Below are 72,089 nucleotides of genomic sequence, written 5' to 3' on the forward strand. Positions count from 1 at the left end.
TCTGTGCGCTTGATGCGACTGCAGGTGGAGAAGAGCAGCATCATTACAAACTCTGTGAGCTTGATGCGACTGCAGGTGGAGAAGAGCAGCATCATTACAAACTCTGTGCGCTTGATGCGACTGCAGGTGGAGAAGAGCAGCATCATTACAAACTCTGTGCGCTTGATGCGACTGCAGGTGGAGAAGAGCAGCATCATTACAAACTCTGTGCGCTTGATGCGACTACAGGTGGAGAAGCGCAGCATAATTACAAACTCTGTGCGCTTGATGCGACTGCAGGTGGAGAAGAGCAGCATCATTACAAACTCTGTGAGCTTGATGCGACTGCAGGTGGAGAAGAGCAGCATCTATACAAACTCCGTGCGCTTAATGCGACTGCAGGTGGAGAAAAGCAGCATCATGAAAAACTCTGTGCACTTGATGCGACTGCAAGTGGAGAAGAGCAGCATCAATACAAACTCCGTGCGCTTGATGCGACTACAGGTGGAGAAGCGCAGCATCATTACAAACTCTGTGCGCTTGATGCGACTGCAGGTGGAGAAGAGCAGCATAATTACAAACTCTGTGAGCTTGATGCCACTGCAGGTGGAGAAGAGCAGCATCATTACAAACTCTGTGCGCTTGATGCGACTACAGGTGGAGAAGAGCAGCATCATTACAAACTCTGTGCGCTTGATGCGACTGCAGGTGGAGAAGAGCAGCATCATTACAAACTCTGTGAGCTTGATGCGACTGCAGGTGGAGAAGAGCAGCATCTATACAAACTCCGTGCGCTTAATGCGACTGCAGGTGGAGAAAAGCAGCATCATGAAAAACTCTAGGCACTTGATGCGACTGCAAGTGGAGAAGAGCAGCATCAATACAAACTCCGTGCGCTTGATGCGACTTCGGGTGGAGAAAAGCAGCATCAGTACAAACTCTGTGCGCTTGATGCGACTGCAGGTGGAGGAGAGCAGCATCAATACAAACTCTGTGCGCTTGATACGACTGCATGTGGAGAAGAGCAGCATCCTTACAATCTGTGCACTTGATGCGACTGCAAGTGGAGAAAAGCAGCATCATTAGAAACTCTGTGAGCTTGATGCGACTGCAGGTGGAGAAGAGCAGCATCATTACAAACTCTGTGCGCTTGATGCGACTGCAGGTGGAGAAGAGCAGCATCATTAAAAACTCTGTGCGCTTGATGCGACTGCAGGTGGAGAAGAGCAGCATCAATAAAAACTCTGTGCGCTTGATGCGACTGCAGGTGGAGAAGAGCAGCATCATTACAAACTCTGTGCGCTTGATGCGACTGCAGGTGGAGAAGAGCAGCATCATTAAAAACTCTGTGCGCTTGATGCGACTGTAGGTGGAGAAGAGCAGCATCATTACAAACTCTGTGTGCTTGATGCGACTGCAGGTTGAGAAGAGCAGCATCAATACAAACTCTGTGCGCTTGATGCGACTGCAGGTGGAGAAGAGCAGCATCAATAAAAACTTTGTGCGCTTGATGCAACTGCAGGTGGAGAAGAGCAGCATCATTACAAACTCTGTGCGCTTGATGCGACTGCAGGTGGAGAAGAGCAGCATCATTACAAACTCTGTGAGCTTGATGCGACTGCAGGTGGAGAAGAGCAGCATCTATACAAACTCTGTGCGCTTAATGCGACTGCAGGTGGAGAAAAGCAGCATCATGAAAAACTCTGTGCGCTTGATGCGACTTCGGGTGGAGAAAAACAGCATCAGTACAAACTCTGTGCGCTTGATGCGACTGCAGGTGGAGAAGAGCAGCATCATTACAAACTCTGTGCGCTTGATGCGACTGCAGGTGGAGGAGAGCAGCATCAATACAAACTCTGTGCGCTTGATGCGACTGCAGGTGGAGGAGAGCAGCATCAATACAAACTCTGTGCGCTTGATACGACTGCATGTGGAGAAGAGCAGCATCATTACAATCTGTGCACTTGATGCGACTGCAGGTGGAGAAGAGCAGAATCATTACAAACTCTGTGAGCTTGATGAGACTGCAGGTGGAGAAGAGCAGCATCATTACAAACTCTGTGCGCTTGATGCGACTGCAGGTGGAGAAGAGCAGCATCAATAAAAACTCTGTGCGCTTGATGCGACTGCAGGTGGAGAAGAGCAGCATCAATAAAAACTCTGTGCGCTTGATGCGACTGCAGGTGGAGAAGAGCAGCATCATTACAAACTCTGTGCGCTTGATGCGACTGCAGGTGGAGAAGAGCAGCATCAATACAAACTCTGTGCGCTTGATGCGACTGCAGGTGGAGAAGAGCAGCATCAATAAAAACTCTGTGCGCTTGATGCGACTGCAGGTGGAGAAGAGCAGCATCATTACAAACTCTGTGCGCTTGATACGACTGCAGGTGGAGAAGAGCAGCATCATTACAAACTATGTGCGCTTGATGCGACTGCAGGTGGAGAAGAGCAGCATCATTAAAAGACTCTGTGCGCTTGATGCGACTGCAGGTGGAGAAGAGCAGCATCATTACAAACTCTGTGCGCTTTATGCGACTGCAGGTGGAGAAGAGCAGCATCAATACAAACTCTGTGCGTTTGATGCGACTGGATGTGGAGAAGAGCATTATCATTAATGACTGTGAGCTTGATGCGACTGCAGGTGGAGAAGAGCAGTTTCATTACAAACTCTGTGCGATTGATGCGACTGCAGGTGGAGAAGAGCAGCATCATTAAAAACTCTGTGCGCTTGATGCGACTGCAGGTGGAGAAGAGCAGCATCAATAAAAACTCTGTGCGCTTGATGCGACTGCAGGTGGAGAAGAGCAGCATCATTACAAACTCTGTGCGCTTGATGCGACTGCAGGTGGAGAAGAGCAGCATCATTAAAAACTCTGTGCGCTTGATGCGACTGTAGGTGGAGAAGAGCAGCATCATTACAAACTCTGTGTGCTTGATGCGACTGCAGGTTGAGAAGAGCAGCATCAATACAAACTCTGTGCGCTTGATGCGACTGCAGGTGGAGAAGAGCAGCATCAATAAAAACTTTGTGCGCTTGATGCGACTGCAGGTGGAGAAGAGCAGCATCATTAAAAACTCTGTGCGCTTGATGCGACTGCAGGTGGAGAAGAGCAGCATCAATAAAAACTCTGTGCGCTTGATGCGACTGCAGGTGGAGAAGAGCAGCATCATTACAAACTCTGTGCGCTTGATGCGACTGCAGGTGGAGAAGAGCAGCATCATTAAAAACTCTGTGCGCTTGATGCGACTGTAGGTGGAGAAGAGCAGCATCATTACAAACTCTGTGTGCTTGATGCGACTGCAGGTTGAGAAGAGCAGCATCATTACAAACTCTGTGAGCTTGATGCGACTGCAGGTGGAGAAGAGCAGCATCATTACAAACTCTGTGCGCTTGATGCGACTGCAGGTGGAGAAGAGCAGCATCATTACAAACTCTGTGCGCTTGATGCGACTGCAGGTGGAGAAGAGCAGCATCATTACAAACTCTGTGCACTTGATGCGACTACAGGTGGAGAAGAGCAGCATCATTACAAACTCTGTGCGCTTGATGCGACTGCAGGTGGAGAAGAGCAGCATCATTACAAACTCTGTGAGCTTGATGCGACTGCAGGTGGAGAAGAGCAGCATCTATACAAACTCCGTGCGCTTAATGCGACTGCAGGTGGAGAAAAGCAGCATCATGAAAAACTCTGTGCACTTGATGCGACTGCAAGTGGAGAAGAGCAGAATCAATACAAACTCCGTGCGCTTGATGCGACTTCGGGTGGAGAAAAGCAGCATCAGTACAAACTCTGTGCGCTTGATGCGACTGCAGGTGGAGGAGAGCAGCATCAATACAAACTCTGTGTGCTTGATGCGACTGCAAGTGGAGAAAAGCAGCATCATTAGAAACTCTGTGAGCTTGATGCGACTGCAGGTGGAGAAGAGCAGCATCATTACAAACTCTGTGCGCTTGATGCGACTGCAGGTGGAGAAGAGCAGCATCATTAAAAACTCTGTGCGCTTGATGCGACTGCAGGTGGAGAAGAGCAGCATCATTACAAACTCTGTGCGCTTGATGCGACTGCAGGTGGAGAAGAGCAGCATCATTAAAAACTCTGTGCGCTTGATGCGACTGTAGGTGGAGAAGAGCAGCATCATTACAAACTCTGTGTGCTTGATGCGACTGCAGGTTGAGAAGAGCAGCATCAATACAAACTCTGTGCGCTTGATGCGACTGCAGGTGGAGAAGAGCAGCATCAATAAAAACTTTGTGCGCTTGATGCGACTGCAGGTGGAGAAGAGCAGCATCATTACAAACTCTGTGCGCTTGATGCGACTGCAGGTGGAGAAGAGCAGCATCATTACAAACTCTGTGAGCTTGATGCGACTGCAGGTGGAGAAGAGCAGCATCTATACAAACTCCGTGCGCTTAATGCGACTGCAGGTGGAGAAAAGCAGCATCATGAAAAACTCTGTGCGCTTGATGCGACTGCAAGTGGAGAAGAGCAGCATCAATACAAACTCTGTGCGCTTGATGCGACTTCGGGTGGAGAAAAACAGAATCAGTACAAACTCTGTGCGCTTGATGCGACTGCAGGTGGAGAAGAGCAGCATCATTACAAACTCTGTGCGCTTGATGCGACTGCAGGTGGAGGAGAGCAGCATCAATACAAACTCTGTGCGCTTGATGCGACTGCAGGTGGAGGAGAGCAGCATCAATACAAACTCTGTGCGCTTGATACGACTGCATGTGGAGAAGAGCAGCATCATTACAAACTCTGTGAGCTTGATGAGACTGCAGGTGGAGAAGAGCAGCATCATTACAAACTCTGTGCGCTTGATGCGACTGCAGGTGGAGAAGAGCAGCATCAATATAAACTCTGTGCGCTTGATGCGACTGCAGGTGGAGAAGAGCAGCATCATTACAAACTCTGTGCGCTTGATGCGACTGCAGGTGGAGAAGAGCAGCATCAATACAAACTCTGTGCGCTTGATGCGACTGCAGGTGGAGAAGAGCAGCATCAATAAAAACTCTGTGCGCTTGATGCGACTGCAGGTGGAGAAGAGCAGCATCATTACAAACTCTGTGCGCTTGATGCGACTGCAGGTGGAGAAGAGCAGCATCATTACAAACTATGTGCGCTTGATGCGACTGCAGGTGGAGAAGAGCAGCATCATTAAAAGACTCTGTGCGCTTGATGCGACTGCAGGTGGAGAAGAGCAGCATCATTACAAACTCTGTGCGCTTTATGCGACTGCAGGTGGAGAAGAGCAGCATCAATACAAACTCTGTGCGTTTGATGCGACTGGATGTGGAGAAGAGCATTATCATTAATGACTGTGAGCTTGATGCGACTGCAGGTGGAGAAGAGCAGTTTCATTACAAACTCTGTGCGATTGATGCGACTGCAGGTGGAGAAGAGCAGCATCATTAAAAACTCTGTGCGCTTGATGCGACTGCAGGTGGAGAAGAGCAGCATCAATAAAAACTCTGTGCGCTTGATGCGACTGCAGGTGGAGAAGAGCAGCATCATTACAAACTCTGTGCGCTTGATGCGACTGCAGGTGGAGAAGAGCAGCATCATTAAAAACTCTGTGCGCTTGATGCGACTGTAGGTGGAGAAGAGCAGCATCATTACAAACTCTGTGTGCTTGATGCGACTGCAGGTTGAGAAGAGCAGCATCAATACAAACTCTGTGCGCTTGATGCGACTGCAGGTGGAGAAGAGCAGCATCAATAAAAACTTTGTGCGCTTGATGCGACTGCAGGTGGAGAAGAGCAGCATCATTAAAAACTCTGTGCGCTTGATGCGACTGCAGGTGGAGAAGAGCAGCATCAATAAAAACTCTGTGCGCTTGATGCGACTGCAGGTGGAGAAGAGCAGCATCATTACAAACTCTGTGCGCTTGATGCGACTGCAGGTGGAGAAGAGCAGCATCATTAAAAACTCTGTGCGCTTGATGCTACTGTAGGTGGAGAAGAGCAGCATCATTACAAACTCTGTGTGCTTGATGCGACTGCAGGTTGAGAAGAGCAGCATCATTACAAACTCTGTGAGCTTGATGCGACTGCAGGTGGAGAAGAGCAGCATCATTACAAACTCTGTGCGCTTGATGCGACTGCAGGTGGAGAAGAGCAGCATCATTACAAACTCTGTGCGCTTGATGCGACTGCAGGTGGAGAAGAGCAGCATCATTACAAACTCTGTGCACTTGATGCGACTACAGGTGGAGAAGAGCAGCATCATTACAAACTCTGTGCGCTTGATGCGACTGCAGGTGGAGAAGAGCAGCATCATTACAAACTCTGTGAGCTTGATGCGACTGCAGGTGGAGAAGAGCAGCATCTATACAAACTCCGTGCGCTTAATGCGACTGCAGGTGGAGAAAAGCAGCATCATGAAAAACTCTGTGCACTTGATGCGACTGCAAGTGGAGAAGAGCAGCATCAATACAAACTCCGTGCGCTTGATGCGACTTCGGGTGGAGAAAAGCAGCATCAGTACAAACTCTGTGCGCTTGATGCGACTGCAGGTGGAGGAGAGCAGCATCAATACAAACTCTGTGTGCTTGATACGACTGCATGTGGAGAAGAGCAGCATCATTAAAAACTCTGTGCGCTTGATGCGACTGCAGGTGGAGAAGAGCAGCATCATTACAAACTCTGTGCGCTTGATGCGACTGCAGGTGGAGAAGAGCAGCATCATTAAAAACTCTGTGCGCTTGATGCGACTGTAGGTGGAGAAGAGCAGCATCATTACAAACTCTGTGTGCTTGATGCGACTGCAGGTTGAGAAGAGCAGCATCAATACAAACTCTGTGCGCTTGATGCGACTGCAGGTGGAGAAGAGCAGCATCAATAAAAACTTTGTGCGCTTGATGCGACTGCAGGTGGAGAAGAGCAGCATCATTACAAACTCTGTGCGCTTGATGCGACTGCAGGTGGAGAAGAGCAGCATCATTACAAACTCTGTGAGCTTGATGCGACTGCAGGTGGAGAAGAGCAGCATCTATACAAACTCCGTGCGCTTAATGCGACTGCAGGTGGAGAAAAGCAGCATCATGAAAAACTCTGTGCGCTTGATGCGACTGCAAGTGGAGAAGAGCAGCATCAATACAAACTCTGTGCGCTTGATGCGACTTCGGGTGGAGAAAAACAGCATCAGTACAAACTCTGTGCGCTTGATGCGACTGCAGGTGGAGAAGAGCAGCATCATTACAAACTCTGTGCGCTTGATGCGACTGCAGGTGGAGGAGAGCAGCATCAATACAAACTCTGTGCGCTTGATGCGACTGCAGGTGGAGGAGAGCAGCATCAATACAAACTCTGTGCGCTTGATACGACTGCATGTGGAGAAGAGCAGCATCATTACAAACTCTGTGAGCTTGATGAGACTGCAGGTGGAGAAGAGCAGCATCATTACAAACTCTGTGCGCTTGATGCGACTGCAGGTGGAGAAGAGCAGCATCAATATAAACTCTGTGCGCTTGATGCGACTGCAGGTGGAGAAGAGCAGCATCATTACAAACTCTGTGCGCTTGATGCGACTGCAGGTGGAGAAGAGCAGCATCAATACAAACTCTGTGCGCTTGATGCGACTGCAGGTGGAGAAGAGCAGCATCAATAAAAACTCTGTGCGCTTGATGCGACTGCAGGTGGAGAAGAGCAGCATCATTACAAACTCTGTGCGCTTGATGCGACTGCAGGTGGAGAAGAGCAGCATCATTACAAACTATGTGCGCTTGATGCGACTGCAGGTGGAGAAGAGCAGCATCATTAAAAGACTCTGTGCGCTTGATGCGACTGCAGGTGGAGAAGAGCAGCATCATTACAAACTCTGTGCGCTTTATGCGACTGCAGGTGGAGAAGAGCAGCATCAATACAAACTCTGTGCGTTTGATGCGACTGGATGTGGAGAAGAGCATTATCATTAATGACTGTGAGCTTGATGCGACTGCAGGTGGAGAAGAGCAGTTTCATTACAAACTCTGTGCGATTGATGCGACTGCAGGTGGAGAAGAGCAGCATCATTAAAAACTCTGTGCGCTTGATGCGACTGCAGGTGGAGAAGAGCAGCATCAATAAAAACTCTGTGCGCTTGATGCGACTGCAGGTGGAGAAGAGCAGCATCATTACAAACTCTGTGCGCTTGATGCGACTGCAGGTGGAGAAGAGCAGCATCATTAAAAACTCTGTGCGCTTGATGCGACTGTAGGTGGAGAAGAGCAGCATCATTACAAACTCTGTGTGCTTGATGCGACTGCAGGTTGAGAAGAGCAGCATCAATACAAACTCTGTGCGCTTGATGCGACTGCAGGTGGAGAAGAGCAGCATCAATAAAAACTTTGTGCGCTTGATGCGACTGCAGGTGGAGAAGAGCAGCATCATTAAAAACTCTGTGCGCTTGATGCGACTGCAGGTGGAGAAGAGCAGCATCAATAAAAACTCTGTGCGCTTGATGCGACTGCAGGTGGAGAAGAGCAGCATCATTACAAACTCTGTGCGCTTGATGCGACTGCAGGTGGAGAAGAGCAGCATCATTAAAAACTCTGTGCGCTTGATGCTACTGTAGGTGGAGAAGAGCAGCATCATTACAAACTCTGTGTGCTTGATGCGACTGCAGGTTGAGAAGAGCAGCATCATTACAAACTCTGTGAGCTTGATGCGACTGCAGGTGGAGAAGAGCAGCATCATTACAAACTCTGTGCGCTTGATGCGACTGCAGGTGGAGAAGAGCAGCATCATTACAAACTCTGTGCGCTTGATGCGACTGCAGGTGGAGAAGAGCAGCATCATTACAAACTCTGTGCACTTGATGCGACTACAGCTGGAGAAGAGCAGCATCATTACAAACTCTGTGCGCTTGATGCGACTGCAGGTGGAGAAGAGCAGCATCATTACAAACTCTGTGAGCTTGATGCGACTGCAGGTGGAGAAGAGCAGCATCTATACAAACTCTGTGCGCTTAATGCGACTGCAGGTGGAGAAAAGCAGCATCATGAAAAACTCTGTGCACTTGATGCGACTGCAAGTGGAGAAGAGCAGCATCAATACAAACTCCGTGCGCTTGATGCGACTTCGGGTGGAGAAAAGCAGCATCAGTACAAACTCTGTGCGCTTGATGCGACTGCAGGTGGAGGAGAGCAGCATCAATACAAACTCTGTGCACTTGATGCGACTGCAAGTGGAGAAAAGCAGCATCATTAGAAACTCTGTGAGCTTGATGCGACTGCAGGTGGAGAAGAGCAGCATTATTACAAACTCTGTGCGCTTGATGCGACTGCAGGTGGAGAAGAGCAGCATCATTAAAAACTCTGTGCGCTTGATGCGACTGCAGGTGGAGAAGAGCAGCATCAATAAAAACTCTGTGCGCTTGATGCGACTGCAGGTGGAGAAGAGCAGCATCATTACAAACTCTGTGCGCTTGATGCGACTGCAGGTGGAGAAGAGCAGCATCATTAAAAACTCTGTGCGCTTGATGCGACTGTAGGTGGAGAAGAGCAGCATCATTACAAACTCTGTGTGCTTGATGCGACTGCAGGTTGAGAAGAGCAGCATCAATACAAACTCTGTGCGCTTGATGCGACTGCAGGTGGAGAAGAGCAGCATCAATAAAAACTTTGTGCGCTTGATGCGACTGCAGGTGGAGAAGAGCAGCATCATTACAAACTCTGTGCGCTTGATGCGACTGCAGGTGGAGAAGAGCAGCATCATTACAAACTCTGTGAGCTTGATGCGACTGCAGGTGGAGAAGAGCAGCATCTATACAAACTCCGTGCGCTTAATGCGACTGCAGGTGGAGAAAAGCAGCATCATGAAAAACTCTGTGCGCTTGATGCGACTGCAAGTGGAGAAGAGCAGCATCAATACAAACTCTGTGCGCTTGATGCGACTTCGGGTGGAGAAAAACAGCATCAGTACAAACTCTGTGCGCTTGATGCGACTGCAGGTGGAGAAGAGCAGCATCATTACAAACTCTGTGCGCTTGATGCGACTGCAGGTGGAGGAGAGCAGCATCAATACAAACTCTGTGCGCTTGATCCGACTGCAGGTGGAGGAGAGCAGCATCAATACAAACTCTGTGCGCTTGATACGACTGCATGTGGAGAAGAGCAGCATCATTACAATCTGTGCACTTGATGCGACTGCAGGTGGAGAAGAGCAGCATCATTACAAACTCTGTGAGCTTGATGAGACTGCAGGTGGAGAAGAGCAGCATCATTACAAACTCTGTGCGCTTGATGCGACTGCAGGTGGAGAAGAGCAGCATCAATAAAAACTCTGTGCGCTTGATGCGACTGCAGGTGGAGAAGAGCAGCATCAATAAAAACTCTGTGCGCTTGATGCGACTGCAGGTGGAGAAGAGCAGCATCATTACAAACTCTGTGCGCTTGATGCGACTGCAGGTGGAGAAGAGCAGCATCAATACAAACTCTGTGCGCTTGATGCGACTGCAGGTGGAGAAGAGCAGCATCAATAAAAACTCTGTGCGCTTGATGCGACTGCAGGTGGAGAAGAGCAGCATCATTACAAACTCTGTGCGCTTGATGCGACTGCAGGTGGAGAAGAGCAGCATCATTACAAACTATGTGCGCTTGATGCGACTGCAGGTGGAGAAGAGCAGCATCATTAAAAGACTCTGTGCGCTTGATGCGACTGCAGGTGGAGAAGAGCAGCATCATTACAAACTCTGTGCGCTTTATGCGACTGCAGGTGGAGAAGAGCAGCATCAATACAAACTCTGTGCGTTTGATGCGACTGGATGTGGAGAAGAGCATTATCATTAATGACTGTGAGCTTGATGCGACTGCAGGTGGAGAAGAGCAGTTTCATTACAAACTCTGTGCGATTGATGCGACTGCAGGTGGAGAAGAGCAGCATCATTAAAAACTCTGTGCGCTTGATGCGACTGCAGGTGGAGAAGAGCAGCATCATTACAAACTCTGTGCGCTTGATGCGACTGCAGGTGGAGAAGAGCAGCATCATTAAAAACTCTGTGCGCTTGATGCGACTGTAGGTGGAGAAGAGCAGCATCATTAAAAACTCTGTGCGCTTGATGCGACTGCAGGTGGAGAAGAGCAGCATCAATAAAAACTCTGTGCGCTTGATGCGACTGCAGGTGGAGAAGAGCAGCATCAATACAAACTCTGTGCGCTTGATGCGACTGCAGGTGGAGAAGAGCAGCATCAATAAAAACTCTGTGCGCTTGATGCGACTGCAGGTGGAGAAGAGCAGCATCATTACAAACTCTGTGCACTTGATGCGACTACAGGTGGAGAAGAGCAGCATCATTACAAACTCTGTGCGCTTGATGCGACTGCAGGTGGAGAAGAGCAGCATCATTACAAACTCTGTGAGCTTGATGCGACTGCAGGTGGAGAAGAGCAGCATCTATACAAACTCCGTGCGCTTAATGCGACTGCAGGTGGAGAAAAGCAGCATCATGAAAAACTCTGTGCACTTGATGCGACTGCAAGTGGAGAAGAGCAGCATCAATACAAACTCCGTGCGCTTGATGCGACTTCGGGTGGAGAAAAGCAGCATCAGTACAAACTCTGTGCGCTTGATGCGACTGCAGGTGGAGAAGAGCAGCATCATTACAAACTCTGTGCACTTGATGCGACTACAGGTGGAGAAGAGCAGCATCATTACAAACTCTGTGCGCTTGATGCGACTGCAGGTGGAGAAGAGCAGCATCATTACAAACTCTGTGAGCTTGATGCGACTGCAGGTGGAGAAGAGCAGCATCTATACAAACTCCGTGCGCTTAATGCGACTGCAGGTGGAGAAAAGCAGCATCATGAAAAACTCTGTGCACTTGATGCGACTGCAAGTGGAGAAGAGCAGCATCAATACAAACTCCGTGCGCTTGATGCGACTTCGGGTGGAGAAAAGCAGCATCAGTACAAACTCTGTGCGCTTGATGCGACTGCAGGTGGAGGAGAGCAGCATCAATACAAACTCTGTGTGCTTGATACGACTGCATGTGGAGAAGAGCAGCATCCTTACAATCTGTGCACTTGATGCGACTGCAAGTGGAGAAAAGCAGCATCATTAGAAACTCTGTGAGCTTGATGCGACTGCAGGTGGAGAAGAGCAGCATCATTACAAACTCTGTGCGCTTGATGCGACTGCAGGTGGAGAAGAGCAGCATCATTAAAAACTCTGTGCGCTTGATGCGACTGCAGGTGGAGAAGAGCAGCATCAATAAAAACTCTGTGCGCTTGATGCGACTGCAGGTGGAGAAGAGCAGCATCATTACAAACTCTGTGCGCTTGATGCGACTGCAGGTGGAGAAGAGCAGCATCATTAAAAACTCTGTGCGCTTGATGCGACTGTAGGTGGAGAAGAGCAGCATCATTACAAACTCTGTGTGCTTGATGCGACTGCAGGTTGAGAAGAGCAGCATCAATACAAACTCTGTGCGCTTGATGCGACTGCAGGTGGAGAAGAGCAGCATCAATAAAAACTTTGTGCGCTTGATGCGACTGCAGGTAGAGAAGAGCAGCATCATTACAAACTCTGTGCGCTTGATGCGACTGCAGGTGGAGAAGAGCAGCATCATTACAAACTCTGTGAGCTTGATGCGACTGCAGGTGGAGAAGAGCAGCATCTATACAAACTCCGTGCGCTTAATGCGACTGCAGGTGGAGAAAAGCAGCATCATGAAAAACTCTGTGCGCTTGATGCGACTGCAAGTGGAGAAGAGCAGCATCAATACAAACTCTGTGCGCTTGATGCGACTTCGGGTGGAGAAAAACAGCATCAGTACAAACTCTGTGCGCTTGATGCGACTGCAGGTGGAGAAGAGCAGCATCATTACAAACTCTGTGCGCTTGATGCGACTGCAGGTGGAGGAGAGCAGCATCAATACAAACTCTGTGCGCTTGATCCGACTGCAGGTGGAGGAGAGCAGCATCAATACAAACTCTGTGCGCTTGATACGACTGCATGTGGAGAAGAGCAGCATCATTACAATCTGTGCACTTGATGCGACTGCAGGTGGAGAAGAGCAGCATCATTACAAACTCTGTGAGCTTGATGAGACTGCAGGTGGAGAAGAGCAGCATCATTACAAACTCTGTGCGCTTGATGCGACTGCAGGTGGAGAAGAGCAGCATCAATAAAAACTCTGTGCGCTTGATGCGACTGCAGGTGGAGAAGAGCAGCATCAATAAAAACTCTGTGCGCTTGATGCGACTGCAGGTGGAGAAGAGCAGCATCATTACAAACTCTGTGCGCTTGATGCGACTGCAGGTGGAGAAGAGCAGCATCAATACAAACTCTGTGCGCTTGATGCGACTGCAGGTGGAGAAGAGCAGCATCAATAAAAACTCTGTGCGCTTGATGCGACTGCAGGTGGAGAAGAGCAGCATCATTACAAACTCTGTGCGCTTGATGCGACTGCAGGTGGAGAAGAGCAGCATCATTACAAACTATGTGCGCTTGATGCGACTGCAGGTGGAGAAGAGCAGCATCATTAAAAGACTCTGTGCGCTTGATGCGACTGCAGGTGGAGAAGAGCAGCATCATTACAAACTCTGTGCGCTTTATGCGACTGCAGGTGGAGAAGAGCAGCATCAATACAAACTCTGTGCGTTTGATGCGACTGGATGTGGAGAAGAGCATTATCATTAATGACTGTGAGCTTGATGCGACTGCAGGTGGAGAAGAGCAGTTTCATTACAAACTCTGTGCGATTGATGCGACTGCAGGTGGAGAAGAGCAGCATCATTAAAAACTCTGTGCGCTTGATGCGACTGCAGGTGGAGAAGAGCAGCATCAATAAAAACTCTGTGCGCTTGATGCGACTGCAGGTGGAGAAGAGCAGCATCATTACAAACTCTGTGCGCTTGATGCGACTGCAGGTGGAGAAGAGCAGCATCATTAAAAACTCTGTGCGCTTGATGCGACTGTAGGTGGAGAAGAGCAGCATCATTAAAAACTCTGTGCGCTTGATGCGACTGCAGGTGGAGAAGAGCAGCATCAATAAAAACTCTGTGCGCTTGATGCGACTGCAGGTGGAGAAGAGCAGCATCATTACAAACTCTGTGCGCTTGATGCGACTGCAGGTGGAGAAGAGCAGCATCATTAAAAACTCTGTGCGCTTGATGCGACTGTAGGTGGAGAAGAGCAGCATCATTACAAACTCTGTGTGCTTGATGCGACTGCAGGTTGAGAAGAGCAGCATCATTACAAACTCTGTGAGCTTGATGCGACTGCAGGTGGAGAAGAGCAGCATCATTACAAACTCTGTGCGCTTGATGCGACTGCAGGTGGAGAAGAGCAGCATCATTACAAACTCTGTGCGCTTGATGCGACTGCAGGTGGAGAAGAGCAGCATCATTACAAACTCTGTGCACTTGATGCGACTACAGGTGGAGAAGAGCAGCATCATTACAAACTCTGTGCGCTTGATGCGACTGCAGGTGGAGAAGAGCAGCATCATTACAAACTCTGTGAGCTTGATGCGACTGCAGGTGGAGAAGAGCAGCATCTATACAAACTCCGTGCGCTTAATGCGACTGCAGGTGGAGAAAAGCAGCATCATGAAAAACTCTGTGCACTTGATGCGACTGCAAGTGGAGAAGAGCAGCATCAATACAAACTCCGTGCGCTTGATGCGACTTCGGGTGGAGAAAAGCAGCATCAGTACAAACTCTGTGCGCTTGATGCGACTGCAGGTGGAGAAGAGCAGCATCATTACAAACTCTGTGCACTTGATGCGACTACAGGTGGAGAAGAGCAGCATCATTACAAACTCTGTGCGCTTGATGCGACTGCAGGTGGAGAAGAGCAGCATCATTACAAACTCTGTGAGCTTGATGCGACTGCAGGTGGAGAAGAGCAGCATCTATACAAACTCCGTGCGCTTAATGCGACTGCAGGTGGAGAAAAGCAGCATCATGAAAAACTCTGTGCACTTGATGCGACTGCAAGTGGAGAAGAGCAGCATCAATACAAACTCCGTGCGCTTGATGCGACTTCGGGTGGAGAAAAGCAGCATCAGTACAAACTCTGTGCGCTTGATGCGACTGCAGGTGGAGGAGAGCAGCATCAATACAAACTCTGTGTGCTTGATACGACTGCATGTGGAGAAGAGCAGCATCCTTACAATCTGTGCACTTGATGCGACTGCAAGTGGAGAAAAGCAGCATCATTAGAAACTCTGTGAGCTTGATGCGACTGCAGGTGGAGAAGAGCATTATCATTACAAACTCTGTGCGCTTGATGCGACTGCAGGTGGAGAAGAGCAGCATCATTAAAAACTCTGTGCGCTTGATGCGACTGCAGGTGGAGAAGAGCAGCATCAATAAAAACTCTGTGCGCTTGATGCGACTGCAGGTGGAGAAGAGCAGCATCATTACAAACTCTGTGCGCTTGATGCGACTGCAGGTGGAGAAGAGCAGCATCATTAAAAACTCTGTGCGCTTGATGCGACTGTAGGTGGAGAAGAGCAGCATCATTACAAACTCTGTGTGCTTGATGCGACTGCAGGTTGAGAAGAGCAGCATCAATACAAACTCTGTGCGCTTGATGCGACTGCAGGTGGAGAAGAGCAGCATCATTACAAACTCTGTGCGCTTGATGCGACTGCAGGTGGAGAAGAGCAGCTTCATTACAAACTTTGTGCGGTTGATGCGACTGCAGGTGGAGAAGAGCAGAATCTTTACAAACTCTTTGCGCTTTATGCGACGGCAGGTGGAGAAGAGCAGCATCATTACAAACTCGATGCGCTTGATGCGACTGCAGGTGGAGAAGAGCAGCATCATTACAAACTCTTTGCGCTTGATGCGACTGCAGGTGGAGGAGAGCAGCATCATTACAAACTCTTTGCGCTTGATGCGACTGCATGTGGAGGAGAGCAGCATCATTACAAACTCTGTGCGCTTGATGCGACTGCAGGTGGAGAAGAGCAGCATCATTACAAACTTTGTGCGGTTGATGCGACTGCAGGTGGAGAAGAGCAGCATCTTTACAAACTCTTTGCGCTTGATGCGACTGCAGGTGGAGAAGAGCAGCAACATTACAAACTCTGTGCGCTTGATGCGACTGCAGGTGGAGAAGAGCAGCATCAATAAAAACTCTGTGCGCTTGATGCGACTGCAGGTGGAGAAGAGCAGCATCATTACAAACTCTGTGCGCTTGATGCGACTGCAGGTGGAGAAGAGCAGCATCATTAAAAACTCTGTGCGCTTGATGCGACTGTAGGTGGAGAAGAGCAGCATCATTACAAACTCTGTGTGCTTGATGCGACTGCAGGTTGAGAAGAGCAGCATCAATACAAACTCTGTGCGCTTGATGCGACTGCAGGTGGAGAAGAGCAGCATCATTACAAACTCTGTGCGCTTGATGCGACTGCAGGTGGAGAAGAGCAGCTTCATTACAAACTTTGTGCGGTTGATGCGACTGCAGGTGGAGAAGAGCAGAATCTTTACAAACTCTTTGCGCTTTATGCGACGGCAGGTGGAGAAGAGCAGCATCATTACAAACTCGATGCGCTTGATGCGACTGCAGGTGGAGAAGAGCAGCATCATTACAAACTCTTTGCGCTTGATGCGACTGCAGGTGGAGGAGAGCAGCATCATTACAAACTCTTTGCGCTTGATGCGACTGCATGTGGAGGAGAGCAGCATCATTACAAACTCTGTGCGCTTGATGCGACTGCAGGTGGAGAAGAGCAGCATCATTACAAACTTTGTGCGGTTGATGCGACTGCAGGTGGAGAAGAGCAGCATCTTTACAAACTCTTTGCGCTTGATGCGACTGCAGGTGGAGAAGAGCAGCAACATTACAAACTCTGTGCGCTTGATGCGACTGCAGGTGGAGAAGAGCAGCATCATTACAAACTCTTTGCGCTTGATGCGACTGCAGGTGGAGGAGAGCAGCATCAATACAAACTCCGTGCGCTTGATGCGACTGCAAGTGGAGAAGAGCAGCATCAACACAAACTCTGTGCGCTTGATGCGACCGCAAGTGGAGAATAGCAGCATCATTACAAACTCTGTGCGCTTGATGCGACTGCAGGTGGAGAAGAGCAGCATCAATACAAACTCTGCGCTTGATGCAACTGCAAGTGGAGAAGAGCAGCATCAACACAAACTCTGTGCGCTTGATGCGACTGCAAGTGGAGAATAGCAGCATCATTACAAACTCTGTGCGCTTGATGCGACTGCAGGTGGAGAAGAGCAGCATCAATACAAACTCTGCGCTTGATGCAACTGCAAGTGGAGAAGAGCAGCATCATAACAAACTCCGTGCGCTTGATGTGACTGCAGGTGGAGAAGAGCAGCATCATTACAAACTCTGTGCGCTTGATGTGACTGCAGGTGGAGAAGAGCAGCATCATTTCGAACTGTGCGCTTGATGCGACTGCAGGTGGAGAAGAGCAGCATCATTACAAACTCTGTGCGCTTGATGCGACTGCAGGTGGAGAAGAGCAGCATCATTACAAACTTTGTGCGGTTGATGCGACTGCAGGTGGAGAAGAGCAGCATCTTTACAAACTCTTTGCGCTTGATGCGACTGCAGGTGGAGAAGAGCAGCATCATTACAAACTCTGTGCGCTTGATGCGACTGCAGGTGGAGAAGAGCAGCATCATTACAAACTCTTTGCGCTTGATGCCACTGCAGGTGGAAAAAAGCAGCATGAATATAAACTCTGTGCGCTTGATGCAACTGCAGGTGGAGAAGAGCAGCATCATTACAAACTCTGTGCGCTTGATGCGACTGCAAGTGGAGAATAGCAGCATCATTACAAACTCTGTGCGCTTGATGCGACTGCAAGTGGAGAAGAGCAGCATCAACACAAACTCTGTGCGCTTGATGCGACTGCAACTGGAGAATAGCAGCATCATTACAAACTCTGTGCTCTTGATGCGACTGCAGGTGGAGAAGAGCAGCATCAATACAAACTCTGCGCTTGATGCAACTGCAAGTGGAGAAGAGCAGCATCATTACAAACTCTGTGCGCTTGATGCAACTGCAGGTGGAGAAGAGCAGCATCATTACAAACTCTGTGCGCTTGATGCGACTGCAGGTGGAGAAGAGCAGCATCATTTCGAACTGTGCGCTTGATGCGACTGCAGGTGGAGAAGAGCAGCATCATTACAAACTCTTTGCGCTTGATGCGACTGCAGGTGGAGAAGAGCAGCATTTTACAAACTCTGTGCGCTTGATGCGACTGCAGGTGGAGAAGAGCAGCATCATTACAAACTCTTTGCGCTTGATGCCACTGCAGGTGGAAAAAAGCAGCATGAATATAAACTCTGTGCGCTTGATGCAACTGCAGGTGGAGAAGAGCAGCATCATTACAAACTCTGTGCGCTTGATGCGACTGCAAGTGGAGAATAGCAGCATCATTACAAACTCTGTGCGCTTGATGCGACTGCAAGTGGAGAAGAGCAGCATCAACACAAACTCTGAGCGCTGGATGCGACTGTAAGTGGAGAAGAGCAGCATCATTATAAACTCTGTGCGCTTGATGCGACTGCAGGTGGAGAAGAGCAGCATCATTACAAACTCTGTGCGCTTGATGCGACTGCAGGTGGAGAAGAGCATCATCATTTCAAACTTTGTGCGCTTGATGCGACTGCAGGTTGAGAAGAGCAGCATCATTACAAACTCTTTGCGCTTGATGCGACTGCATGTGGAGAAGAGCAGCATCATTACAAACTCTGTGCGCTTGATGCGACTGCAGGTGGAGAAGAGCAGCTTCATTACAAACTTTGTGCGGTTGATGCGACTGCAGGTGGAGAAGAGCAGCATCTTTACAAACTCTTTGCGCTTGATGCGACTGCAGGTGGAGAAGAGCAGCATCATTACAAACTCTGTGCGCTTGATGCGACTGCAGGTGGAGAAGAGCAGCATCATTACAAACTCTTTGCGCTTGATGCGACTGCAGGTGGAGGAGAGCAGCATCATTACAAACTCTTTGCGCTTGATGCGACTGCATGTGGAGAAGAGCAGCATCATTACAAACTCTGTGCGCTTGATGCGACTGCAGGTGGAGAAGAGCAGCATCATTACAAACTTTGTGCGGTTGATGCGACTGCAGGTGGAGAAGAGCAGCATCATTACAAACTCTTTGCGCTTGATGCGACTGCATGTGGAGAAGAGCAGCATCATTACAAACTCTGTGCGCTTGATGCGACTGCAGGTGGAGAAGAGCAGCATCATTACAAACTGTGTGCGGTTGATGCGACTGCAGGTGGAGAAGAGCAGCATCTTTACAAACTCTTTGCGCTTGATGCGACTGCAGGTGGAGAAGAGCAGCAACATTACAAACTCTGTGCGCTTGATGCGACTGCAGGTGGAGAAGAGCAGCATCATTACAAACTCTTTGCGCTTGATGCAACTGCAGGTGGAGGAGAGCAGCATCAATACAAACTCCGTGCGCTTGATGCGACTGCAAGTGGAGAAGAGCAGCATCAACACAAACTCTGTGCGCTTGATGCGACTGCAAGTGGAGAATAGCAGCATCATTACAAACTCTGTGCGCTTGATGCGACTGCAGGTGGAGAAGAGCAGCATCAATACAAACTCTGCGCTTGATGCAACTGCAAGTGGAGAAGAGCAGCATCATTACAAACTCTGTGCGCTTGATGCGACTGCAGGTGGAGAAGAGCAGCATCATTACAAACTCTGTGCGCTTGATGCGACTGCAGGTGGAGAAGAGCAGCATCATTACAAACTCTGTGCGCTTGATGCGACTGCAGGTGGAGAAGAGCAGCATAATTTCGAACTGTGCGCTTGATGCGACTGCAGGTGGAGAAGAGCAGCATCATTACAAACTCTGTGCGCTTGATGCGACTGCAGGTGGAGAAGAGCAGCATCATTACAAACTTTGTGCGGTTGATGCGACTGCAGGTGGAGAAGAGCAGCATCTTTACAAACTCTTTGCGCTTGATGCGACTGCAGGTGGAGAAGAGCAGCATCATTACAAACTCTGTGCGCTTGATGCGACTGCAGGTGGAGAAGAGCAGCATCATTACAAACTCTTTGCGCTTGATGCCACTGCAGGTGGAAAAAAGCAGCATGAATATAAACTCTGTGCGCTTGATGCGACTGCAGGTGGAGAAGAGCAGCATCATTACAAACTCTGTGCGCTTGATGCGACTGCAGGTGGAGAAGAGCAGCATCAATACAAACTCTGCGCTTGATGCAACTGCAAGTGGAGAAGAGCAGCATCATTACAAACTGTGCGCTTGATGCGACTGCAGGTGGAGAAGAGCAGCATCATTACAAACTCTGTGCGCTTGATGCGACTGCAGGTGGAGAAGAGCATCATCATTTCAAACTTTGTGCGCTTGATGCGACTGCAGGTTGAGAAGAGCAGCATCATTACAAACTCTTTGCGCTTGATGCGACTGCATGTGGAGAAGAGCAGCATCATTGCAAACTCTGTGCGCTTGATGCGACTGCAAGTGGAGAAGAGCAGCATCAACACAAACTCTGTGCGCTTGATGTGACTGCAGGTGGAGAAGAGCAGCATCATTACAAACTCTGTGCGCTTGATGCGACTGCAGGTGGAGAAGAGCAGCATCAATACAAACTCTGCGCTTGATGCAACTGCAAGTGGAGAAGAGCAGCATCATTACAAACTCTGTGCGCTTGATGCGACTGCAGGTGGAGAAGAGCAGCATCATTACAAACTCTTTGCGCTTGATGCGACTGCAGGTGGAGGTGAGCAGCATCATTACAAACTCTTTGCGCTTGATGCGACTGCAGGTGGAGAAGAGCATCATCATTTCAAACTTTGTGCGCTTGATGCGACTGCAGGTTGAGAAGAGCAGCATCATTACAAACTCTTTGCGCTTGATGCGACTGCATGTGGAGAAGAGCAGCATCATTGCAAACTCTGTGCGCTTGATGCGACTGCAGGTGGAGAAGAGCAGCATCATAACAAACTCTGTGCACTTGATGCCACTGCAGGTGGAAAAAAGCAGCATGAATATAAACTCTGTGCGCTTGATGCAACTGCAAGTGGAGAAGAGCAGCATCATTACAAACTCTGTGCGCTTGATGCGACTGCAGGTGGAGAAGAACAGCATCATTACAAACTCTGTGCGCTTGATGCGACTGCAGGTGGAGAAGAGCATCATCATTTCAAACTTTGTGCGCTTGATGCGACTGCAGGTTGAGAAGAGCAGCATCATTACAAACTCTTTGCGCTTGATGCGACTGCATGTGGAGAAGAGCAGCATCATTACAAACTCTGTGCGCTTGATGCGACTGCAGGTGGAGAAGAGCAGCTTCATTACAAACTTTGTGCGGTTGATGCGACTGCAGGTGGAGAAGAGCAGCATCTTTACAAACTCTTTGCGCTTGATGCGACTGCAGGTGGAGAAGAGCACCATCATTACAAACTCTGTGCGCTTGATGCGACTGCAGGTGGAGAAGAGCAGCATCATTACAAACTCTTTGCGCTTGATGCGACTGCAGGTGGAGGAGAGCAGCATCATTACAAACTCTTTGCGCTTGATGCGACTGCATGTGGAGAAGAGCAGCATCATTACAAACTCTGTGCGCTTGATGCGACTGCAGGTGGAGAAGAGCAGCATCATTACAAACTTTGTGCGGTTGATGCGACTGCAGGTGGAGAAGAGCAGCATCTTTACAAACTCTTTGCGCTTGATGCGACTGCAGGTGGAGAAGAGCAGCATCATTACAAACTCTGTGCGCTTGATGCGACTGCAGGTGGAGAAGAGCATCATCATTTCAAACTTTGTGGGCTTGATGCGACTGCAGGTTGAGAAGAGCAGCATCATTACAAACTCTTTGCGCTTGATGCGACTGCAGGTGGAGAAGAGCAGCATCATTGCAAACTCTGTGCGCTTGATGCGACTGCAGGTGGAGAAGAGCAGCATCATAACAAACTCTGTGCACTTGAAGCCACTGCAGGTGGAAAAAAGCAGCATGAATATAAACTCTGTGCGCATGATGCAACTGCAAGTGGAGAAGAGCAGCATCATTACAAACTGTGCGCTTGATGCGACTGCAGGTGGAGAAGAGCAGCATCATTACAAACTCTGTGCGCTTGATGCGACTGCAGGTGGAGAAGAGCATCATCATTTCAAACTTTGTGCGCTTGATGCGACTGCAGGTTGAGAAGAGCAGCATCATTACAAACTCTTTGCGCTTGATGCGACTGCATGTGGAGAAGAGCAGCATCATTACAAACTCTGTGCGCTTGATGCGACTGCAGGTGGAGAAGAGCAGCATCAATACAAACTCTGCGCTTGATGCAACTGCAAGTGGAGAAGAGCAGCATCATTACAAACTGTGCGCTTGATGCGACTGCAGGTGGAGAAGAGCAGCATCATTACAAACTCTGTGCGCTTGATGCGACTGCAGGTGGAGAAGAGCATCATCATTTCAAACTTTGTGCGCTTGATGCGACTGCAGGTTGAGAAGAGCAGCATCATTACAAACTCTTTGCGCTTGATGCGACTGCATGTGGAGAAGAGCAGCATCATTGCAAACTCTGTGCGCTTGATGCGACTGCAGGTGGAGAAGAGCAGCATCATAACAAACTCTGTGCACTTGAAGCCACTGCAGGTGGAAAAAAGCAGCATGAATATAAACTCTGTGCGCTTGATGCAACTGCAAGTGGAGAAGAGCAGCATCATTACAAACTGTGCGCTTGATGCGACTGCAGGTGGAGAAGAGCAGCATCATTACAAACTCTGTGCGCTTGATGCGACTGCAGGTGGAGAAGAGCATCATCATTTCAAACTTTGTGCGCTTGATGCGACTGCAGGTTGAGAAGAGCAGCATCATTACAAACTCTTTGCGCTTGATGCGACTGCATGTGGAGAAGAGCAGCATCATTGCAAACTCTGTGCGCTTGATGCGACTGCAGGTGGAGAAGAGCAGCATCATAACAAACTCTGTGCACTTGATTCCACTGCAGGTGGAAAAAAGCAGCATGAATATAAACTCTGTGCGCTTGATGCAACTGCAAGTGGAGAAGAGCAGCATCATTACAAACTCTGTGCGCTTGATGCGACTGCAGGTGGAGAAGAACAGCATCATTACAAACTCTGTGCGCTTGATGCGACTGCAGGTGGAGAAGAGCATCATCATTTCAAACTTTGTGCGCTTGATGCGACTGCAGGTTGAGAAGAGCAGCATCATTACAAACTCTTTGCGCTTGATGCGACTGCATGTGGAGAAGAGCAGCATCATTACAAACTCTGTGCGCTTGATGCGACTGCAGGTGGAGAAGAGCAGCTTCATTACAAACTTTGTGCGGTTGATGCGACTGCAGGTGGAGAAGAGCAGCATCTTTACAAACTCTTTGCGCTTGATGCGACTGCAGGTGGAGAAGAGCAGCATCATTACAAACTCTGTGCGCTTGATGCGACTGCAGGTGGAGAAGAGCAGCATCATTACAAACTCTTTGCGCTTGATGCGACTGCAGGTGGAGGAGAGCAGCATCATTACAAACTCTTTGCGCTTGATGCGACTGCAGGTGGAGAAGAGCAGCATCATTACAAACTCTGTGCGCTTGATGCGACTGCAGGTGGAGAAGAGCAGCATCATTACAAACTTTGTGCGGTTGATGCGACTGCAGGTGGAGAAGAGCAGCATCTTTACAAACTCTTTGCGCTTGATGCGACTGCAGGTGGAGAAGAGCAGCAACATTACAAACTCTGTGCGCTTGATGCGACTGCAGGTGGAGAAGAGCAGCATCATTACAAACTCTTTGCGCTTGATGCGACTGCAGGTGGAGGAGAGCAGCATCAATACAAACTCCGTGCGCTTGATGCGACTGCAAGTGGAGAAGAGCAGCATCAACACAAACTCTGTGCGCTTGATGCGACTGCAAGTGGAGAATAGCAGCATCATTACAAACTCTGTGCGCTTGATGCGACTGCAGGTGGAGAAGAGCAGCATCAATACAAACTCTGCGCTTGATGCAACTGCAAGTGGAGAAGAGCAGCATCATTACAAACTCTGTGCGCTTGATGCGACTGCAGGTGGAGAAGAGCAGCATCATTACAAACTCTTTGCGCTTGATGCGACTGCAGGTGGAGGTGAGCAGCATCATTACAAACTCTTTGCGCTTGATGCGACTGCATGTGGAGAAGAGCAGCATCATTACAAACTCTGTGCGCTTGATGCGACTGCAGGTGGAGAAGAGCAGCATCAATACAAACTCTGCGCTTGATGCAACTGCAAGTGGAGAAGAGCAGCATCATTACAAACTGTGCGCTTGATGCGACTGCAGGTGGAGAAGAGCAGCATCATTACAAACTCTGTGCGCTTGATGCGACTGCAGGTGGAGAAGAGCATCATCATTTCAAACTTTGTGCGCTTGATGCGACTGCAGGTTGAGAAGAGCAGCATCATTACAAACTCTTTGCGCTTGATGCGACTGCATGTGGAGAGGAGCAGCATCATTGCAAACTCTGTGCGCTTGATGCGACTGCAGGTGGAGAAGAGCAGCATCATTACAAACTCTGTGCGCTTGATGCGACTGCAGGTGGAGAAGAGCAGCATAATTTCGAACTGTGCGCTTGATGCGACTGCAGGTGGAGAAGAGCAGCATCATTACAAACTCTGTGCGCTTGATGCGACTGCAGGTGGAGAAGAGCAGCATCATTACAAACTTTGTGCGGTTGATGCGACTGCAGGTGGAGAAGAGCAGCATCTTTACAAACTCTTTGCGCTTGATGCGACTGCAGGTGGAGAAGAGCAGCATCATTACAAACTCTGTGCGCTTGATGCGACTGCAGGTGGAGAAGAGCAGCATCATTACAAACTCTTTGCGCTTGATGCCACTGCAGGTGGAAAAAAGCAGCATGAATATAAACTCTGTGCGCTTGATGCGACTGCAGGTGGAGAAGAGCAGCATCATTACAAACTCTGTGCGCTTGATGCGACTGCAGGTGGAGAAGAGCAGCATCAATACAAACTCTGCGCTTGATGCAACTGCAAGTGGAGAAGAGCAGCATCATTACAAACTGTGCGCTTGATGCGACTGCAGGTGGAGAAGAGCAGCATCATTACAAACTCTGTGCGCTTGATGCGACTGCAGGTGGAGAAGAGCATCATCATTTCAAACTTTGTGCGCTTGATGCGACTGCAGGTTGAGAAGAGCAGCATCATTGCAAACTCTGTGCGCTTGATGCGACTGCAGGTGGAGAAGAGCAGCATCATAACAAACTCTGTGCACTTGATGCCACTGCAGGTGGAAAAAAGCAGCATGAATATAAACTCTGTGCGCTTGATGCAACTGCAAGTGGAGAAGAGCAGCATCATTACAAACTCTGTGCGCTTGATGCGACTGCAGGTGGAGAAGAGCATCATCATTTCAAACTTTGTGCGCTTGATGCGACTGCAGGTTGAGAAGAGCAGCATCATTACAAACTCTTTGCGCTTGATGCGACTGCATGTGGAGAAGAGCAGCATCATTACAAACTCTGTGCGCTTGATGCGACTGCAGGTGGAGAAGAGCAGCTTCATTACAAACTTTGTGCGGTTGATGCGACTGCAGGTGGAGAAGAGCAGCATCTTTACAAACTCTTTGCGCTTGATGCGACTGCAGGTGGAGAAGAGCAGCATCATTACAAACTCTGTGCGCTTGATGCGACTGCAGGTGGAGAAGAGCAGCATCATTACAAACTCTTTGCGCTTGATGCGACTGCAGGTGGAGGAGAGCAGCATCATTACAAACTCTTTGCGCTTGATGCGACTGCATGTGGAGAAGAGCAGCATCATTACAAACTCTGTGCGCTTGATGCGACTGCAGGTGGAGAAGAGCAGCATCATTACAAACTTTGTGCGGTTGATGCGACTGCAGGTGGAGAAGAGCAGCATCTTTACAAACTCTTTGCGCTTGATGCGACTGCAGGTGGAGAAGAGCAGCAACATTACAAACTCTGTGCGCTTGATGCGACTGCAGGTGGAGAAGAGCAGCATCATTACAAACTCTTTGCGCTTGATGCGACTGCAGGTGGAGGAGAGCAGCATCAATACAAACTCCGTGCGCTTGATGCGACTGCAAGTGGAGAAGAGCAGCATCAACACAAACTCTGTGCGCTTGATGTGACTGCAGGTGGAGAAGAGCAGCATCATTACAAACTCTGTGCGCTTGATGCGACTGCAGGTGGAGAAGAGCAGCATCAATACAAACTCTGCGCTTGATGCAACTGCAAGTGGAGAAGAGCAGCATCATTACAAACTCTGTGCGCTTGATGCGACTGCAGGTGGAGAAGAGCAGCATCATTACAAACTCTTTGCGCTTGATGCGACTGCAGGTGGAGGTGAGCAGCATCATTACAAACTCTTTGCGCTTGATGCGACTGCATGTGGAGAAGAGCAGCATCATTACAAACTCTGTGCGCTTGATGCGACTGCAGGTGGAGAAGAGCAGCATCAATACAAACTCTGCGCTTGATGCAACTGCAAGTGGAGAAGAGCAGCATCATTACAAACTGTGCGCTTGATGCGACTGCAGGTGGAGAAGAGCAGCATCATTACAAACTCTGTGCGCTTGATGCGACTGCAGGTGGAGAAGAGCATCATCATTTCAAACTTTGTGCGCTTGATGCGACTGCAGGTTGAGAAGAGCAGCATCATTACAAACTCTTTGCGCTTGATGCGACTGCAGGTGGAGAAGAGCAGCATCATTGCAAACTCTGTGCGCTTGATGCGACTGCAGGTGGAGAAGAGCAGCATCATAACAAACTCTGTGCACTTGAAGCCACTGCAGGTGGAAAAAAGCAGCATGAATATAAACTCTGTGCGCTTGATGCAACTGCAAGTGGAGAAGAGCAGCATCATTACAAACTGTGCGCTTGATGCGACTGCAGGTGGAGAAGAGCAGCATCATTACAAACTCTGTGCGCTTGATGCGACTGCAGGTGGAGAAGAGCATCATCATTTCAAACTTTGTGCGCTTGATGCGACTGCAGGTTGAGAAGAGCAGCATCATTACAAACTCTTTGCGCTTGATGCGACTGCATGTGGAGAAGAGCAGCATCATTACAAACTCTGTGCGCTTGATGCGACTGCAGGTGGAGAAGAGCAGCATCAATACAAACTCTGCGCTTGATGCAACTGCAAGTGGAGAAGAGCAGCATCATTACAAACTGTGCGCTTGATGCGACTGCAGGTGGAGAAGAGCAGCATCATTACAAACTCTGTGCGCTTGATGCGACTGCAGGGGGAGAAGAGCATCATCATTTCAAACTTTGTGCGCTTGATGCGACTGCAGGTTGAGAAGAGCAGCATCATTACAAACTCTTTGCGCTTGATGCGACTGCATGTGGAGAAGAGCAGCATCATTGCAAACTCTGTGCGCTTGATGCGACTGCAGGTGGAGAAGAGCAGCATCATAACAAACTCTGTGCACTTGAAGCCACTGCAGGTGGAAAAAAGCAGCATGAATATAAACTCTGTGCGCTTGATGCAACTGCAAGTGGAGAAGAGCAGCATCATTACAAACTGTGCGCTTGATGCGACTGCAGGTGGAGAAGAGCAGCATCATTACAAACTCTGTGCGCTTGATGCGACTGCAGGTGGAGAAGAGCATCATCATTTCAAACTTTGTGCGCTTGATGCGACTGCAGGTTGAGAAGAGCAGCATCATTACAAACTCTTTGCGCTTGATGCGACTGCATGTGGAGAAGAGCAGCATCATTGCAAACTCTGTGCGCTTGATGCGACTGCAGGTGGAGAAGAGCAGCATCATAACAAACTCTGTGCACTTGATTCCACTGCAGGTGGAAAAAAGCAGCATGAATATAAACTCTGTGCGCTTGATGCAACTGCAAGTGGAGAAGAGCAGCATCATTACAAACTCTGTGCGCTTGATGCGACTGCAGGTGGAGAAGAACAGCATCATTACAAACTCTGTGCGCTTGATGCGACTGCAGGTGGAGAAGAGCATCATCATTTCAAACTTTGTGCGCTTGATGCGACTGCAGGTTGAGAAGAGCAGCATCATTACAAACTCTTTGCGCTTGATGCGACTGCATGTGGAAAAGAGCAGCATCATTACAAACTCTGTGCGCTTGATGCGACTGCAGGTGGAGAAGAGCAGCTTCATTACAAACTTTGTGCGGTTGATGCGACTGCAGGTGGAGAAGAGCAGCATCTTTACAAACTCTTTGCGCTTGATGCGACTGCAGGTGGAGAAGAGCAGCATCATTACAAACTCTGTGCGCTTGATGCGACTGCAGGTGGAGAAGAGCAGCATCATTACAAACTCTTTGCGCTTGATGCGACTGCAGATGGAGGAGAGCAGCATCATTACAAACTCTTTGCGCTTGATGCGACTGCAGGTGGAGAAGAGCAGCATCATTACAAACTCTGTGCGCTTGATGCGACTGCAGGTGGAGAAGAGCAGCATCATTACAAACTTTGTGCGGTTGATGCGACTGCAGGTGGAGAAGAGCAGCATCTTTACAAACTCTTTGCGCTTGATGCGACTGCAGGTGGAGAAGAGCAGCAACATTACAAACTCTGTGCGCTTGATGCGACTGCAGGTGGAGAAGAGCAGCATCATTACAAACTCTTTGCGCTTGATGCGACTGCAGGTGGAGGAGAGCAGCATCAATACAAACTCCGTGCGCTTGATGCGACTGCAAGTGGAGAAGAGCAGCATCAACACAAACTCTGTGCGCTTGATGCGACTGCAAGTGGAGAATAGCAGCATCATTACAAACTCTGTGCGCTTGATGCGACTGCAGGTGGAGAAGAGCAGCATCAATACAAACTCTGCGCTTGATGCAACTGCAAGTGGAGAAGAGCAGCATCATTACAAACTCTGTGCGCTTGATGCGACTGCAGGTGGAGAAGAGCAGCATCATTACAAACTCTTTGCGCTTGATGCGACTGCAGGTGGAGGTGAGCAGCATCATTACAAACTCTTTGCGCTTGATGCGACTGCATGTGGAGAAGAGCAGCATCATTACAAACTCTGTGCGCTTGATGCGACTGCAGGTGGAGAAGAGCAGCATCAATACAAACTCTGCGCTTGATGCAACTGCAAGTGGAGAAGAGCAGCATCATTACAAACTGTGCGCTTGATGCGACTGCAGGTGGAGAAGAGCAGCATCATTACAAACTCTGTGCGCTTGATGCGACTGCAGGTGGAGAAGAGCATCATCATTTCAAACTTTGTGCGCTTGATGCGACTGCAGGTTGAGAAGAGCAGCATCATTACAAACTCTTTGCGCTTGATGCGACTGCATGTGGAGAAGAGCAGCATCATTGCAAACTCTGTGCGCTTGATGCGACTGCAGGTGGAGAAGAGCAGCATCATAACAAACTCTGTGCACTTGATGCCACTGCAGGTGGAAAAAAGCAGCATGAATATAAACTCTGTGCGCTTGATGCAACTGCAAGTGGAGAAGAGCAGCATCATTACAAACTGTGCGCTTGATGCGACTGCAGGTGGAGAAGAGCAGCATCATTACAAACTCTGTGCGCTTGATGCGACTGCAGGTGGAGAAGAGCATCATCATTTCAAACTTTGTGCGCTTGATGCGACTGCAGGTTGAGAAGAGCAGCATCATTACAAACTCTTTGCGCTTGATGCGACTGCATGTGGAGAAGAGCAGCATCATTACCAACTCTGTGCGCTTGATGCGACTGCAGGTGGAGAAGAGCAGCTTCATTACAAACTTTGTGCGGTTGATGCGACTGCAGGTGGAGAAGAGCAGCATCTTTACAAACTCTGTGCGCTTGATGCGACTGCAGGTGGAGAAGAGCAGCATCATTACAAACTCTGTGCGCTTGATGCAACTGCAGGTGGAGAAGAGCAGCATCAAAACAAACTCTGTGCGCTTGATGCGACTGCAGGTGGAGAAGAGCAGCATCATTACAAACTCTGTGCGCTCGATGCGACTGCAGGTGGAGAAGAGCAGCATCATAACAATCTCTGTGCACTTGATGCCACTGCAGGCGGAAAAAAGCAGCATGAATATAAACTCTGTGCGCTTGATGCAACTGCAGGTGGAGAAGAGCAGCATCATTACAAACTCTTTGCGCTTGATGCGACTGCAGGTGGAGGTGAGCAGCATCATTACAAACTCTTTGCGCTTGATGCGACTGCATGTGGAGAAGAGCAGCATCATTACAAACTCTGTGCGCTTGATGCGACTGCAGGTGGAGAAGAGCAGCATCATTACAAACTTTGTGCGGTTGATGCGACTGCAGGTGGAGAAGAGCAGCATCAATACAAACTCTGCGCTTGATGCAACTGCAAGTGGAGAAGAGCAGCATCAACACAAACTCTGTGCGCTTGATGCGACTGCAAGTGGAGAAGAGCAGCATCATTACAAACTCTGTGCGCTTGATGCGACTGCAGGTGGAGAAGAGCAGCATCAATACAAACTCTGCGCTTGATGCAACTGCAAGTGGAGAAGAGCAGCATCATTACAAACTGTGCGCTTGATGCGATTGCAGGTGGAGAAGAGCAGCATCATTACAAACTCTGTGCGCTTGATGCGACTGCAGGTGGAGAAGAGCAGCATCATTTCAAACTGTGCGCTTGATGCGACTGCAGGTGGAGAAGAGCAGCATCATTACAAACTCTTTGTGCTTGATGCGACTGCATGTGGAGAAGAGCAGCATCATTACAAACTCTGTGCGCTTGATGCGACTGCAGGTGGAGAAGAGCAGCATCATTACAAACTCTGTGCGCTTGATGCAACTGCAGGTGGAGAAGAGCAGCATCAAAACAAACTCTGTGCGCTTGATGCGACTGCAGGTGGAGAAGAGCAGCATCAATACAAACTCTGTGCGCTCGATGCGACTGCAGGTGGAGAAGAGCAGCATCATAACAAACTCTGTGCGCTTGATGCGACTGCAGGTGGAGAAGAGCAGCATAATTTCAAACTGTGCGCTTGATGCGACTGCAAGTGGAGAAGAGCAAAGTCACTACAAACTTAGTGCGCTTGATGCATCTGCAGGTGGAGAAGAGCAGCATCAAAACAAACTCTGTGCGCTTGATGCGACTGCAGGTGGAGAAGAGCAGCATCATTACAAACTCTGTGCGCTCGATGCGACTGCAGGTGGAGAAGAGCAGCATCAAAACAAACTCTGTGCGCTTGATGCGACTGCAGGTGGAGAAGAGCAGCATCATTACAAACTCTGTGCGCTCGATGCGACTGCAGGTGGAGAAGAGCAGCATCATTACAAACTCTGTGCGCTTGATGCGACTGCAGGTGGAGAAGAGCAGCATCAATACAAACTCTGCGCTTGATGCAACTGCAAGTGGAGAAGAGCAGCATCATTACAAACTGTGCGCTTGATGCGACTGCAGGTGGAGAAGAGCAGCATCATTACAAACTCTGTGCGCTTGATGCGACTGCAGGTGGAGAAGAGCATCATCATTTCAAACTTTGTGCGCTTGATGCGACTGCAGGTTGAGAAGAGCAGCATCATTACAAACACTTTGCGCTTGATGCGACTGCATGTGGAGAAGAGCAGCATCATTGCAAACTCTGTGCGCTTGATGCGACTGCAGGTGGAGAAGAGCAGCATCATAACAAACTCTGTGCACTTGAAGCCACTGCAGGTGGAAAAAAGCAGCATGAATATAAACTTTGTGCGGTTGATGCGACTGCAGGTGGAGAAGAGCAGCATCTTTACAAACTCTTTGCGCTTGATGCGACTGCAGGTGGAGAAGAGCAGCAACATTACAAACTCTGTGCGCTTGATGCGACTGCAGGTGGAGAAGAGCAGCATCATTACAAACTCTTTGCGCTTGATGCGACTGCAGGTGGAGGAGAGCAGCATCATAACAATCTCTGTGCACTTGATGCCACTGCAGGCGGAAAAAAGCAGCATGAATATAAACTCTGTGCGCTTGACGCAACTGCAGGTGGAGAAGAGCAGCATCATTACAAACTCTTTGCGCTTGATGCGACTGCAGGTGGAGGTGAGCAGCATCATTACAAACTCTTTGCGCTTGATGCGACTGCATGTGGAGAAGAGCAGCATCATTACAAACTCTGTGCGCTTGATGCGACTGCAGGTGGAGAAGAGCAGCATCATTACAAACTTTGTGCGGTTGATGCGACTGCAGGTGGAGAAGAGCAGCATCAATACAAACTCTGCGCTTGATGCAACTGCAAGTGGAGAAGAGCAGCATCAACACAAACTCTGTGCGCTTGATGCGACTGCAAGTGGAGAAGAGCAGCATCATTACAAACTCTGTGCGCTTGATGCGACTGCAGGTGGAGAAGAGCAGCATCAATACAAACTCTGCGCTTGATGCAACTGCAAGTGGAGAAGAGCAGCATCATTACAAACTGTGCGCTTGATGCGATTGCAGGTGGAGAAGAGCAGCATCATTACAAACTCTGTGCGCTTGATGCGACTGCAGGTGGAGAAGAGCAGCATCATTTCAAACTGTGCGCTTGATGCGACTGCAGGTGGAGAAGAGCAGCATCATTACAAACTCTTTGTGCTTGATGCGACTGCATGTGGAGAAGAGCAGCATCATTACAAACTCTGTGCGCTTGATGCGACTGCAGGTGGAGAAGAGCAGCATCATTACAAACTCTGTGCGCTTGATGCAACTGCAGGTGGAGAAGAGCAGCATCAAAACAAACTCTGTGCGCTTGATGCGACTGCAGGTGGAGAAGAGCAGCATCAATACAAACTCTGTGCGCTCGATGCGACTGCAGGTGGAGAAGAGCAGCATCATAACAAACTCTGTGCGCTTGATGCGACTGCAGGTGGAGAAGAGCAGCATAATTTCAAACTGTGCGCTTGATGCGACTGCAAGTGGAGAAGAGCAAAGTCACTACAAACTTAGTGCGCTTGATGCATCTGCAGGTGGAGAAGAGCAGCATCAAAACAAACTCTGTGCGCTTGATGCGACTGCAGGTGGAGAAGAGCGGCATCATTACAAACTCTGTGCGCTCGATGCGACTGCAGGTGGAGAAGAGCGGCATCAAAACAAACTCTGTCCGCTTGATGCGACTGCAGGTGGAGAAGAGCAGCATCATTACAAACTCTGTGCGCTCGATGCAACTGCAGGTGGAGAAGAGCAGCATCATAACAAACTCTGTGCACTTGATGCCACTGCAGGCGGAAAAAAGCAGCATGAATATAAACTCTGTGCGCTTGATGCGACTGCAGGTGGAGAAGAGCAGCATAATTTCAAACTGTGCGCTTGATGCATCTGCAGGTGGAGAAGAGCAGCATCAAAACAAACTCTGTGCGCTTGATGCGACTGCAGGTGGAGAAGAGCAGCATCATTACAAACTCTGTGCGCTCGATGCGACTGCAGGTGGAGAAGAGCAGCATCAAAACAAACTCTGTGCGCTTGATGCGACTGCAGGTGGAGAAGAGCAGCATCATTACAAACTCTGTGCGCTCGATGCGACTGCAGGTGGAGAAGAGCAGCATCATAACAAACTGTGCGCTTGATGCGACTGCAGGTGGAGAAGAGCAGCATCATTACAAACTCTGTGCGCTTGATGCGACTGCAGGTGGAGAAGAGCAGCATCAATACAAACTCTTTGTGCTTGATGCGACTAAATGTGGAGAAGAGCAGCATCATTACAAACTCTGTGCGCTTGATGCGACTGCAGGTGGAGAAGAGCAGCATCATAACAAACTCTGTGCGCTTGATGCAACTGCAGGTGGAGAAGAGCAGCATCTATACAAACTCTGTGCGCTTGATGCGACTGCAGGTGGAGAAGAGCAGCATCATTACAAACTCTGTGCGCTCGATGCGACTGCAGGTGGAGAAGAGCAGCATCATTACAAACTCTTTGCGCTTCATGCGACTGCATGTGGAGAAGAGCAGCATCATTACAAACTCTCTGCGCTTGATGCGACTGCAGGTGGAGAAGAGCAGCTTCATTACAAACTTTGTGCGGTTGATGCGACTGCAGGTGGAGAAGAGCAGCATCTTTACAAACTCTTTGCGCTTGATGCGACTGCAGGTGGAGAAGAGCAGCATCATTACAAACTCTGTGCGCTTGATGCGACTGCAGGTGGAGAAGAGCAGCATCATTACAAACTCTTTGCGCTTGATGAGACTGCAGGTGGAGGAGAGCAGCATCAATACAAACTCCGTGCGCTTGATGCGACTGCAAGTGGAGAAGAGCAGCATCATTACAAACTCTGTGCGCTTGATGCGACTGCAGGTGGAGAAGAGCAGCATCAATACAAACTCTGCGCTTGATGCAACTGCATGTGGAGAAGAGCAGCATCATTACAAACTCTGTGCGCTTGATGCGACTGCATGTGGAGAAGAGCAGCATCATTACAAACTCTGTGCGCTTGATGCGACTGCAGGTGGAGAAGAGCAGCATCATTACAAACTCTGTGCGCTTGATGCAACTGCAGTTGGAGAAGAGCAGCATCAAAACAAACTCTGTGCGCTTGATGCGACTGCAGGTGGAGAAGAGCAGCATCATTACAAACTCTTTGTGCTTGATGCGACTGCATGTGGAGAAGAGCAGCATCATTACAAACTCTGTGCGCTTGATGCGACTGCAGGTGGAGAAGAGCAGCATCATTACAAACTCTGTGCGCTTGATGCAACTGCAGGTGGAGAAGAGCAGCATCAAAACAAACTCTGTGCGCTTGATGCGACTGCAGGTGGAGAAGAGCAGCATCATTACAAACTCTGTGCGCTCGATGCGACTGCAGGTGGAGAAGAGCAGCATCATAACAAACTGTGTGCACTTGATGCAACTGCAGGCGGAAAAAAGCAGCATGAATATAAACTCTGTGCGCTTGATGCAACTTCAGGTGGAGAAGAGCAGCATCATTACAAACTCTGTGCGCTTGATGCGACTGCAGGTGGAGAAGAGCAGCATCAATACAAACTCTGCGCTTGATGCAACTGCAAGTGGAAAAGAGCAGCATCATTACAAACTGTGCGCTTGATGCAACTGCAGGTGGAGAAGAGCAGCATCATTACAAACTCTGTGCGCTTGATGCGACTGCAGGTGGAGAAGAGCATCATCTTTTCAAACTTTGTGCGCTTGATGCGACTGCAGGTTGAGAAGAGCAGCATCATTACAAACTCTTTGCGCTTGATGCGACTGCATGTGGAGAAGAGCAGCATCATTACAAACTTAGTGCGCTTGATGCGACTGCAGGTGGGGAAGAGCAGCTTCATTACAAACTTTGTGCGGTTGATGCGACTGCAGGTGGAGAAGAGCAGCATCTTTTCAAACTCTTTGCGCTTGATGCGACTGCAGGTGGAGAAGAGCAGCATCAATACAAACTCTTTGTGCTTGATGCGACTAAATGTGGAGAAGAGCAGCATCATTACAAACTCTGTGCACTTGATGCAACTGCAGGCGGAAAAAAGCAGCATGAATATAAACTCTGTGCGCTTGATGCAACTGCAAGTGGAGAAGAGCAGCATCATTACAAACTCTTCGCTTGATGCAACTGCAAGTGGAGAAGAGCAGCATCATTACAAACTGTGCGCTTGATGCGACTGCAGGTGGAGAAGAGCAGCATCATTACAAACTCTGTGCGCTTGATGCGACTGCAGGTGGAGAAGAGCATCATCTTTTCAAACTTTGTGCGCTTGATGCGACTGCAGGTTGAGAAGAGCAGCATCATTACAAACTCTTTGCGCTTGATGCGACTGCATGTGGAGAAGAGCAGCATCATTACAAACTTAGTGCGCTTGATGCGACTGCAGGTGGGGAAGAGCAGCTTCATTACAAACTTTGTGCGGTTGATGCGACTGCAGGTGGAGAAGAGCAGCATCTTTTCAAACTCTTTGCGCTTGATGCGACTGCAGGTGGAGAAGAGCAGCATCAATACAAACTCTTTGTGCTTGATGCGACTAAATGTGGAGAAGAGCAGCATCATTACAAACTCTGTGCGCTTGATGCGACTGCAGGTGGAGAAGAGCAGCATCATTACAAACTCTGTGCGCTTGATGCAACTGCAGGTGGAGAAGAGCAGCATCTATACAAACTCTGTGCGCTTGATGCGACTGCAGGTGGAGAAGAGCAGCATCATTACAAACTCTGTGCGCTCGATGCGACTGCAGGTGGAGAAGAGCAGCATCATTACAAACTCTTTGCGCTTGATGCGACTGCATGTGGAGAAGAGCAGCATCATTACAAACTCTGTGCGCTTGATGCGACTGCAGGTGGAGAAGAGCAGCTTCATTACAAACTTTGTGCGGTTGATGCGACTGCAGGTGGAGAAGAGCAGCATCTTTACAAACTCTTTGCGCTTGATGCGACTGCAGGTGGAGAAGAGCAGCATCATTACAAACTCTGTGCGCTTGATGCGACTGCAGGTGGAGAAGAGCAGCATCATTACAAACTCTTTGCGCTTGATGAGACTGCAGGTGGAGGAGAGCAGCATCAATACAAACTCCGTGCGCTTGATGCGACTGCAAGTGGAGAAGAGCAGCATCATTACAAACTCTGTGCGCTTGATGCGACTGCAGGTGGAGAAGAGCAGCATCAATACAAACTCTGCGCTTGATGCAACTGCATGTGGAGAAGAGCAGCATCATTACAAACTCTGTGCGCTTGATGCGACTGCAGGTGGAGAAGAGCAGCATCATTACAAACTCTGTGCGCTTGATGCGACTGCAGGTGGAGAAGAGCAGCATCATTTCGAACTGTGCGCTTGATGCGACTGCAGGTGGAGAAGAGCAGCATCATTACAAACTCTTTGTGCTTGATGCGACTGCATGTGGAGAAGAGCAGCATCATTACAAACTCTGTGCGCTTGATGCGACTGCAGGTGGAGAAGAGCAGCATCATTACAAACTCTGTGCGCTTGATGCAACTGCAGGTGGAGAAGGGCAGCATCAAAACAAACTCTGTGCGCTTGATGCGACTGCAGGTGGAGAAGAGCAGCATCATTACAAACTCTGTGCGCTCGATGCGACTGCAGGTGGAGAAGAGCAGCATCATAACAAACTCTGTGCACTTGATGCAACTGCAGGCGGAAAAAAGCAGCATGAATATAAACTCTGTGCGCTTGATGCAACTGCAGGTGGAGAAGAGCAGCATCATTACAAACTCTGTGCGCTTGATGCGACTGCAGGTGGAGAAGAGCAGCATCATTACAAACTTTGTGCGGTTGATGCGACTGCAGGTGGAGAAGAGCAGCATCAATACAAACTCTGCGCTTGATGCAACTGCATGTTGAGAAGAGCAGCATCATTACAAACTCTGTGCGCTTGATGCGACTGCAGGTGGAGAAGAGCAGCATCATTACAAACTTTGTGCGGTTGATGCGACTGCAGGTGGAGAAGAGCAGCATCAATACAAACTCTGCGCTTGATGCAACTGCAAGTGGAGAAGAGCAGCATCATTACAAACTCTGTGCGCTTGATGCAACTGCAGGTGGAGAAGAGCAGCATCAAAACAAACTCTGTGCGCTTGATGCGACTGCAGGTGGAGAAGAGCAGCATCATTACAAACTCTGTGCGCTCGATGCGACTGCAGGTGGAGAAGAGCAGCATCATAACAAACTCTGTGCACTTGATGCCACTGCAGGCGGAAAAAAGCAGCATGAATATAAACTCTGTGCGCTTGATGCGACTGCAGGTGGAGAAGAGCAGCATAATTTCAAACTGTGCGCTTGATGCGACTGCAAGTGGAGAAGAGCAGCGTCACTACAAACTTAGTGCGCTTGATGCATCTGCAGGTGGAGAAGAGCAGCATCAAAACAAACTCTGTGCGCTTGATGCGACTGCAGGTGGAGAAGAGCAGCATCATTACAAACTCTGTGCGCTCGATGCGACTGCAGGTGGAGAAGAGCAGCATCATAACAAACTCTGTGCACTTAATGCCACTGCAGGCGGAAAAAATCAGCATGAATATAAACTCTGTGCGCTTGATGCAACTGCAGGTGGAGAAGAGCAGCATCATTACAAACTCTGTGCGCTTGATGCGACTGCAGGTGGAGAAGAGCAGCATCAATACAAACTCTGCGCTTGATGCAACTGCAAGTGGAGAAGAGCAGCATCATTACAAACTGTGCGCTTGATGCGACTGCAGGTGGAGAAGAGCAGCATCATTACAAACTCTGTGCGCTTGATGCGACTGCAGGTGGAGAAGAGCATCATCATTTCAAACTTTGTGCGCTTGATGCGACTGCAGGTTGAGAAGAGCAGCATCATTACAAACTCTTTGCGCTTGATGCGACTGCATGTGGAGAAGAGCAGCATCATTACAAACTCTGTGCGCTTGATGCGACTGCAGGTGGAGAAGAGCAGCATCAATACAAACTCTGCGCTTGATGCAACTGCAAGTGGAGAAGAGCAGCATCATTACAAACTGTGCGCTTGATGCGACTGCAGGTGGAGAAGAGCAGCATCATTACAAACTCTGTGCGCTTGATGCGACTGCAGGTGGAGAAGAGCATCATCATTTCAAACTTTGTGCGCTTGATGCGACTGCAGGTTGAGAAGAGCAGCATCATTACAAACTCTTTGCGCTTGATGCGACTGCATGTGGAGAAGAGCAGCATCATTACAAACTCCGTGCGCTTGATGTGACTGCAGGTGGAGAAGAGCAGCATCATTACAAACTTTGTGCGGTTGATGCGACTGCAGGTGGAGAAGAGCAGCATCTTTACAAACTCTGTGCGCTTGATGCGACTGCATGTGGAGAAGAGCAGCATCATTACAAACTCTGTGCGCTTGATGCGACTGCAGGTGGAGAAGAGCAGAATCATTACAAACTCTTTGCGCTTGATGCCACTGCAGGTGGAAAAAAGCAGCATGAATATAAACTCTGTGCGCTTGATGCAACTGCAAGTGGAGAAGAGCAGCATCATTACAAACTGTGCGCTTGATGCGACTGCAGGTGGAGAAGAGCAGCATCATTACAAGCTCTGTGCGCTTGATGCGACTGCAGGTGGAGAAGAGCATCATCATTTCAAACTTTGTGCGCTTGATGTGACTGCAGGTTAAGAAGAGCAGCATCATTACAAACTCTGTGCGCTCGATGCGACTGCAGGTGGAGAAGAGCAGCATCATTACAAACTCTGTGCACTTAATGCCACTGCAGGCGGAAAAAAGCAGCATGAATATAAACTCTGTGCGCTTGATGCAACTGCAGGTGGAGAAGAGCAGCATCATTACAAACTCTGTGCGCTTGATGCGACTGCAGGTGGAGAAGAGCAGCATCAATACAAACTCTGCGCTTGATGCAACTGCAAGTGGAGAAGAGCAGCATCATTACAAACTGTGCGCTTGATGCGACTGCAGGTGGAGAAGAGCAGCATCATTACAAACTCTGTGCGCTTGATGCGACTGCAGGTGGAGAAGAGCATCATCATTTCAAACTTTGTGCGCTTGATGCGACTGCAGGTTGAGAAGAGCAGCATCATTACAAACTCTTTGCGCTTGATGCGACTGCATGTGGAGAAGAGCAGCATCATTACAAACTCTGTGCGCTTGATGCGACTGCAGGTGGAGAAGAGCAGCATCAATACAAACTCTGCGCTTGATGCAACTGCAAGTGGAGAAGAGCAGCATCATTACAAACTGTGCGCTTGATGCGACTGCAGGTGGAGAAGAGCAGAATCATTACAAACTCTGTGCGCTTGATGCGACTGCAGGTGGAGAAGAGCATCATCATTTCAAACTTTGTGCGCTTGATGCGACTGCAGGTTGAGAAGAGCAGCATCATTACAAACTCTTTGCGCTTGATGCGACTGCAGGTGGAGAAGAGCATCATCATTTCAAACTTTGTGCGCTTGATGCGACTGCATGTGGAGAAGAGCAGCATCATTACAAACTTTGTGCGGTTGATGCGACTGCAGGTGGAGAAGAGCAGCATCTTTACAAACTCTTTGCGCTTGATGCGACTGCAGGTGGAGAAGAGCAGCATCATTACAAACTCTGTGCGCTTGATGCGACTGCAGGTGGAGAAGAGCAGAATCATTACAAACTCTTTGCGCTTGATGCCACTGCAGGTGGAAAAAAGCAGCATGAATATAAACTCTGTGCGCTTGATGCAACTGCAAGTGGAGAAGAGCAGCATCATTACAAACTCTGTGCGCTTGATGCGACTGCAGGTGGAGAAGAGCATCATCATTTCAAACTTTGTGCGCTTGATGTGACTGCAGGTGGAGAAGAGCAGCATCATTACAAACTCTGTGCGCTCGATGCGACTGCAGGTGGAGAAGAGCAGCATCATAACAAACTCTGTGCGCTTGATGCGACTGCAGGTGGAGAAGAGCAGCATCAATACAAACTCTGCGCTTGATGCAACTGCAAGTGGAGAAGAGCAGCATCATTACAAACTGTGCGCTTGATGCGACTGCAGGTGGAGAAGAGCAGCATCATTACAAACTCTGTGCGCTTGATGCGACTGCAGGTGGAGAAGAGCATCATCATTTCAAACTTTGTGCGCTTGATGCGTCTGCAGGTTGAGAAGAGCAGCATCATTACAAACTCTTTGCGCTTGATGCGACTGCATGTGGAGAAGAGCAGCATCATTACAAACTCTGTGCGCTTGATGCGACTGCAGGTGGAGAAGAGCAGCATCAATACAAACTCTGCGCTTGATGCAACTGCAAGTGGAGAAGAGCAGCATCATTACAAACTGTGCGCTTGATGCGACTGCAGGTGGAGAAGAGCAGCATCATTACAAACTCTGTGCGCTTGATGCGACTGCAGGTGGAGAAGAGCATCATCATTTCAAACTTTGTGCGCTTGATGCGACTGCAGGTTGAGAAGAGCAGCATCATTACAAACTCTTTGCGCTTGATGCGACTGCATGTGGAGAAGAGCAGCATCATTACAAACTCTGTGCGCTTGATGCGACTGCAGGTGGAGAAGAGCAGCATCATTACAAACTTTGTGCGGTTGATGCGACTGCAGGTGGAGAAGAGCAGCATCTTTACAAACTCTTTGCGCTTGAGGCGACTGCAGGTGGAGAAGAGCAGCATCATTACAAACTCTGTGCGCTTGATGCGACTGCAGGTGGAGAAGAGCAGAATCATTACAAACTCTTTGCGCTTGATGCCACTGCAGGTGGAAAAAAGCAGCATGAATATAAACTTTGTGCGCTTGATGCAACTGCAAGTGGAGAAGAGCAGCATCATTACAAACTGTGCGCTTGATGCGACTGCAGGTGGAGAAGAGCAGCATCATTACAAACTCTGTGCGCTTGATGCGACTGCAGGTGGAGAAGAGCATCATCATTTCAAACTTTGTGCGCTTGATGTGACTGCAGGTTAAGAAGAGCAGCATCATTACAAACTCTTTGCGCTTGATGCGACTGCATGTGGAGAAGAGCACCATCATTACAAACTCTGTGCGCTTGATGCGACTGCAGGTGGAGAAGAGCAGCATCATAACAAACTCTGTGCGCTTGATGCCACTGCAGGTGGAAAAAAGCAGCATGAATATAAACTCTGTGCGCTTGATGCAACTGCAAGTGGAGAAGAGCAGCATCATTACAAACTCTGCGCTTGATGCAACTGCAAGTGGAGAAGAGCAGCATCATTACAAACTGTGCGCTTGATGCGACTGCAGGTGGAGAAGAGCAGCATCATTACAAACTCTGTGCGCTTGATGCGACTGCAGGTGGAGAAGAGCATCATCATTTCAAACTTTGTGCGCTTGATGCGACTGCAGGTTGAGAAGAGCAGCATCATTACAAACTCTTTGCGCTTGATGCGACTGCAGGTGGAGAAGAGCAGCATCATTACAAACTCTGTGCGCTTGATGCGACTGCAGGTGGAGAAGAGCAGCTTCATTACAAACTTTGTGCGGTTGATGCGACTGCAGGTGGAGAAGAGCAGCATCTTTACAAACTCTTTGTGCTTGATGCGACTAAATGTGGAGAAGAGCAGCATCATTACAAACTCTGTGCGCTTGATGCGACTGCAGGTGGAGAAGAGCAGCATCATTACAAACTCTGTGCGCTTGATGCAACTGCAGGTGGAGAAGAGCAGCATCAAAACAAACTCTGTGCGCTTGATGCGACTGCAGGTGGAGAAGAGCAGCATCATTACAAACTCTGTGCGCCCGATGCGACTGCAGGTGGAGAAGAGCAGCGTCACTACAAACTTAGTGCGCTTGATGCATCTGCAGGTGGAGAAGAGCAGCATCAAAACAAACTCTGTGCGCTTGATGCGACTGCAGGTGGAGAAGAGCAGCATCATTACAAACTCTGTGCGCTTGATGCGACTGCAGGTGGAGAAGAGCAGCATCATTACAAACTCTGTGCGCTCGATGCGACTGCAGGTGGAGAAGAGCAGCATCAATACAAACTCTGCGCTTGATGCAACTGCAAGTGGAGAAGAGCAGCATCATTACAAACTGTGCGCTTGATGCGACTGCAGGTGGAGAAGAGCAGCATCATTACAAACTCTGTGCGCTTGATGCGACTGCAGGTGGAGAAGAGCATCATCATTTCAAACTTTGTGCGCTTGATGCGACTGCAGGTTGAGAAGAGCAGCATCATTACAAACTCTTTGCGCTTGATGCGACTGCATGTGGAGAAGAGCAGCATCATTACAAACTCTGTGCGCTTGATGCGACTGCAGGTGGAGAAGAGCAGCATCAATACAAACTCTGCGCTTGATGCAACTGCAAGTGGAGAAGAGCAGCATCATTACAAACTGTGCGCTTGATGCGACTGCAGGTGGAGAAGAGCAGCATCATTACAAACTCTGTGCGCTTGATGCGACTGCAAGTGGAGAAGAGCATCATCATTTCAAACTTTGTGCGCTTGATGCGACTGCAGGTTGAGAAGAGCAGCATCATTACAAACTCTTTGCGCTTGATGCGACTGCATGTGGAGAAGAGCAGCATCATTACAAACTCCGTGCGCTTGATGTGACTGCAGGTGGAGAAGAGCAGCATCATTACAAACTTTGTGCGGTTGATGCGACTGCAGGTGGAGAAGAGCAGCATCTTTACAAACTCTGTGCGCTTGATGCGACTGCAGGTGGAGAAGAGCAGCATCATTACAAACTCTGTGCGCTTGATGCGACTGCAGGTGGAGAAGAGCAGAATCATTACAAACTCTTTGCGCTTGATGCCACTGCAGGTGGAAAAAAGCAGCATGAATATAAACTCTGTGCGCTTGATGCAACTGCAAGTGGAGAAGAGCAGCATCATTACAAACTGTGCGCTTGATGCGACTGCAGGTGGAGAAGAGCAGCATCATTACAAACTCTGTGCGCTTGATGCGACTGCAGGTGGAGAAGAGCATCATCATTTCAAACTTTGTGCGCTTGATGTGACTGCAGGTTAAGAAGAGCAGCATCATTACAAACTCTGTGCGCTCGATGCGACTGCAGGTTGAGAAGAGCAGCATCATTACAAACTCTTTGCGCTTGATGCGACTGCATGTGGAGAAGAGCAGCATCATTACAAACTCCGTGCGCTTGATGTGACTGCAGGTGGAGAAGAGCAGCATCATTACAAACTTTGTGCGGTTGATGCGACTGCAGGTGGAGAAGAGCAGCATCTTTACAAACTCTGTGCGCTTGATGCGACTGCAGGTGGAGAAGAGCAGCATCATTACAAACTCTGTGCGCTTGATGCGACTGCAGGTGGAGAAGAGCAGAATCATTACAAACTCTTTGCGCTTGATGCCACTGCAGGTGGAAAAAAGCAGCATGAATATAAACTCTGTGCGCTTGATGCAACTGCAGGTGGAGAAGAGCAGCATCATTACAAACTCTGTGCGCTTGATGCGACTGCAGGTGGAGAAGAGCAGCATCAATACAAACTCTGCGCTTGATGCAACTGCAAGTGGAGAAGAGCAGCATCATTACAAACTGTGCGCTTGATGCGACTGCAGGTGGAGAAGAGCAGCATCATTACAAACTCTGTGCGCTTGATGCGACTGCAGGTGGAGAAGAGCATCATCATTTCAAACTTTGTGCGCTTGATGCGACTGCAGGTTGAGAAGAGCAGCATCATTACAAACTCTTTGCGCTTGATGCGACTGCATGTGGAGAAGAGCAGCATCATTACAAACTCTGTGCGCTTGATGCGACTGCAGGTGGAGAAGAGCAGCATCAATACAAACTCTGCGCTTGATGCAACTGCAAGTGGAGAAGAGCAGCATCATTACAAACTGTGCGCTTGATGCGACTGCAGGTGGAGAAGAGCAGAATCATTACAAACTCTGTGCGCTTGATGCGACTGCAGGTGGAGAAGAGCATCATCATTTCAAACTTTGTGCGCTTGATGCGACTGCAGGTTGAGAAGAGCAGCATCATTACAAACTCTTTGCGCTTGATGCGACTGCAGGTGGAGAAGAGCATCATCATTTCAAACTTTGTGCGCTTGATGCGACTGCATGTGGAGAAGAGCAGCATCATTACAAACTTTGTGCGGTTGATGCGACTGCAGGTGGAGAAGAGCAGCATCTTTACAAACTCTTTGCGCTTGATGCGACTGCAGGTGGAGAAGAGCAGAATCATTACAAACTCTGTGCGCTTGATGCGACTGCAGGTGGAGAAGAGCAGCATCATTACAAACTTTGTGCGGTTGATGCGACTGCAGGTGGAGAAGAGCAGCATCTTTACAAACTCTTTGCGCTTGATGCGACTGCAGGTGGAGAAGAGCAGCATCATTACAAACTCTGTGCACTTAATGCCACTGCAGGTGGAAAAAAGCAGCATGAATATAAACTCTGTGCGCTTGATGCGACTGCAGGTGGAGAAGAGCATCATCATTTCAAACTTTGTGCGCTTGATGTGACTGCAGGTTAAGAAGAGCAGCATCATTACAAACTCTGTGCGCTCGATGCGACTGCAGGTGGAGAAGAGCAGCATCATAACAAACTCTGTGCGCTTGATGCGACTGCAGGTGGAGAAGAGCAGCATCAATACAAACTCTGCGCTTGATGCAACTGCAAGTGGAGAAGAGCAGCATCATTACAAACTGTGCGCTTGATGCGACTGCAGGTGGAGAAGAGCAGCATCATTACAAACTCTGTGCGCTTGATGCGACTGCAGGTGGAGAAGAGCATCATCATTTCAAACTTTGTGCGCTTGATGCGTCTGCAGGTTGAGAAGAGCAGCATCATTACAAACTCTTTGCGCTTGATGCGACTGCATGTGGAGAAGAGCAGCATCATTACAAACTCTGTGCGCTTGATGCGACTGCAGGTGGAGAAGAGCAGCATCAATACAAACTCTGCGCTTGATGCAACTGCAAGTGGAGAAGAGCAGCATCATTACAAACTGTGCGCTTGATGCGACTGCAGGTGGAGAAGAGCAGCATCATTACAAACTCTGTGCGCTTGATGCGACTGCAGGTGGAGAAGAGCATCATCATTTCAAACTTTGTGCGCTTGATGCGACTGCAGGTTGAGAAGAGCAGCATCATTACAAACTCTTTGCGCTTGATGCGACTGCATGTGGAGAAGAGCAGCATCATTACAAACTCTGTGCGCTTGATGCGACTGCAGGTGGAGAAGAGCAGCATCATTACAAACTTTGTGCGGTTGATGCGACTGCAGGTGGAGAAGAGCAGCATCTTTACAAACTCTTTGCGCTTGATGCGACTGCAGGTGGAGAAGAGCAGCATCATTACAAACTCTGTGCGCTTGATGCGACTGCAGGTGGAGAAGAGCAGAATCATTACAAACTCTTTGCGCTTGATGCCACTGCAGGTGGAAAAAAGCAGCATGAATATAAACTTTGTGCGCTTGATGCAACTGCAAGTGGAGAAGAGCAGCATCATTACAAACTGTGCGCTTGATGCGACTGCAGGTGGAGAAGAGCAGCATCATTACAAACTCTGTGCGCTTGATGCGACTGCAGGTGGAGAAGAGCATCATCATTTCAAACTTTGTGCGCTTGATGTGACTGCAGGTTAAGAAGAGCAGCATCATTACAAACTCTTTGCGCTTGATGCGACTGCATGTGGAGAAGAGCAGCATCATTACAAACTCTGTGCGCTTGATGCGACTGCAGGTGGAGAAGAGCAGCATCATAACAAACTCTGTGCGCTTGATGCCACTGCAGGTGGAAAAAAGCAGCATGAATATAAACTCTGTGCGCTTGATGCAACTGCAAGTGGAGAAGAGCAGCATCATTACAAACTCTGCGCTTTATGCAACTGCAAGTGGAGAAGAGCAGCATCATTACAAACTGTGCGCTTGATGCGACTGCAGGTGGAGAAGAGCAGCATCATTACAAACTCTGTGCGCTTGATGCGACTGCAGGTGGAGAAGAGCATCATCATTTCAAACTTTGTGCGCTTGATGCGACTGCAGGTTGAGAAGAGCAGCATCATTACAAACTCTTTGCGCTTGATGCGACTGCAGGTGGAGAAGAGCAGCATCATTACAAACTCTGTGCGCTTGATGCGACTGCAGGTGGAGAAGAGCAGCTTCATTACAAACTTTGTGCGGTTGATGCGACTGCAGGTGGAGAAGAGCAGCATCTTTACAAACTCTTTGTGCTTGATGCGACTAAATGTGGAGAAGAGCAGCATCATTACAAACTCTGTGCGCTTGATGCGACTGCAGGTGGAGAAGAGCAGCATCATTACAAACTCTGTGCGCTTGATGCAACTGCAGGTGGAGAAGAGCAGCATCAAAACAAACTCTGTGCGCTTGATGCGACTGCAGGTGGAGAAGAGCAGCATCATTACAAACTCAGTGCGCTCGATGCGACTGCAGGTGGAGAATAGCAGCATCATAACAAACTCTGTGCACTTGATGCCACTGCAGGTGGAGAAGAGCAGCATCATTACAAACTCTGTGCGCTTGATGCGACTGCAAGTGGAGAAGAGCAGCATTATTACAAACTGTGCGCTTGATGCGACTGCAGGTGGAGAAGAGCAGCATCATTACAAACTCTGTGCGCTTGATGCGACTGCAGGTGGAGAAGAGCAGCATCATTACAAACTCTTTGCGCTTGATGCGACTGCAGGTGGAGGTGAGCAGCATCATTACAAACTCTTTGCGCTTGATGCGACTGCATGTGGAGAAGAGCAGCATCATTACAAACTCTGTGCGCTTGATGCGACTGCAGGTTGAGAAGAGCAGCATCATTACAAACTCTTTGCGCTTGATGCGACTGCATGTGGAGAAGAGCAGCATCATTACAAACTCTGTGCGCTTGATGCGACTGCAGGTGGAGAAGAGCAGCATCATTACAAACTTTGTGCGGTTGATGCGACTGCAGGTGGAGAAGAGCAGCAGCTTTACAAACTCTTTGCGCTTGATGCGACTGCAGGTGGAGAAGAGCAGCATCATTACAAACTCTGTGCGCTTGATGCGACTGCAGGTGGAGAAGAGCAGAATCATTACAAACTCTTTGCGCTTGATGCCACTGCAGGTGGAAAAAAGCAGCATGAATATAAACTCTGTGCGCTTGATGCAACTGCAAGTGGAGAAGAGCAGCATCATTACAAACTGTGCGCTTGATGCGACTGCAGGTGGAGAAGAGCAGCATCATTACAAACTCTGTGCGCTTGATGCGACTGCAGGTGGAGAAGAGCATCATCATTTCAAACTTTGTGCGCTTGATGTGACTGCAGGTTAAGAAGAGCAGCATCATTACAAACTCTTTGCGCTTGATGCGACTGCATGTGGAGAAGAGCAGCATCATTACAAACTCTGTGCGCTTGATGCGACTGCAGGTGGAGAAGAGCAGCATCATAACAAACTCTGTGCACTTGATGCCACTGCAGGTGGAAAAAAGCAGCATGAATATAAACTCTGTGCGCTTGATGCAACTGCAAGTGGAGAAGAGCAGCATCATTACAAACTCTGCGCTTTATGCAACTGCAAGTGGAGAAGAGCAGCATCATTACAAACTGTGCGCTTGATGCGACTGCAGGTGGAGAAGAGCAGCATCATTACAAACTCTGTGCGCTTGATGCGACTGCAGGTGGAGAAGAGCATCATCATTTCAAACTTTGTGCGCTTGATGCGACTGCAGGTTGAGAAGAGCAGCATCATTACAAACTCTTTGCGCTTGATGCGACTGCAGGTGGAGAAGAGCAGCATCATTACAAACTCTGTGCGCTTGATGCGACTGCAGGTGGAGAAGAGCAGCTTCATTACAAACTTTGTGCGGTTGATGCGACTGCAGGTGGAGAAGAGCAGCATCTTTACAAACTCTTTGTGCTTGATGCGACTAAATGTGGAGAAGAGCAGCATCATTACAAACTCTGTGCGCTTGATGCGACTGCAGGTGGAGAAGAGCAGCATCATTACAAACTCTGTGCGCTTGATGCAACTGCAGGTGGAGAAGAGCAGCATCAAAACAAACTCTGTGCGCTTGATGCGACTGCAGGTGGAGAAGAGCAGCATCATTACAAACTCTGTGCGCTCGATGCGACTGCAGGTGGAGAATAGCAGCATCATAACAAACTCTGTGCACTTGATGCCACTGCAGGTGGAGAAGAGCAGCATCATTACAAACTCTGTGCGCTTGATGCGACTGCAAGTGGAGAAGAGCAGCATTATTACAAACTGTGCGCTTGATGCGACTGCATGTGGAGAAGAGCAGCATCATTACAAACTCTGTGCGCTTGATGCGACTGCAGGTTGAGAAGAGCAGCATCATTACAAACTCTTTGCGCTTGATGCGACTGCATGTGGAGAAGAGCAGCATCATTACAAACTCTGTGCGCTTGATGCGACTGCAGGTGGAGAAGAGCAGCATCATTACAAACTTTGTGCGGTTGATGCGACTGCAGGTGGAGAAGAGCAGCAGCTTTACAAACTCTTTGCGCTTGATGCGACTGCAGGTGGAGAAGAGCAGCATCATTACAAACTCTGTGCGCTTGATGCGACTGCAGGTGGAGAAGAGCAGAATCATTACAAACTCTTTGCGCTTGATGCCACTGCAGGTGGAAAAAAGCAGCATGAATATAAACTCTGTGCGCTTGATGCAACTGCAAGTGGAGAAGAGCAGCATCATTACAAACTGTGCGCTTGATGCGACTGCAGGTGGAGAAGAGCAGCATCATTACAAACTCTGTGCGCTTGATGCGACTGCAGGTGGAGAAGAGCATCATCATTTCAAACTTTGTGCGCTTGATGTGACTGCAGGTTAAGAAGAGCAGCATCATTACAAACTCTTTGCGCTTGATGCGACTGCATGTGGAGAAGAGCAGCATCATTACAAACTCTGTGCGCTTGATGCGACTGCAGGTGGAGAAGAGCAGCATCATAACAAACTCTGTGCACTTGATGCCACTGCAGGTGGAAAAAAGCAGCATGAATATAAACTCTGTGGGCTTGATGCAACTGCAAGTGGAGAATAGCAGCATCATTACAAACTCTGCGCTTGATGCAACTGCAAGTGGAGAAGAGCAGCATCATTACAAACTGTGCGCTTGATGCGACTGCAGGTGGAGAAGAGCAGCATCATTACAAACTCTGTGCGCTTGATGCGACTGCAGGTGGAGAAGAGCATCATCATTTCAAACTTTGTGCGCTTGATGCGACTGCAGGTTGAGAAGAGCAGCATCATTACAAACTCTTTGCGCTTGATGCGACTGCATGTGGAGAAGAGCAGCATCATTACAAACTCTGTGCGCTTGATGCGACTGCAGGTGGAGAAGAGCAGCTTCATTACAAACTTTGTGCGGTTGATGCGACTGCAGGTGGAGAAGAGCAGCATCTTTACAAACTCTTTGTGCTTGATGCGACTAAATGTGGAGAAGAGCAGCATCATTACAAACTTTGTGCGCTTGATGCGACTGCAGGTGGAGAAGAGCAGCATCATTACAAACTCTGTGCGCTCGATGCGACTGCAGGTGGATAAGAGCAGCATCATAACAAACTCTGTGCACTTGATGCCACTGCAGGTGGAGAAGAGCAGCATCATTACAAACTCTGTGCGCTTGATGCCACTGCAGGTGGAAAAAAGAAGCATGAATATAAACTCTGTGCGCTTGATGCGACTGCAGGTGGAGAAGAGCAGCATCATTGCAAACTCTGTGCGCTTGATGCGACTGCAGGTGGAGAAGAGCAGCATCATTACAAACTCTGTGCGCTTGATGCAACTGCAGGTGGAGAAGAGCAGCATCAAAACAAACTCTGTGCGCTTGATGCGACTGCAGGTGGAGAAGAGCAGCATCATTACAAACTCTGTGCGCTCGATGCGACTGCAGGTGGAGAAGAGCAGCATCATAACAAACTCTGTGCACTTGATGCCACTGCAGGCGGAAAAAAGCAGCATGAATATAAACTCTGTGCGCTTGATGCAACTGCAGGTGGAGAAGAGCAGCATCATTACAAACTCTTTGCGCTTGATGCGACTGCAGGTGGAGGTGAGCAGCATCATTACAAACTCTTTGCGCTTGATGCTACTGCATGTGGAGAAGAGCAGCATCATTACAAACTCTGTGCGCTTGATGCGACTGCAGGTGGAGAAGAGCAGCATCATTACAAACTTTGTGCGGTTGATGCGACTGCAGGTGGAGAAGAGCAGCATCAATACAAACTCTGCGCTTGATGCAACTGCAAGTGGAGAAGAGCAGCATCATTACAAACTCTGTGCGCTTGATGCAACTGCAGGTGGAGAAGAGCAGCATCAAAACAAACTCTGTGCGCTTGATGCGACTGCAGGTGGAGAAGAGCAGCATCATTACAAACTCTGTGCGCTCGATACGACTGCAGGTGGAGAAGAGCAGCATCTAAACAAACTCTGTGCACTTGATGCCACTGCAGGCGGAAAAAAGCAGCATGAATATAAACTCTGTGCGCTTGATGCGACTGCAGGTGGAGAAGAGCAGCATAATTTCAAACTGTGCGCTTGATGCGACTGCAAGTGGAGAAGAGCAGCGTCACTACAAACTTAGTGCGCTTGATGCATCTGTGGGTGGAGAAGAGCAGCATCAAAACAAACTCTGTGCGCTTGATGCGACTGCAGGTGGAGAAGAGCAGCATCATTACAAACTCTGTGCGCTCGATGCGACTGCAGGTGGAGAAGAGCAGCATCATAACAAACTCTGTGCACTTAATGCCACTGCAGGCGGAAAAAAGCAGCATGAATATAAACTCTGTGCGCTTGATGCAACTGCAGGTGGAGAAGAGCAGCATCATTACAAACTCTGTGCGCTTGATGCGACTGCAGGTGGAGAAGAGCAGCATCAATACAAACTCTGCGCTTGATGCAACTGCAAGTGGAGAAGAGCAGCATCATTACAAACTGTGCGCTTGATGCGACTGCAGGTGGAGAAGAGCAGCATCATTACAATCTCTGTGCGCTTGATGCGACTGCAGGTGGAGAAGAGCATCATCATTTCAAACTTTGTGCGCTTGATGCGACTGCAGGTTGAGAAGAGCAGCATCATTACAAACTCTTTGCGCTTGATGCGACTGCATGTGGAGAAGAGCAGCATCATTACAAACTCTGTGCGCTTGATGCGACTGCAGGTGGAGAAGAGCAGCATCAATACAAACTCTGCGCTTGATGCAACTGCAAGTGGAGAAGAGCAGCATCATTACAAACTCTGTGCGCTTGATGCGACTGCAGGTGGAGAAGAGCAGCATCATTACAAACTCTGTGCGCTTGATGCGACTGCAGGTGGAGAAGAGCAGCATCATTTCAAACTTTGTGCGCTTGATGCGACTGCAGGTTGAGAAGAGCAGCATCATTACAAACTCTTTGCGCTTGATGCGACTGCATGTGGAGAAGAGCAGCATCATTACAAACTCTGTGTGCTTGATGCGACTGCAGGTGGAGAAGAGCAGCATCTTTACAAACTCTTTGCGCTTGATGCGACTGCAGGTGGAGAAGAGCAGCATCATTACAAACTCTGTGCGCTTGATGCGACTGCAGGTGGAGAAGAGCAGAATCATTACAAACTCTTTGCGCTTGATGCCACTTCAGGTGGAAAAAAGCAGCATGAATATAAACTCTGTGCGCTTGATGCAACTGCAGGTGGAGAAGAGCAGCATCATTACAAACTCTGTGCGCTTGATACGACTGCAGGTGGAGAAGAGCAGCATCAATACAAACTGTGCGCTTGATGCGACTGCAGGTGGAGAAGAGCAGCATCATTACAAACTCTGTGCGCTTGATGCGACTGCAGGTGGAGAAGAGCATCATCATTTCAAACTTTGTGCGCTTGATGTGACTGCAGGTTAAGAAGAGCAGCATCATTACAAACTCTTTGCGCTTGATGCAACTGCATGTGGAGAAGAGCAGCATCATTACAAACTCTGTGCGCTTGATGCGACTGCAGGTGGAGAAGAGCAGCATCATAACAAACTCTGTGCACTTGATGCCACTGCAGGTGGAAAAAAGCAGCATGAATATAAACTCTGTGCGCTTGATGCAACTGCAAGTGGAGAAGAGCAGCATCATTACAAACTCTGCGCTTGATGCAACTGCAAGTGGAGAAGAGCAGCATCATTACAAACTGTGCGCTTGATGCGACTGCAGGTGGAGAAGAGCAGCATCATTACAAACTCTGTGCGCTTGATGCGACTGCAGGTGGAGAAGAGCATCATCATTTCAAACTTTGTGCGCTTGATGCGACTGCAGGTTGAGAAGAGCAGCATCATTACAAACTCTTTGCGCTTGATGCGACTGCATGTGGAGAAGAGCAGCATCATTACAAACTCTGTGCGCTTGATGCGACTGCAGGTGGAGAAGAGCAGCTTCATTACAAACTTTGTGCGGTTGATGCGACTGCAGGTGGAGAAGAGCAGCATCTTTACAAACTCTGTGTGCTTGATGCAACTGCAGGTGGAGAAGAGCAGCATCAAAACAAACTCTGTGCGCTTGATGCGACTGCAGGTGGAGAAGAGCAGCATCATTACAAACTCTGTGCGCTTGATGCAACTGCAAGTGGAGAAGAGCAGCATCATTACAAACTGTGCGCTTGATGCGACTGCAGGTGGAGAAGAGCAGCATCATTACAAACTCTGTGCGCTTGATGCGACTGCAGGTGGAGAAGAGCATCATCATTTCAAACTTTGTGCGCTTGATGCGACTGCAGGTTGAGAAGAGCAGCATCATTACAAACTCTTTGCGCTTGATGCGACTGCATGTGGAGAAGAGCAGCATCATTACAAACTCTGTGCGCTTGATGCGACTGCAGGTGGAGAAGAGCAGCATCTTTACAAACTCTTTGTGCTTGATGCGACTAAATGTGGAGAAGAGCAGCATCATTACAAACTCTGTGCGCTTGATGCGACTGCAGGTGGAGAAGAGCAGCATCATTACAAACTCTGTGCGCTTGATGCAACTGCAGGTGGAGAAGAAAAGCATCAAAACAAACTCTGTGCGCTTGATGCGACTGCAGGTGGAGAAGAGCAGCGTCATTACAAACTCTGTGCGCTCGATGCAACTGCAAGTGGAGAAGAGCAGCATCATTACAAACTGTGCGCTTGATGCGACTGCAGGTGGAGAAGAGCAGCATCATTACAAACTCTGTGCGCTTGATGCGACTGCAGGTGGAGAAGAGCATCATCATTTCAAACTTTGTGCGCTTGATGCGACTGCAGGTTGAGAAGAGCAGCATCATTACAAACTCTCTGCGCTTGATGCGACTGCATGTGGAGAAGAGCAGCATCATTACAAACTCTGTGCGCTTGATGCGACTGCAGGTGGAGAAGAGCAGCTTCATTACAAACTTTGTGCGGTTGATGCGACTGCAGGTGGAGAAGAGCAGCATCTTTACAAACTCTTTGTGCTTGATGCGACTAAATGTGGAGAAGAGCAGCATCATTACAAACTCTGTGCGCTTGATGCGACTGCAGGTGGAGAAGAGCAGCATCATTACAAACTCTGTGCGCTTGATGCAACTGCAGGTGGAGAAGAAAAGCATCAAAACAAACTCTGTGCGCTTGATGCGACTGCAGGTGGAGAAGAGCAGCGTCATTACAAACTCTGTGCGCTCGATGCGACTGCAGGTGGAGAAGAGCAGCATCATAACAAACTCTGTGCACTTGATGCCACTGCAGGTGGAGAAGAGCAGCATCATTACAAACTCTGTGCGCTTGATGCGACTGCAAGTGGAGAAGAGCAGCATCATTACAAACTGTGCGCTTGATGCGACTGCAGGTGGAGAAGAGCAGCATCATTACAAACTCTGTGCGCTTGATGCGACTGCAGGTGGAGAAGAGCAGCATCATTACAAACTCTTTGCGCTTGATGCGACTGCAGGTGGAGGTGAGCAGCATCATTACAAACTCTTTGCGCTTGATGCGACTGCATGTGGAGAAGAGCAGCATCATTACAAACTCTGTGCGCTTGATGCGACTGCAGGTGGAGAAGAGCAGCATCATTACAAACTTTGTGCGTTTGATGCGACTGCAGGTGGAGAAGAGCAGCATCAATACAAACCCTGCGCTTGATGCAACTGCAAGTGGAGAAGAGCAGCATCAACACAAACTCTGTGCGCTTGATGCGACTGCAAGTGGAGAAGAGCAGCATCATTACAAACTCTGTGCGCTTGATGCGACTGCAGGTGGAGAAGAGCAGCATCAATACAAACTCTGCGCTTGATGCGACTGCAGGTGGAGAAGAGCAGCATCATTACAAACTCTGTGCGCTTGATGCGACTGCAGGTGGAGAAGAGCAGCATCATTACAAACTATGTGCGCTTGATGCAACTGCAGGTGGAGAAGAGCAGCATCAAAACAAACTCTGTGCGCTTGATGCGACTGCAGGTGGAGAAGAGCAGCATCATAACAAACTCTGTGCACTTGATGCCACTGCAGGCGGAAAAAAGCAGCATGAATATAAATTCTGTGCGCTTGATGCAACTGCAGGTGGAGAAGAGCAGCATCATTATAAACTCTTTGCGCTTGATGCGACTGCAGGTGGAGGTGAGCAGCATCATTACAAACTCTTTGCGCTTGATGCGACTGCATGTGGAGAAGAGCAGCATCATTACAAACTTTGTGCGGTTGATGCGACTGCAGGTGGAGAAGAGCAGCATCAATACAAACTCTGCGCTTGATGCAACTGCAAGTGGAGAAGAGCAGCATCATTACAAACTCTGTGCACTTGATGCGACTGCAGGTGGAGAAGAGCAGCATCAATACAAACTCTGCGCTTGATGCAACTGCAAGTGGAGAAGAGCAGCATCATTACAAACTCTGTGCGCTAGATGCGTCTGCAGGTGGAGAAGAGCAGCATCATTACAAACTCTGTGCGCTTGATGCGACTGCAGGTGGAGAAGAGCAGCATCATTACAAACTCTGTGCGCTTGATGCGACTGCAGGTGGAGAAGAGCAGCATCATTACAAACTCTGTGCGCTTGATGCAACTGCAGGTGGAGAAGAGCAGCATCAAAACAAACTCTGTGCGCTTGATGCAACTGCAGGTGGAGAAGAGCAGCATCATTACAAACTCTGTGCGCTCGATGCGACAGCAGGTGGAGAAGAGCAGCATCATAACAAACTCTGTGCACTTGATGCCACTGCAGGCGGAAAAAAGCAGCATGAATATAAACTCTGTGCGCTTGATGCGACTGCAAGTGGAGAAGAGCAGCGTCACTACAAACTTAGTGCGCTTGATGCATCTGCAGGTGGAGAAGAGCAGCATCAAAACAAACTCTGTGCGCTTGATGCGACTGCAGGTGGAGAAGAGCAGCATCATTACAAACTCTGTGCGCTCGATGCGACTGCAGGTGGAGAAGAGCAGCATCATTACAAACTCTGTGCGCTTGATGCGACTGCAGGTGGAGAAGAGCAGCATCAATACAAACTCTGTGCGCTTGATGCGACTGCAGGTGGAGAAGAGCAGCATCATTACAAACTCTGTGCGCTTGATGCGACTGCAGGTGGAGAAGAGCATCATCATTTCAAACTTTGTGCGCTTGATGCGACTGCAGGTTGAGAAGAGCAGCATCATTACAAACTCTTTGCGCTTGATGCGACTGCATGTGGAGAAGAGCAGCATCATTACAAACTCTGTGCGCTTGATGCGACTGCAGGTGGAGAAGAGCAGCATCATTACAAACTTTGTGCGGTTGATGCGACTGCAGGTGGAGAAGAGCAGCATCTTTACAAACTCTTTGCGCTTGATGCGACTGCAGGTGGAGAAGAGCAGCATCATTACAAACTCTGTGCGCTTGATGCGACTGCAGGTGGAGAAGAGCAGCATCATTACAAACTCTTTGCGCTTGATGCCACTGCAGGTGGAAAAAAGCAGCATGAATATAAACTCTGTGCGCTTGATGCAACTGCAGGTGGAGAAGAGCAGCATCATTACAAACTCTGTGCGCTTGATGCGACTGCAGGTGGAGAAGAGCAGCATCAATACAAACTCTGCGCTTGATGCAACTGCAAGTGGAGAAGAGCAGCATCATTACAAACTTTGTGCGCTTGATGTGACTGCAGGTTAAGAAGAGCAGCATCATTACAAACTCTTTGCGCTTGATGCGACTGCATGTGGAGAAGAGCAGCATCATTACAAACTCTGTGCGCTTGATGCGACTGCAGGTGGAGAAGAGCAGCATCATTACAAACTTTGTGCGGTTGATGCGACTGCAGGTGGAGAAGAGCAGCATCAATACAAACTCTGCGCTTGATGCAACTGCAAGTGGAGAAGAGCAGCATCATTACAAACTCTGTGCGCTTGATGCAACTGCAGGTGGAGAAGAGCAGCATCAAAACAAACTCTGTGCGCTTGATGCGACTGCAGGTGGAGAAGAGCAGCATCATTACAAACTCTGTGCGCTCGATACGACTGCAGGTGGAGAAGAGCAGCATCTAAACAAACTCTGTGCACTTGATGCCACTGCAGGCGGAAAAAAGCAGCATGAATATAAACTCTGTGCGCTTGATGCGACTGCAGGTGGAGAAGAGCAGCATAATTTCAAACTGTGCGCTTGATGCGACTGCAAGTGGAGAAGAGCAGCGTCACTACAAACTTAGTGCGCTTGATGCATCTGTGGGTGGAGAAGAGCAGCATCAAAACAAACTCTGTGCGCTTGATGCGACTGCAGGTGGAGAAGAGCAGCATCATTACAAACTCTGTGCGCTCGATGCGACTGCAGGTGGAGAAGAGCAGCATCATAACAAACTCTGTGCACTTATTGCCACTGCAGGCGGAAAAAAGCAGCATGAATATAAACTCTGTGCGCTTGATGCAACTGCAGGTGGAGAAGAGCAGCATCATTACAAACTCTGTGCGCTTGATGCGACTGCAGGTGGAGAAGAGCAGCATCAATACAAACTCTGCGCTTGATGCAACTGCAAGTGGAGAAGAGCAGCATCATTACAAACTGTGCGCTTGATGCGACTGCAGGTGGAGAAGAGCAGCATCATTACAATCTCTGTGCGCTTGATGCGACTGCAGGTGGAGAAGAGCATCATCATTTCAAACTTTGTGCGCTTGATGCGACTGCAGGTTGAGAAGAGCAGCATCATTACAAACTCTTTGCGCTTGATGCGACTGCATGTGGAGAAGAGCAGCATCATTACAAACTCTGTGCGCTTGATGCGACTGCAGGTGGAGAAGAGCAGCATCAATACAAACTCTGCGCTTGATGCAACTGCAAGTGGAGAAGAGCAGCATCATTACAAACTCTGTGCGCTTGATGCGACTGCAGGTGGAGAAGAGCAGCATCATTACAAACTCTGTGCGCTTGATGCGACTGCAGGTGGAGAAGAGCAGCATCATTTCAAACTTTGTGCGCTTGATGCGACTGCAGGTTGAGAAGAGCAGCATCATTACAAACTCTTTGCGCTTGATGCGACTGCAGGTGGAGAAGAGCAGCATCATTACAAACTTTGTGCGGTTGATGCGACTGCAGGTGGAGAAGAGCAGCATCTTTACAAACTCTTTGCGCTTGATGCGACTGCAGGTGGAGAAGAGCAGCATCATTACAAACTCTGTGCGCTTGATGCGACTGCAGGTGGAGAAGAGCAGAATCATTACAAACTCTTTGCGCTTGATGCCACTTCAGGTGGAAAAAAGCAGCATGAATATAAACTCTGTGCGCTTGATGCGACTGCAGGTGGAGAAGAGCAGCATCATTACAAACTCTGTGCGCTTGATACGACTGCAGGTGGAGAAGAGCAGCATCAATACAAACTGTGCGCTTGATGCGACTGCAGGTGGAGAAGAGCAGCATCATTACAAACTCTGTGCGCTTGATGCGACTGCAGGTGGAGAAGAGCATCATCATTTCAAACTTTGTGCGCTTGATGTGACTGCAGGTTAAGAAGAGCAGCATCATTACAAACTCTTTGCGCTTGATGCGACTGCATGTGGAGAAGAGCAGCATCATTACAAACTCTGTGCGCTTGATGCGACTGCAGGTGGAGAAGAGCAGCATCATAACAAACTCTGTGCACTTGATGCCACTGCAGGTGGAAAAAAGCAGCATGAATATAAACTCTGTGCGCTTGATGCAACTGCAAGTGGAGAAGAGCAGCATCATTACAAACTCTGCGCTTGATGCAACTGCAAGTGGAGAAGAGCAGCATCATTACAAACTGTGCGCTTGATGCGACTGCAGGTGGAGAAGAGCAGCATCATTACAAACTCTGTGCGCTTGATGCGACTGCAGGTGGAGAAGAGCATCATCATTTCAAACTTTGTGCGCTTGATGCGACTGCAGGTTGAGAAGAGCAGCATCATTACAAACTCTTTGCGCTTGATGCGACTGCATGTGGAGAAGAGCAGCATCATTACAAACTCTGTGCGCTTGATGCGACTGCAGGTGGAGAAGAGCAGCTTCATTACAAACTTTGTGCGGTTGATGCGACTGCAGGTGGAGAAGAGCAGCATCTTTACAAACTCTGTGTGCTTGATGCAACTGCAGGTGGAGAAGAGCAGCATCAAAACAAACTCTGTGCGCTTGATGCGACTGCAGGTGGAGAAGAGCAGCATCATTACAAACTCTGTGCGCTTGATGCAACTGCAAGTGGAGAAGAGCAGCATCATTACAAACTGTGCGCTTGATGCGACTGCAGGTGGAGAAGAGCAGCATCATTACAAACTCTGTGCGCTTGATGCGACTGCAGGTGGAGAAGAGCATCATCATTTCAAACTTTGTGCGCTTGATGCGACTGCAGGTTGAGAAGAGCAGCATCATTACAAACTCTTTGCGCTTGATGCGACTGCATGTGGAGAAGAGCAGCATCATTACAAACTCTGTGCGCTTGATGCGACTGCAGGTGGAGAAGAGCAGCATCTTTACAAACTCTTTGTGCTTGATGCGACTAAATGTGGAGAAGAGCAGCATCATTACAAACTCTGTGCGCTTGATGCGACTGCAGGTGGAGAAGAGCAGCATCATTACAAACTCTGTGCGCTTGATGCAACTGCAGGTGGAGAAGAAAAGCATCAAAACAAACTCTGTGCGCTTGATGCGACTGCAGGTGGAGAAGAGCAGCGTCATTACAAACTCTGTGCGCTCGATGCAACTGCAAGTGGAGAAGAGCAGCATCATTACAAACTGTGCGCTTGATGCGACTGCAGGTGGAGAAGAGCAGCATCATTACAAACTCTGTGCGCTTGATGCGACTGCAGGTGGAGAAGAGCATCATCATTTCAAACTTTGTGCGCTTGATGCGAGTGCAGGTTGAGAAGAGCAGCATCATTACAAACTCTTTGCGCTTGATGCGACTGCATGTGGAGAAGAGCAGCATCATTACAAACTCTGTGCGCTTGATGCGACTGCAGGTGGAGAAGAGCAGCTTCATTACAAACTTTGTGCGGTTGATGCGACTGCAGGTGGAGAAGAGCAGCATCTTTACAAACTCTTTGTGCTTGATGCGACTAAATGTGGAGAAGAGCAGCATCATTACAAACTCTGTGCGCTTGATGCGACTGCAGGTGGAGAAGAGCAGCATCATTACAAACTCTGTGCGCTTGATGCAACTGCAGGTGGAGAAGAAAAGCATCAAAACAAACTCTGTGCGCTTGATGCGACTGCAGGTGGAGAAGAGCAGCGTCATTACAAACTCTGTGCGCTCGATGCGACTGCAGGTGGAGAAGAGCAGCATCATAACAAACTCTGTGCACTTGATGCCACTGCAGGTGGAGAAGAGCAGCATCATTACAAACTCTGTGCGCTTGATGCGACTGCAAGTGGAGAGGAGCAGCATCATTACAAACTGTGCGCTTGATGCGACTGCAGGTGGAGAAGAGCAGCATCATTACAAACTCTGTGCGCTTGATGCGACTGCAGGTGGAGAAGAGCAGCATCATTACAAACTCTTTGCGCTTGATGCGACTGCAGGTGGAGGTGAGCAGCATCATTACAAACTCTTTGCGCTTGATGCGACTGCATGTGGAGAAGAGCAGCATCATTACAAACTCTGTGCGCTTGATGCGACTGCAGGTGGAGAAGAGCAGCATCATTACAAACTTTGTGCGTTTGATGCGACTGCAGGTGGAGAAGAGAAGCATCAATACAAACCCTGCGCTTGATGCAACTGCAAGTGGAGAAGAGCAGCATCAACACAAACTCTGTGCGCTTGATGCGACTGCAAGTGGAGAAGAGCAGCATCATTACAAACTCTGTGCGCTTGATGCGACTGCAGGTGGAGAAGAGCAGCATCAATACAAACTCTGCGCTTGATGCGACTGCAGGTGGAGAAGAGCAGCATCATTACAAACTCTGTGCGCTTGATGCGACTGCAGGTGGAGAAGAGCAGCATCATTACAAACTATGTGCGCTTGATGCAACTGCAGGTGGAGAAGAGCAGCATCAAAACAAACTCTGTGCGCTTGATGCGACTGCAGGTGGAGAAGAGCAGCATCATAACAAACTCTGTGCACTTGATGCCACTGCAGGCGGAAAAAAGCAGCATGAATATAAATTCTGTGCGCTTGATGCAACTGCAGGTGGAGAAGAGCAGCATCATTATAAACTCTTTGCGCTTGATGCGACTGCAGGTGGAGGTGAGCAGCATCATTACAAACTCTTTGCGCTTGATGCGACTGCATGTGGAGAAGAGCAGCATCATTACAAACTTTGTGCGGTTGATGCGACTGCAGGTGGAGAAGAGCAGCATCAATACAAACTCTGCGCTTGATGCAACTGCAAGTGGAGAAGAGCAGCATCATTACAAACTCTGTGCACTTGATGCGACTGCAGGTGGAGAAGAGCAGCATCAATACAAACTCTGCGCTTGATGCAACTGCAAGTGGAGAAGAGCAGCATCATTACAAACTCTGTGCGCTAGATGCGTCTGCAGGTGGAGAAGAGCAGCATCATTACAAACTCTGTGCGCTTGATGCGACTGCAGGTGGAGAAGAGCAGCATCATTACAAACTCTGTGCGCTTGATGCGACTGCAGGTGGAGAAGAGCAGCATCATTACAAACTCTGTGCGCTTGATGCAACTGCAGGTGGAGAAGAGCAGCATCAAAACAAACTCTGTGCGCTTGATGCAACTGCAGGTGGAGAAGAGCAGCATCATTACAAACTCTGTGCGCTCGATGCGACAGCAGGTGGAGAAGAGCAGCATCATAACAAACTCTGTGCACTTGATGCCACTGCAGGCGGAAAAAAGCAGCATGAATATAAACTCTGTGCGCTTGATGCGACTGCAAGTGGAGAAGAGCAGCGTCACTACAAACTTAGTGCGCTTGATGCATCTGCAGGTGGAGAAGAGCAGCATCAAAACAAACTCTGTGCGCTTGATGCGACTGCAGGTGGAGAAGAGCAGCATCATTACAAACTCTGTGCGCTCGATGCGACTGCAGGTGGAGAAGAGCAGCATCATTACAAACTCTGTGCGCTTGATGCGACTGCAGGTGGAGAAGAGCAGCATCAATACAAACTCTGCGCTTGATGCAACTGCAAGTGGAGAAGAGCAGCATCATTACAAACTGTGCGCTTGATGCGACTGCAGGTGGAGAAGAGCAGCATCATTACAAACTCTGTGCGCTTGATGCGACTGCAGGTGGAGAAGAGCAGCATCATTACAAACTCTGTGCGCTTGATGCGACTGCAGGTGGAGAAGAGCATCATCATTTCAAACTTTGTGCGCTTGATGCGACTGCAGGTTGAAAAGAGCAGCATCATTACAAACTCTTTGCGCTTGATGCGACTGCATGTGGAGAAGAGCAGCATCATTACAAACTCTGTGCGCTTGATGCGACTGCAGGTGGAGAAGAGCAGCATCATTACAAACTTTGTGCGGTTGATGCGACTGCAGGTGGAGAAGAGCAGCATCTTTACAAACTCTTTGCGCTTGATGCGACTGCAGGTGGAGAAGAGCAGCATCATTACAAAATCTGTGCGCTTGATGCGACTGCAGGTGGAGAAGAGCAGCATCATTACAAACTCTTTGCGCTTGATGCCACTGCAGGTGGAAAAAAGCAGCATGAATATAAACTCTGTGCGCTTGATGCAACTGCAGGTGGAGAAGAGCAGCATCATTACAAACTCTGTGCGCTTGATGCGACTGCAGGTGGAGAAGAGCAGCATCAATACAAACTCTGCGCTTGATGCAACTGCAAGTGGAGAAGAGCAGCATCATTACAAACTTTGTGCGCTTGATGTGACTGCAGGTTAAGAAGAGCAGCATCATTACAAACTCTTTGCGCTTGATGCGACTGCATGTGGAGAAGAGCAGCATCATTACAAACTCTGTGCGCTTGATGCGACTGCAGGTGGAGAAGAGCAGCATCATAACAAACTCTGTGCGCTTGATGCAACTGCAGGTGGAGAAGAGCAGCATCAAAACAAACTCTGTGCGCTTGATGCGACTGCAGGTGGAGAAGAGCAGCATCATTACAAACTCTGTGCGCTCGATGCGACTGCAGGTGGAGAAGAGCAGCATCATAACAAACTCTGTGCACTTGATGCCACTGCAGGCGGAAAAAAGCAGCATGAATATAAACTCTGTGCGCTTGATGCGACTGCAAGTGGAGAAGAGCAGCGTCACTACAAACTTAGTGCGCTTGATGCATCTGCAGGTGGAGAAGAGCAGCATCAAAACAAACTCTGTGCGCTTGATGCGACTGAAGGTGGAGAAGAGCAGCATCATTACAAACTCTGTGCGCTCGATGCGACTGCAGGTGGAGAAGAGCAGCATCATTACAAACTCTGTGCGCTTGATGCGACTGCAGGTGGAGAAGAGCAGCATCAATACAAACTCTGCGCTTGATGCAACTGCAAGTGGAGAAGAGCAGCATCATTACAAACTGTGCGCTTGATGCGACTGCAGGTGGAGAAGAGCAGCATCAAAACAAACTCTGTGCGCTTGATGCGACTGCAGGTGGAGAAGAGCAGCATCATTACAAACTCTGTGCGCTTGATGCGACTGCAGGTGGAGAAGAGCATCATCATTTCAAACTTTGTGCGCTTGATGCGACTGCAGGTTGAGAAGAGCAGCATCATTACAAACTCTTTGCGCTTGATGCGACTGCATGTGGAGAAGAGCAGCATCATTACAAACTCTGTGCGCTTGATGCGACTGCAGGTGGAGAAGAGCAGCATCATTACAAACTTTGTGCGGTTGATGCGACTGCAGGTGGAGAAGAGCAGCATCTTTACAAACTCTTTGCGCTTGATGCGACTGCAGGTGGAGAAGAGCAGCATCATTACAAACTCTGTGCGCTTGATGCGACTGCAGGTGGAGAAGAGCAGCATCATTACAAACTCTTTGCGCTTGATGCGACTGCATGTGGAGAAGAGCAGCATCATTACAAACTCTGTGCGCTTGATGCGACTGCAAGTGGAGAAGAGCAGCATCATTACAAACTCTGTGCGCTTGATGCGACTGCAGGTGGAGAAGAGCAGCATCAATACAAACTCTGCGCTTGATGCGACTGCAGGTGGAGAAGAGCAGCATCATTACAAACTCTGTGCGCTTGATGCGACTGCAGGTGGAGAAGAGCAGCATCATTACAAACTATGTGCGCTTGATGCAACTGCAGGTGGAGAAGAGCAGCATCAAAACAAACTATGTGCGCTTGATGCGACTGCAGGTGGAGAAGAGCAGCATCATAACAAACTCTGTGCACTTGATGCCACTGCAGGCTGAAAAAAGCAGCATGAATATAAATTCTGTGCGCTTGATGCAACTGCAGGTGGAGAAGAGCAGCATCATTACAAACTCTTTGCGCTTGATGCGACTGCATGTGGAGAAGAGCAGCATCATTACAAACTCTGTGCGCTTGATGCGACTGCAGGTGGAGAAGAGCAGCATCATTACAAACTTTGTGCGGTTGATGCGACTGCAGGTGGAGAAGAGCAGCATCTTTACAAACTCTTTGCGCTTGATGCGACTGCAGGTGGAGAAGAGCAGCATCATTACAAACTCTGTGCGCTTGATGCGACTGCAGGTGGAGAAGAGCAGCATCATTACAAACTCTTTGCGCTTGATGCGACTGCATGTGGAGAAGAGCAGCATCATTACAAACTCTGTGCGCTTGATGCGACTGCAAGTGGAGAAGAGCAGCATCATTACAAACTCTGTGCGCTTGATGCGACTGCAGGTGGAGAAGAGCAGCATCAATACAAACTCTGCGCTTGATGCGACTGCAGGTGGAGAAGAGCAGCATCATTACAAACTCTGTGCGCTTGATGCGACTGCAGGTGGAGAAGAGCAGCATCATTACAAACTATGTGCGCTTGATGCAACTGCAGGTGGAGAAGAGCAGCATCAAAACAAACTATGTGCGCTTGATGCGACTGCAGGTGGAGAAGAGCAGCATCATAACAAACTCTGTGCACTTGATGCCACTGCAGGCGGAAAAAAGCAGCATGAATATAAATTCTGTGCGCTTGATGCAACTGCAGGTGGAGAAGAGCAGCATCATTACAAACTCTTTGCGCTTGATGCGACTGCAGGTGGAGGTGAGCAGCATCATTACAAACTCTTTGCGCTTGATGCGACTGCATGTGGAGAAGAGCAGCATCATTACAAACTTTGTGCGGTTAATGCGACTGCAGGTGGAGAAGAGCAGCATCAATACAAACTCTGCGCTTGATGCAACTGCAAGTGGAGAAGAGCAGCATCAACACAAACTCTGTGCGCTTGATGCGACTGCAAGTGGAGAAGAGCAGCATCATTACAAACTCTGTGCGCTTGATGCGACTGCAGGTGGAGAAGAGCAGCATCAAAACAAACTCTGTGCGCTTGATGCGACTGCAGGTGGAGAAGAGCAGCATCAATACAAACTCTGTGCGCTCGATGCGACTGCAGGTGGAGAAGAGCAGCATCATAACAAACTCTGTGCGCTTGATGCGACTGCAGGTGGAGAAGAGCAGCATAATTTCAAACTGTGCGCTTGATGCGACTGCAAGTGGAGAAGAGCAGCGTCACTACAAACTTAGTGCGCTTGATGCATCTGCAGGTGGAGAAGAGCAGCATCAAAACAAACTCTGTGCGCTTGATGCGACTGCAGGTGGAGAAGAGCAGCATCATTACAAACTCTGTGCGCTCGATGCGACTGCAGGTGGAGAAGAGCAGCATCAAAACAAACTCTGTGTGCTTGATGCGACTGCAGGTGGAGAAGAGCAGCATCATTACAAACTCTGTGCGCTCGATGCGACTGCAGGTGGAGAAGAGCAGCATCATAACAAACTCTGTGCACTTGATGCCACTGCAGGCGGAAAAAAGCAGCATGAATATAAACTCTGTGCGCTTGATGCGACTGCAGGTGGAGAAGAGCAGCATAATTTCAAACTGTGCGCTTGATGCGACTGCAAGTGGAGAAGAGCAGCGTCACTACAAACTTAGTGCGCTTGATGCATCTGCAGGTGGAGAAGAGCAGCATCAAAACAAACTCTGTGCGCTTGATGCGACTGCAGGTGGAGAAGAGCAGCATCATTACAAACTCTGTGCGCTCGATGCGACTGCAGGTGGAGAAGAGCAGCATCAAAACAAACTCTGTGCGCTTGATGCGACTGCAGGTGGAGAAGAGCAGCATCATTACAAACTCTGTGCGCTCGATGCGACTGCAGGTGGAGAAGAGCAGCATCATAACAAACTGTGCGCTTGATGCGACTGCAGGTGGAGAAGAGCAGCATCATTACAAACTCTGTGCGCTTGATGCGACTGCAGGTGGAGAAGAGCATCATCATTTCAAACTTTGTGCGCTTGATGCGACTGCAGGTGGAGAAGAGCAGCATCATTACAAACTCTGTGCGCTTGATGCGACTGCAGGTGGAGAAGAGCAGCATCAATACAAACTCTGCGCTTGATGCAACTGCAAGTGGAGAAGAGCAGCATCATTACAAACTGTGCGCTTGATGCGACTGCAGGTGGAGAAGAGCAGCACCATTACAAACTCTGTGCGCTTGATGCGACTGCAGGTGGAGAAGAGCATCATCATTTCAAACTTTGTGCGCTTGATGCGACTGCAGGTTGAGAAGAGCAGCATCATTACAAACTCTGTGCGCTTGATGCGACTGCAGGTGGAGAAGAGCAGCATCATTACAAACTTTGTGCGGTTGATGCGACTGCAGGTGGAGAAGAGCAGCATCTTTACAAACTCTTTGCGCTTGATGCGACTGCAGGTGGAGAAGAGCAGCATCATTACAAACTCTGTGCGCTTGATGCGACTGCAGGTGGAGAAGAGCAGCATCATTACAAACTCTTTGCGCTTGATGCCACTGCAGGTGGAAAAAAGCAGCATGAATATAAACTCTGTGCGCTTGATGCAACTGCAGGTGGAGAAGAGCAGCATCATTACAAACTCTGTGCGCTTGATGCGACTGCAGGTGGAGAAGAGCAGCATCAATACAAACTCTGCGCTTGATGCAACTGCAAGTGGAAAAGAGCAGCATCATTACAAACTGTGCGCTTGATGCGACTGCAGGTGGAGAAGAGCAGCATCATTGCAAACTCTGTGCGCTTGATGCGACTGCAGGTGGAGAAGAGCATCATCATTTCAAACTTTGTGCGCTTGATGCGACTGCAGGTTAAGAAGAGCAGCATCATTACAAACTCTTTGCGCTTGATGCGACTGCATGTGGAGAAGAGCAGCATCATTACAAACTCTGTGCGCTTGATGCGACTGCAGGTGGAGAAGAGCAGCATCATAACAAACTCTGTGCACTTGATGCCACTGCAGGTGGAAAAAAGCAGCATGAATATAAACTCTGTGCGCTTGATGCAACTGCAAGTGGAGAAGAGCAGCATCATTACAAACTCTGCGCTTGATGCAACTGCAAGTGGAGAAGAGCAGCATCATTACAAACTGTGCGCTTGATGCGACTGCAGGTGGAGAAGAGCAGCATCATTACAAACTCTGTGCGCTTGATGCGACTGCAGGTGGAGAAGAGCATCATCTTTTCAAACTTTGTGCGCTTGATGCGACTGCAGGTTGAGAAGAGCAGCATCATTACAAACTCTTTGCGCTTGATGCGACTGCATGTGGAGAAGAGCAGCATCATTACAAACTCTGTGCGCTTGATGCGACTGCAGGTGGAGAAGAGCAGCTTCATTACAAACTTTGTGCGGTTGATGCGACTGCAGGTGGAGAAGAGCAGCATCTTTTCAAACTCTTTGCGCTTGATGCGACTGCAGGTGGAGAAGAACAGCATCAATACAAACTCTTTGTGCTTGATGCGACTAAATGTGGAGAAGAGCAGCATCATTACAAACTCTGTGCGCTTGATGCGACTGCAGGTGGAGAAGAGCAGCATCATTACAAACTCTGTGCGCTTGATGCAACTGCAGGTGGAGAAGAGCAGCATCTATACAAACTCTGTGCGCTTGATGCGACTGCATGTGGAGAAGAGCAGCATCATTACAAACTCTGTGCGCTTGATGCGACTGCAGGTGGAGAAGAACAGCTTCATTACAAACTTTGTGCGGTTGATGCGACTGCAGGTGGAGAAGAGCAGCATCTTTACAAACTCTTTGCGCTTGATGCGACTGCAGGTGGAGAAGAGCAGCATCATTACAAACTCTGTGCGCTTGATGCGACTGCAGGTGGAGAAGAGCAGCATCATTACAAACTCTTTGCGCTTGATGAGACTGCAGGTGGAGGAGAGCAGCATCAATACAAACTCCGTGCGCTTGATGCGACTGCAAGTGGAGAAGAGCAGCATCATTACAAACTCTGTGCGCTTGATGCGACTGCAGGTGGAGAAGAGCAGCATCAATACAAACTCTGCGCTTGATGCAACTGCATGTGGAGAAGAGCAGCATCATTACAAACTCTATGCGCTTGATGCGACTGCAGGTGGAGAAGAGCAGCATCATTACAAACTCTGTGCGCTTGATGCGACTGCAGGTGGAGAAGAGCAGCATCATTTCGAACTGTGCGCTTGATGCGACTGCATGTGGAGAAGAGCAGCATCATTACAAACTCTGTGCGCTTGATGCGACTGCAGGTGGAGAAGAGCAGCATCATTACAAACTCTGTGCGCTTGATGCAACTGCAGTTGGAGAAGAGCAGCATCATTACAAACTCTTTGTGCTTGATGCGACTGCATGTGGAGAAGAGCAGCATCATTACAAACTCTGTGCGCTTGATGCGACTGCAGGTGGAGAAGAGCAGCATCATTACAAACTCTGTGCGCTTGATGCAACTGCAGGTGGAGAAGAGCAGCATCAAAACAAACTCTGTGCGCTTGATGCGACTGCAGGTGGAGAAGAGCAGCATCATTACAAACTCTGTGCGCTCGATGCGACTGCAGGTGGAGAAGAGCAGCATCATAACAAACTCTGTGCACTTGATGCCACTGCAGGCGGAAAAAAGCAGCATGAATATAAACTCTGTGCGCTTGATGCAACTGCAGGTGGAGAAGAGCAGCATCATTACAAACTCTTTGCGCTTGATGCGACTGCAGGTGGAGGTGAGCAGCATCATTACAAACTCTTTGCGCTTGATGCTACTGCATGTGGAGAAGAGCAGCATCATTACAAACTCTGTGCGCTTGATGCGACTGCAGGTGGAGAAGAGCAGCATCATTACAAACTTTGTGCGGTTGATGCGACTGCAGGTGGAGAAGAGCAGCATCAATACAAACTCTGCGCTTGATGCAACTGCAAGTGGAGAAGAGCAGCATCATTACAAACTCTGTGCGCTTGATGCAACTGCAGGTGGAGAAGAGCAGCATCAAAACAAACTCTGTGCGCTTGATGCGACTGCAGGTGGAGAAGAGCAGCATCATTACAAACTCTGTGCGCTCGATACGACTGCAGGTGGAGAAGAGCAGCATCTAAACAAACTCTGTGCACTTGATGCCACTGCAGGCGGAAAAAAGCAGCATGAATATAAACTCTGTGCGCTTGATGCGACTGCAGGTGGAGAAGAGCAGCATAATTTCAAACTGTGCGCTTGATGCGACTGCAAGTGGAGAAGAGCAGCGTCACTACAAACTTAGTGCGCTTGATGCATCTGCAGGTGGAGAAGAGCAGCATCAAAACAAACTCTGTGCGCTTGATGCGACTGCAGGTGGAGAAGAGCAGCATCATTACAAACTCTGTGCGCTCGATGCGACTGCAGGTGGAGAAGAGCAGCATCATAACAAACTCTGTGCACTTAATGCCACTGCAGGCGGAAAAAAGCAGCATGAATATAAACTCTGTGCGCTTGATGCAACTGCAGGTGGAGAAGAGCAGCATCATTACAAACTCTGTGCGCTTGATGCGACTGCAGGTGGAGAAGAGCAGCATCAATACAAACTCTGCGCTTGATGCAACTGCAAGTGGAGAAGAGCAGCATCATTACAAACTGTGCGCTTGATGCGACTGCAGGTGGAGAAGAGCAGCATCATTACAAACTCTGTGCGCTTGATGCGACTGCAGGTGGAGAAGAGCATCATCATTTCAAACTTTGTGCGCTTGATGCGACTGCAGGTTGAGAAGAGCAGCATCATTACAAACTCTTTGTGCTTGATGCGACTGCATGTGGAGAAGAGCAGCATCATTACAAACTCTGTGCGCTTGATGCGACTGCAGGTGGAGAAGAGCAGCATCATTACAAACTCTGTGCGCTTGATGCAACTGCAGTTGGAGAAGAGCAGCATCAAAACAAACTCTGTGCGCTTGATGCGACTGCAGGTGGAGAAGAGCAGCATCATTACAAACTCTTTGTGCTTGATGCGACTGCAGGTGGAGGTGAGCAGCATCATTACAAACTCTTTGCGCTTGATGCTACTGCATGTGGAGAAGAGCAGCATCATTACAAACTCTGTGCGCTTGATGCGACTGCAGGTGGAGAAGAGCAGCATCATTACAAACTTTGTGCGGTTGATGCGACTGCAGGTGGAGAAGAGCAGCATCAATACAAACTCTGCGCTTGATGCAACTGCAAGTGGAGAAGAGCAGCATCATTACAAACTCTGTGCGCTTGATGCAACTGCAGGTGGAGAAGAGCAGCATCAAAACAAACTCTGTGCGCTTGATGCGACTGCAGGTGGAGAAGAGCAGCATCATTACAAACTCTGTGCGCTCGATACGACTGCAGGTGGAGAAGAGCAGCATCTAAACAAACTCTGTGCACTTGATGCCACTGCAGGCGGAAAAAAGCAGCATGAATATAAACTCTGTGCGCTTGATGCGACTGCAGGTGGAGAAGAGCAGCATAATTTCAAACTGTGCGCTTGATGCGACTGCAGGTGGAGAAGAGCAGCATCATAACAAACTCTGTGCACTTAATGCCACTGCAGGCGGAAAAAAGCAGCATGAATATAAACTCTGTGCGCTTGATGCAACTGCAGGTGGAGAAGAGCAGCATCATTACAAACTCTGTGCGCTTGATGCGACTGCAGGTGGAGAAGAGCAGCATCAATACAAACTCTGCGCTTGATGCAACTGCAAGTGGAGAAGAGCAGCATCATTACAAACTGTGCGCTTGATGCGACTGCAGGTGGAGAAGAGCAGCATCATTACAAACTCTGTGCGCTTGATGCGACTGCAGGTGGAGAAGAGCATCATCATTTCAAACTTTGTGCGCTTGATGCGACTGCAGGTTGAGAAGAGCAGCATCATTACAAACTCTTTGCGCTTGATGCGACTGCATGTGAAGAAGAGCAGCATCATTACAAACTCTGTGCGCTTGATGCGACTGCAGGTGGAGAAGAGCAGCATCAATACAAACTCTGCGCTTGATGCAACTGCAAGTGGAGAAGAGCAGCATCATTACAAACTCTGTGCGCTTGATGCGACTGCAGGTAGAGAAGAGCAGCATCATTACAAACTCTGTGCGCTTGATGCGACTGCAGGTGGAGAAGAGCAGCATCATTTCAAACTTTGTGCGCTTGATGCGACTGCAGGTTGAGAAGAGCAGCATCATTACAAACTCTTTGCGCTTGATGCGACTGCATGTGGAGAAGAGCAGCATCATTACAAACTCTGTGTGCTTGATGCGACTGCAGGTGGAGAAGAGCAGCATCATTATAAACTTTGTGCGGTTGATGCGACTGCAGGTGGAGAAGAGCAGCATCTTTACAAACTCTTTGCGCTTGATGCGACTGCAGGTGGAGAAGAGCAGCATCATTACAAACTCTGTGCGCTTGATGCGACTGCAGGTGGAGAAGAGCAGAATCATTACAAACTCTTTGCGCTTGATGCCACTTCAGGTGGAAAAAAGCAGCATGAATATAAACTCTGTGCGCTTGATGCAACTGCAGGTGGAGAAGAGCAGCATCATTACAAACTCTGTGCGCTTGATACGACTGCAGGTGGAGAAGAGCAGCATCAATACAAACTGTGCGCTTGATGCGACTGCAGGTGGAGAAGAGCAGCATCATTACAAACTCTGTGCGCTTGATGCGACTGCAGGTGGAGAAGAGCATCATCATTTCAAACTTTGTGCGCTTGATGTGACTGCAGGTTAAGAAGAGCAGCATCATTACAAACTCTTTGCGCTTGATGCGACTGCATGTGGAGAAGAGCAGCATCATTACAAACTCTGTGCGCTTGATGCGACTGCAGGTGGAGAAGAGCAGCATCATAACAAACTCTGTGCACTTGATGCCACTGCAGGTGGAAAAAAGCAGCATGAATATAAACTCTGTGCGCTTGATGCAACTGCAAGTGGAGAAGAGCAGCATCATTACAAACTCTGCGCTTGATGCAACTGCAAGTGGAGAAGAGCAGCATCATTACAAACTGTGCGCTTGATGCGACTGCAGGTGGAGAAGAGCAGCATCATTACAAACTCTGTGCGCTTGATGCGACTGCAGGTGGAGAAGAGCATCATCATTTCAAACTTTGTGCGCTTGATGCGACTGCAGGTTGAGAAGAGCAGCATCATTACAAACTCTTTGCGCTTGATGCGACTGCATGTGGAGAAGAGCAGCATCATTACAAACTCTGTGCGCTTGATGCGACTGCAGGTGGAGAAGAGCAGCTTCATTACAAACT

This window comes from Eucyclogobius newberryi, unplaced genomic scaffold (genome assembly GCF_026437365.1).
Source record: "Eucyclogobius newberryi isolate DKJ021-1_F unplaced genomic scaffold, fEucNew1.0.hap1 SCAF_12, whole genome shotgun sequence".
In the NCBI taxonomy this organism is placed as follows: domain Eukaryota; kingdom Metazoa; phylum Chordata; class Actinopteri; order Gobiiformes; family Gobiidae; genus Eucyclogobius; species Eucyclogobius newberryi.